The sequence below is a fragment of the Azolla caroliniana genome, unplaced genomic scaffold (genome assembly GCF_043228905.1).
Source record: "Azolla caroliniana isolate FFs.n. ecotype wild unplaced genomic scaffold, voAzoCaro1.0.p SCAF_2, whole genome shotgun sequence".
Classification (NCBI taxonomy): Eukaryota; Viridiplantae; Streptophyta; class Polypodiopsida; order Salviniales; family Salviniaceae; genus Azolla; species Azolla caroliniana.
This window is the reverse complement of record NW_028230437.1, coordinates 20,694,308-20,766,396: the sequence shown is the minus strand read 5'-3', so window position 1 is coordinate 20,766,396 and position 72,089 is coordinate 20,694,308. Positions and strand designations below refer to the sequence as shown.

The following is a 72,089-nucleotide window of genomic DNA, read 5'->3' as shown; positions in this document are numbered from 1 at the left end:
AAGAGCACGATTCTCATGTACTATTAGTAGTAAAGCTACTCCGCGAGAATGGTCTTTATGCCAAGCTAGAAAAATGTAGCTTTGACTGCAAGCAAGTGGAATTTCTAGGCTACGTCATCTCCTCAAAGGGCATCGCCATGGATCCAGCTAAAATCCAAACTGTACTAGAGTGGCAAATTCCACGGTCGGTACGAGATGTACAATGTTTTCTAGGTTTTGCTAACTTCTACCGTAAGTTTATACAGGATTACTCAAAGATTATTTTACCTCTCACACAACTTACGAAGAAGGGCCAAGCATTTCTTTGGTCCATAGAAGCAGATATGGCTTTTCGGCATCTTAAGAAAGCCTTTACATCAGCACCGATTCTAGCTCATGTGGATACAAGAAAACCATTCATCATGGAGGCCGACGCATCAGATTTTGCCCTCGGTAGCATCCTTTCTCAACAAGGAGATAAAGAAGAGTTGCATCCGGTGGCTTTCCATTCGCGCAAATTCGATGTCGCAGAAATCAACTACGAAATACATGACAAGGAGTTATTAGCCATCGTGGATTCATTTGTACAATGGCGGCATTTCTTAGAGGGCTCTCCACATCAGGTCATTGTCTTTAGCGATCATAAAAATCTTGCTTATTTTCAGAACGCTCGCGTACTAAATCGACGGCAAGCTCAGTGGGCGCAATTCCTCACGCGTTTCGACTTCAAAATCACATATCGACCGGGGAAGCAGCAAGGAAAAGCAGATGCACTATCACGACGTTCATATCTTGCACCTCGTCTTGGTGATGCAACATTTGATAATCAAAAGCAAGTAATCTTGGGACCAACACGATTGCACACAACGCGGATTTTTCACACCTCGATGGATTCACGGATTACCGATGACATACGTGCAACCTTGAAGACGGATAGTTTTGCTCAAGACATCTTGGCGCACATTGATACTTCTCGAGCATCCTGTTCTTGGTCTCAACAACCAGGTATTGACTACCGACAATTCGAATATCATGATGGTTTGTTATTCTTTAAAAAGCGCGTATATGTCCCCGATTGCTCCTGTCGCCTTCAAATTGTCCAACATTGTCACGACACCCATACGGAGGGACATTTCGGTAGTACTAAGACGTTGGAGCTAGTGCAACGATCTTTTTGGTGGCCCCACATGCGCCGTTTTGTCGACGACTACGTTCGGACTTGTGATGCTTGCTACCGAGCAAAGATGCCACGACACCATCCATATGGCTTGTTGGAACCCTTACCGATTCCAAGTAAGCCGTGGCAGTCTATTTGTCTTGATTTTATCACAGATCTGCCGGTCTCGAAGGGGTTCGATGCTATCCTAACCGTTGTCGATCGATATACGAAGATGGCACATTTTGTGCCTTGTACTAAAGCCATCACTAGCGAGGAAACCGCCACCCTTGTTATGCGTGAGGTATTTCGGCATCATGGCCTCCCAGACAGTATCATCAGTGACTGAGGACCGCAATTTTTCTCCAAATTTTGGCAGCATCTCTTCAAGATGCTCAAGGTCTCCTGCAATCTCTCCTCCGGCTACCATCCTCAGACCGACGGGCAGGCGGAACGAACAAACCAAACGCTGGAGCAATATCTCCGGTGTTTCCTGAGTTATCAATAGGACGATTGGGCCGAGCTTCTCCACTTTGCGGAGTTTGTATATAATAATGTTATTCACTCCTCGACTCGGGTCTCCCCATTTTTCGCTTATACCGGTTTTTCCATCCTCGTTGGTCGGTGATCGACACCCCGGAGCTACCTACCAATCCTCGTGCCAAGGATCATTTGGAGAGGCTACGCAAGATCCAGATGGATCTCTCTACTCACCTTCGTCATGCTCAACACACACAGAAGACTTATGCGGATCGTCATCAGATTCCTTCCTCTTTTGCCATCGGAGATCGAGTATGGCTCTTACGTCGTCAAATCAAGACTACTCGACCGTGCGACAAGTTGGATTATCGACGACTCGGTCCCTTCCGTATTATGGGTAAGATTAATGATGGCACATTCCGCCTTGATCTCCCTCCACAGCTTCAGATACATCCGGTTTTCCATTGTTCTCTTCTTGAACCTTATAAAGCAAACACCATTCCCGATCGTGTGACACCACCGCCGCCCCCGCTGGAGTTGGACGTCGGCCCGGAGTATGAAGTTGCTGCCATCCTCGATTCCAAACTTGTTCGCAACAAACTTTATTACTTGGTCGATTGGCTCGGTTATAGTCCGAGCGAACGTACTTGGGAACCCGTCGAGCATGTTGCCAATGCACAGGATCTTCTTGCTGATTTCCACCGAAAGTATCCGGACAAACCCGGTCCGCAATTAGCGCCGACTCGTTCCACTTGTCGTCTTTAAGGGGGAGATAGTGTCATGATATGGCAAGACTTGAACTCATGACCTTATGCTACATGGGTCGAGCTCTTACCATTAGACTATGAATTGTAATTTGTAGGATATTATTTTCATTTATGTTTTATCATAGAAAATTGATGTATATTCCAGATCTCTCTGGAACATTCTAGAAGCTTCAGGATTATTCCTAAAAACACTATAAAAGGAGGCACAAGGCATTGTTTTGAACCAAATTGGTTCAACGCCAGTCTTAAGCCTATTAGCCATTTTGTACTAAGTATCCTTCACATAATATATTGGCTGTTATCATCCTCTCTCTCTCTCGGGAGTCTTACGCAGTCCCGTCCTCTTAGTACTAATAGTACTGCTCTTCTTTAGTACTAATTCCATCTCTGCTTAGTACTATTCCTGACACGTACAATCTCGCGTTAGAGTTGATGATCTTCATGTAAGAGCCCTCCTTAGTCGAGATCTCATCCTCGGTAACACCCTTCAAATCTGCTTGGCTCATTTGGCCCTTATTGTCCATGGTAGTGTGCTTGCTTGGCCTCTTCCTTGTCTTCATCAACCTTGACTTCTTTCCAGATCAGTCTCGTCCGATCGACTTTCGGTTGAATCAGTTGCCATTCGGATTTGTATTCGACTGAATTGGACTTGGCTGATTGGTTTCAACCGAGTTGGCCCCCTTTCGGGTCGGGTCGGGTTCGATCGATTGATTTCGGTCCAGGTTCGCTTCCATTTCCTCGTGTTTACTGGCCTCGACCGGTTCGACCTCCGGTTGAGTCGAATTAGCTTCTTTTCGGATTGGTCTCGTCTGATCGGCTTCCGGCTGGAACGATTTCCATCCGGGTCGGGCTTAACCGATCAGATTTCGGCCAAATCCACTTCCACTTGGTTTGGTTTTTGTTTAGGCCGGAATTCCGGCCGGATCATCTTCTGTTCGAACTCACTTCCGGCTCTACGTTCCTTGCTGCCACCTCCCGTCTCTCTAGTCTCACATTGGTTCTTGGACACAACCGTTGAAGTCTCTAGAATTAGTGGGCAAGAATCATTGGTATTACCATCCTCCGTCGTTTCGCCCATAGCCACCTTCTCGGCTATCTCTTCGTCATATGCATCGACTTTGACCTTTGTTTTCTCTCTGCCACCTTCCGTCTCTTCGGTCTCATGTTACCTTTCGAACGCAACTGCCAAAGTCTCTAGAGTTAGTGGCGGGAAAGTCTCAACATGGTCATTCTCCATTGACTCGTCCATAGCCACCTCCGACTCGATGGCTTCTTTCGTGGCTACCTCTATAGACTCATGGAACTCGTACCCATTAACCCTCTTGATCGAGCAAGCCTCGATTATGCTTCCCTCTTCGTCTCATGTATTAGTTTTGACCTTCGGCTCCTCGCCGACACCTTCCGTCTCTTGGGTCTCACGTTGGTTCTTGGATGCAATTGCCCAAGTCTTTGGAACAAGTGCGGAGAAAATTTGGCCGTGGTCATTGCCGACACTTGTTGTTCCTTTCATAGCCACCTCCTTGATGTCGATTTTAGTGGCTAGATCCTCCATCATGTCGACCTCACACTCTTTATCTCCCTTGATGCAAGCTTCGATTAAGCTTGCTCCTTCATCATCCGATGTTTCGAACACGACGCATGTTCCGAAACATTCATCCTCCCTCGAAGTGGCCTTCTCTGTCCTCGAGTCATCATCAATCTTCTTTTCATGTAGGTTGCTTTGTTTAGGCAACTCGACTTCTTTAGATGGTCTTGTTTTTTCTATGTTTGACCTTACCAAGTCAATATCTTCAAGCCATTCATGACGCCTATCGATCTTGTTGCATGCTCTCTTCACCGCAACCCAGTCTTCCACAAGCCCATTCACTTGGGTATCATCTTCGAGGAGAGTCCCCAATTCTCGTCTATCCTTCATATCCAAAACTTTTAGGAAGTACAAAGTCTTGTCCTCCTCAAGCAGCACTTGGTCCGTGGCAGGGAGACGACTAAACATCTGGTTGAACTCGTCGTATACCATTGAGGCGCTCATCTTCTTATTTTTCTTTTCTATCCACTTCATCAAGACATGTCGAGTCATCCACGACAAATCTTCCATCGCAAACTCCGATAATATTGCTCTTTCAAACTTTGACCACGTTGTCTTCCTTTCTTGAATCTCGATGTGTTGGGATTTTCGGTCCCTCCGGATGGGATGTCCGGAGATGAATGACGGCAAGCCCGGTTGCGGTTACGGAACCGGAGGATGAAGAGTACCCAGCATGAAGCCGGATGAAGAGTACTCGGCTACGGAGTCGGATGATGTAGACCCCGGTTACGGAGCCGGATGATGAAGACCCCGGCTACGGAGCCGGATGATGAAGACCCGGCTACGGAGCCGGATGATGAATGTACCCGGAGAGAGATCCGGATGCGGGGACATATTTGTGAATATGTTTTGCCAAGGGCCCTGGAGGCTATATTTGTAAATAGCCCTAAAGTCATATGTGTATAAATATGACTTAGGGCAAACAGTTTTATGTTGCTACTCATTTTTCTGTTTTTCCACTCTAGAGGAGTGAAGAGAGAGCAGCCGTGAGAGAGATAGAGCGTGAGAGAGGAAGAGGTCGACGCCTCTGTGTAATACCGCTGCCTATGGCGAGGACAGCGAGCTCAAGGTCGTCGCCTTGCAGCTCGCCATTGTATATTTCTCTGTGCATAGTTTTGGTTTGGAGTCTTGCACTCCCGTGGTTTTTCCCGTATAGGGTTTTCCACGTTAATCCCTGTGTTATCGTGTCTTTCTCTGTGTTTCCTATTTTCTGCTGCATTGATTCGTGATTTCTCGGTTGTGGCCGAATGGTGAAGGTGAATCGGAGCGTGGATTCGTAACAAGTGGTATCAGAGCGACGGCAGTGCGGAAAATGGAAGGCGGCAGCAGCGGGCAGCCGGGGATGATGGTGCTGAATGCGCAGAACTACGCCGATTGGAAGATCAAGATGGAGGATCTTCTGATTGTTCGGGACCTGTACGAACCGATTGACAGGTCGGAAATACCGAAGGGGCTACTTGAGACGGAATGGAGGCTTCTGAACCGGAAAGCCGTTGCAACCATTCGGCAATACGTCGACGTGAGCGTTCTACAACATGTGGCGAACGACACCAACGCATATGAGATGTGGCGGAAGCTGTCGGGCCTCTACGAGAGGAAGAATGCGTTGAACCGGACCTCCCTGATGAGGAAGATAGTGAACCTCAAGTACCGGGACGGCGAGAGTATGGTGGAACACGTGAGCACGTTCATGGGATTCGTGAACCAGCTTGCGGCGATCAAGTTCCCGTTGGAGGATGCAATGCAAGCCATCATTCTGATGTGTACATTGCCGGAAAGCTGGGAGAACTTGGTGGTGACTCTCAGCACCTCCTGCACCGAAGATAACTTGTCTCTACAAACGGTAAAGACAAGTATTTTGAACGAAGAAGCGCGTCGGAGAGATAAAGAACCGGCCTCCGACCCGAAGGCGCTGCTTACCGAATCGGATCGGGGAAGACAATGGAACCGGAGTCCGCAAAGACGAGAGAAGTCGGGGACCCGGTCGCAGTCAAGAGGAAGACCCACATGCTTCCACTGTGGGAAGCCGGGGCACTTCCGGAAGAATTGTCGGCATTACCGAAAAGACAACGGAGCCGACGACACCGATTCGAAGAAGTCACCGGAGCGAAACGGTGCATACCGGGGATCCACGGACCGGAGAGGTCCGGATCGGCGAGGGCAGGACCGGAAAGGAACGACGGCACTCGCGGCAAGTGAAGAAGAGATAATGCTCATTACCGAAGAAAGGGAGCTAAATCTTGCCGATGTAGAGATGACCTGGGTGGTCGATTCCGGAGCGTCGTTCCACCTGACCCCCGAGAAGAAATACTTCTCATCATACACAGCCGGTGAGCACGGCTGTGTCCGGATGGGAAAGGAAGGTACGTGCCGGATTGCCGGCATAGGAGACGTGTGGTTGACAACCTCGACCGGATGCAAAATGCTGCTTAAGGATGTTCGACACGTTCCGGAGGTTCGATTGAACCTGATTTCGGCCGGGAGGCTAGACGATGAAGGCTACACGGGTAGCATCCGGAACAGTGTCATGAAGTTCAGCAAAGGGAGCCTGATAGTGGCTCGGGCCCGGAAAGTCAACACACTGTACCTTATGAATGCCCGGTTGTGTCCGGAAGAGTTGAACGTGGCAGCCGACACTGCCGGTGAGCTGTGGCACAAGAGACTGTGCCACATGAGTGAGAAGGGGATGAAGAGGCTTGCAGAAGACAACCTTATCCCAGTGAAGCATGTGCATCTGGAGAAGTGCACTGATTGCCTGGCCGGTAAGCAGAACCGAGCCTCCTTCCACTCAAGGCCACCGACGAGACGTAGCGCACCATTGGAGTTGGTGCACACTGATGTGTGTCAGGTAGAAACGAAGTCACATGGCGGAGCCCAGTACTTCGTAACATTCATAGATGATCACAGCCGGAAGCTGTGGACGGCACCGTTGAAGACAAAGGACCAAGTATTGTCCGTCTTCAAAGAACTCCACGCGAGAGTGGAAAGGGAATCCGGCAAGGAGCTGAAAGCGATACGAGCGGATAACGGAGGGGAATACCGGGTGCAGTTCGAGGAGTACTGTCGCTCGAAGGGAATCCGGCTCGAGTTTACTGTGCCGAAGACGCCGGAACTGAACGGGCTGGCCGAGAGGATGAACCGGACCATAATGGAGAGGGTCCGGAGTATGCTGGCGCATGCGAAATTACCCAAGGGGTTTTGGGCTGAGGCAATGTCGACGGCGACATACGTGATAAACAGATCACCCTCAGTACCTTTGGACGGAGACACGCCGCAGAGAGTGTGGACCGGTAGGGAAGTATCCTACCGGCATCTGAAGGTGTTCGGGTGTCTCGCATATGTGCATGTGGCAAAGGACCGGAGAGGAAAGCTAGATCCAAAGACCCGGCCATGCATATTCCTCGGTTACGGCAACGACGAGTTCGGCTACCGAGTATGGGACCCGGTCGACAAGAAGATATTCAGGAGTCGTGATATCATCTTCATGGAGGACAAGACACTCGCCGACTGGGAGTCGGAGAAGAAGATGAAGAGCTCAAAGTCGACCGGTGAGAATCAACTCTACGAAGAGCAGTCCCGACCGGCAAGGGACCGGTTAGCACTCGAGGATCCGGCCGAAGACGGTGAAGAAACAGAACCGGCCGAGGAAGATGAAACTGATACCGAAACCGGCCCCGATCCCGAAATGGATTCGGATGAAGAGGAAATGGAGGAGCCGGTTACCGAAGCCCCGGAACGGAGATATCCTCTAAGAGAGAGAAGGGCCCCCCGGAGATTTCCGGAACCAGAGCACGTGCTGCTAACCGACGAGGGGGAGCCGGAGAGTTTTGAAGAAGCAGAGCTTGACACACATAGCCGCAGGTGGTTAAGTGCCATGCAGGAGGAGATGGATTCCCTGCATGAGAACCACACATATGAACTTGTGGAGTTGCCGAAAGGAAAGCGGGCACTTCTAAACAAGTGGGTGTTCAAGCTGAAACCGGGAGATGCCGGAAACCCCCCGAGATACAAAGCCAAGATCGTGGTGAAGGGGTTCCAGCAGAAGAAGGGCGTCGACTTCGACGAGATATTTGCCCCGGTAGTGAAGATGACCTCCATCCGGACGGTGCTGAGCATAGCGGCAAGCATGGACCTCGAGGTAGAACAGATGGACGTGAAGATGGCATTCCTTCACGGTGACCTCGAAGAAGAGATCTACATGCAGCAACCGGAAGGATTCGAGAAGAAAGGAAAGGAGCACCTGGTATGCCGGTTGAAGAAGAGCCTCTACGGTCTGAAGCAGGCTCCCCGGCAATGGTACCGGAAGTTCGACTCCTTCATGACAGACGAAGGGTACCACAAAACGCAGACCGATCACTGCGTGTTTGTGAAGAAGTTCGAAGGAGGAGACTTTCTAATACTCCTCCTGTACGTGGACGACATGTTGATCGTCGGACGAGACCAGGTCAAGATACGGATGTTGAAGAAGGCTCTTCACCGAACCTTCTCAATGAAGGACCTGGGTCCGGCGAGGCAAATACTAGGGATGCACATCATCCGGGACCGGAAGAAGAAGCAGTTGTGGTTGTCACAGGAGAAGTACGTGACAAAGGTGCTTCACCGGTTCAACATGTCGGAAGCAAGACCGGTCGGGTCAACACTCCCGGCAAACTGCAAGCTGTCCAGGAAGCAAAGCCCCAAGACAAAGGCTGAGAAGGAGGTCATGATGAAAGTACCATATGCCTCTGCCGTCGGGAGCTTGATGTACGCAATGGTGTGTACCCGACCGGACATAGGATATGCAGTCGGAGTGGTGAACCGGTACATGAGCAATCCCGGCAAAGAGCACTGGAACGCGGTCAAATGGATACTCCGATACCTAAAGGGCACTTCGAACATGTGCCTCCGATTCGGCTCCGGTAAGCCCGAACTCGATGGATTTACCGATTCGGACATGTCGGCTGATGCGGATACCAGCCGGTCCACATCCGGGTATGTGATGACGTATGCAGGGGGAGCTGTTTCGTGGCAGTCGAGGCTGCAGAAGACGGTTGCGTTGTCAACCACGGAGGCGGAGTACATGGCGGCTGTTGAAGCCGGCAAGGAAATAATATGGATGAAGGAATTCATTAGAGAGCTCGGTATCCGGCAGGAGGAGTACCGGCTCTACTGCGATAGTCAGAGTGCCATCCACCTTGCGAAGAACGCGGCCTACCATTCCCGGACGAAACACATCCAGCGTAGATACCACTGGATCCGAGAAAGGATAGAAGACAAGGAGTTCGTGCTGACGAAGATCCACACGGACGAGAACGGGTCGGATATGCTGACCAAGGTGCTCACACCCGACAAGCTGGAAGCATGCCGGAAGAGGATCGGATTGGAGAGACATCCCATGCCGAAGTGAAGGGGGAGTTTGTTGGGATTTTCGGTCCCTCCGGATGGGATGTCCGGAGATGAATGACGGCAAGCCCGGTTGCGGTTACGGAACCGGAGGATGAAGAGTACCCGGCATGAAGCCGGATGAAGAGTACCCGGCTACGGAGTCGGATGATGTAGACCCCGGCTACGGAGCCGGATGATGAAGACCCCGGCTACGGAGCCGGATGATGAAGACCCGGCTACGGAGCCGGATGATGAATGTACCCGGAGAGAGATCCGGATGCGGGGACATATTTGTGAATATGTTTTGCCAAGGGCCCTGGAGGCTATATTTGTAAATAGCCCTAAAGTCATATGTGTATAAATATGACTTAGGGCAAACAGTTTTATGTTGCTACTCATTTTTCTGTTTTTCCACTCTAGAGGAGTGAAGAGAGAGCAGCCGTGAGAGAGATAGAGCGTGAGAGAGGAAGAGGTCGACGCCTCTGTGTAATACCGCCGCCTGTGGCGAGGACAGCGAGCTCAAGGTCGTCGCCTTGCAGCTCGCCATTGTATATTTCTCTGTGCATAGTTTTGGTTTGGAGTCTTGCACTCCCGTGGTTTTTCCCGTATAGGGTTTTCCACGTTAATCCCTGTGTTATCGTGTCTTTCTCTGTGTTTCCTATTTTCTGCTGCATTGATTCGTGATTTCTCGGTTGTGGCCGAACGGTGAAGGTGAATCGGAGCGTGGATTCGTAACACGATGACCCGCCTTTGGACGTTGTTGGCGGCAACTCTCTTGAAACTTGAGATTTGACGTGCTTCAAACACATCCCTCTGATTCATCTCCCTTTTATATGCGTCAAGGAACTTTGTAATGTTCCTTCCATCAAATTGACCCTCGATCTTCACGACACGATCGATAGCCTTCTCCACGGTCGCATCGTTGTCCCGAGATCTCATCATTTGCTCAACAATTAGCATCATCCTTTCGAACTCTCTTGCTTGATTGCTTGAGGACGCCATCTCCAATTATCGGTTGATCCTCGACTTGATCCTTCCTACCGCTTCTTTCACGTCGGGTTCACCAAGTAAGATGTTAAGGAAATCCTCGTGTGTTCGTGAAATGAAGTAGGACCACCGGGGTCTTGGACCGGAAGGATTCGATGTTTTTTGCAGTGTAAGCGAGAAAGTATTGAAGATAGATAGATGGAGAGAGAGAGAGAGAGAGAGATTGAACCCTTGACTTTAGTTTTACGAGACAACACACATCACCATTAGGATAACTCCGATCTTTGATTAAAAGTTTCTTTTTTTACTTACATCACTTGCCTCCCTTACACAAGCCCAACTATAAGCTTTTATAGGTCTCTCCATGCAAAAACCATGGGCTAAAGCCACAGGCTAAAACCATGGTTTTGTGCCCACGGTTTCTATATGTTTGCTTCCTACAAAATACCGAATATGAAAAAGAAAATATACAAATTCTAAAGCACTCAATAGTGGCTTTAATGGTAAGTAAATTTGTCTCCTATCTTGGAGGTGCAAGGTTCAAGCCTTGCTTCCATCCCTATGTATGCACTTAGATGTTACTAGGTCTTAGTCTTATTTTTATATTTACAATTGAGCGCACATCACACGTGCACATGTTTAACTTTACATCTAGCTTTTCTTTTACGATTCTCATTTCAATCCTATTTACAACATGCTAGCATATGCGTGTGGCCTTCACCCCTTTCACACGTGCACATTGCACCTTCTCGATTTCATTCGTTGCACACAATTTTCATACCGTTGCTGAAAATCTTCATGACAACGGAACCCACACAATAGAACCCAAAAAGTTCTTTCAAGCATGGGATCCTCTCCATGATCAATGACGGAGGGAGAAGAAGTGTGGAGTTGTAGACCACGGTGTGTCCACAACAGACAATGTCGTCAACCTTTCCCTTCGATCCTGAAGAGCTTTGTGCTCTCCAAATACCCAACAAATTTGCATCAAAAAACTCATGCATACACACATCAAGGGGTTGTTGCAAAACACTTTATACATTATATGCATTTGTCTTTCGCACCCTTCTCATAGATTCTTTTGACAACATAAAGGTAAGAACTTTAACTTAGTGAGGTTGATTTGCAACATAACAACACAACTATACTACCAAAAAGCATCCATTATTGTTTGTATATCTTTGGGAACTTTGTGCAACATAAAGTATTACTTATCTACATATGTTTTAGCCACAAAATCCCTTGAATTTTATACTTGTAGGCATAGAATGAATCATACATACCATACGTACATTCGCATTCAAGAATGATGAATCAATCAAACGTGTATGGTAAATCATATCAAAGTTGGACAGGATTTAGAAGTTGGAAAAAAAAATAAAGATTGGAATTTCAAAAAATGACTATGGTCTATATTATATATTGATTGAATCAAATGTCAACACAATTGAAAGTTCAAAACTTAGGAATTACTAAAACTACTAAACATTAGAAAGCATGAACATAAAAATTGATTAGAAAGCACGAACATAATAATCAAATAGTTCAAATACATAATTGTATTGATGATGAGCTCATCTTGCAATTATCGATGTTCTCATCTCACAACTAGTAAAGGTGCCAATCTCTTCACTTTAGAACTTTACAAAAAATGAGTATGAACTATAGAGATCGAATCAAAATATGTCATTACAAATTATAATTGAATGTTCAAAAACTCATAAAACGTATATTCACGAATATGAAGAAAACATGACACTAACATAAAATGTTATTATGACATGACACTAAAGAGAGAGAGAGAGAGAGAGAGAGAGAGAGAGAGAATTATTACACATCACACCTAATTATGGGTTTATTTGGCAACAACTACAAAATATTGCATTGATACAAGGTCCCTTACCTCTACAAACAAGAGAACAACCGTGGATTGATTGGTGTTTACGGGGTCAAACATCATTGTTACAAGTAACTACTCATCTTTTGTATCATTGCTCTGTTCAGTCTCTTGGATGACTATTATCTAAGGCTGAAGAAGAATGGAAAATACACAAATCTGATAATGGGTGGTGATAGATCTTACAATGTAGTTGGCATTCTAAATTGTCACTTGTGGCAAAGGTCTTCATTTGGAGAGTTTTGATTGGAGGATTACCTTTGGGATTAGCTCTAAAGCATCATGGACTAGCAACGGGTAATTGCTTTCTTTGCACTACTCAAATGGAAGATAATACTCATCGATTTATACAATGTTCGATTGCTTGTCAGATTTGGAGTTACATTTCTCAAATTTGGCAAGTTTTATCACAATATTATTTGACACCTAGACAGTTGTGTTTGCACAATTTACACAGGTTGACCTAAAATCAGAGATGGAGATCGTTTTTCTATTTCTAAGATATTGGGGATTGCGTAATAATTGGAACATGCGCAACGCTTTTGTATTCGATGGTAGACATGGTCCATGGAGTGAAAGCATATCTACGAAAGTTGAAGGGAGTACTAATGTGGCAATTTTCTTTATTGGTGCAAGTGGAAATTATTTCCTCAGTGGAGTGTTTTTCTTGCCTATTGGCAATTCAACATATTCCACTACCCATGTACTATAGTTAGTGGGTGACCATACTCCATTGTCACACTAATTGTAAGTACTGTTTTTTACACACATTTATTAATATAATTGTGTGTTTTCACCAAAAAGAGAGAGAGAAAGAAAGAAAGATATATTAACGTCTTCTAAGACCAAAATTGGCCCATGAGACAAATGGTTTACAACAAAAAATGGGATATTTACCCATTCATCGAAAGTAAAAGATAAAAATAAAAATAGAGTTTTAAGCTAAATAGTTCTAGTAAAATAAAATAACAAACATGTTCTACAATGAAAATGATGTTATACTAGGCCTAATTTCATTTCCATCCAAGTCTCTCGAAGAGAAGTGGGAGATCAAAGGGTTTCGATGTGGATGTGGCTCGTTGCCCCAATGTAAAAGGTACCCCAACCAAAGCTTCTAGTCGACGTAGCTCACGTTCCCTTATCGTCTTAATCCTTTCTACTCTGTGTCGACTTATTTTGAAGCCCAACATCCGAGGGCGTTTGGTTGTTCTTTGCGTTTCGGCTTCCTCAAGAGAGAGGCCAAGCGGCATAAGTGTATCCACATTCATCGTCTCCCCTTGTTCCTGAAAAATTACACTAGTTACAAGTTGATGAATAGTAAAAGGGTTATGGTTAATACTTTATAATTTAGGGTTCTCCCTATGTTGTTTTAGCTCTAAGATATACCTACCTAGTCTCTTTACATCCAGGGTATCTAATAGTTTGAAGAGGGTGGGACAGGGTCCTAATATGTCTTGGTATGCCACTCGTATCTCAGCATAAGTTGGGCACTTGCATGTGAAGTGATACTCATCCTCTATCTCTATGTGGCAAAACCTACATAGCCTTTCCTCCCTAGGGACTCTATTAGCCCGACCATTCTCAATCTCAAGTTGGTGAGATGATATCCTAAGTTGTCCAATGGCCACCCTTAGTGCATTTGATAAGAATGTATCTAGATATCTTGGTTGTGTAATAAAACTAACTGAGAGAAGTGCAAGAAGTGTTCCTTATAGTACAACATTTTAGATGGGAGTGGCTCTCGTGGGGTGATCCATTTATATCGAGTGTAAATTTGCCATATTTCTTGGCGTATCACTTTATTACGGTCTTCATGAGATATTAGAGTTTGGTCAGTCCCATTGTTGTACTTAAGGGGGGGTAGGTTATTAATGTCTATGCCGTTAGCAAGTAACCAACTCACCACAGTGCTATACCAAGAGCTAGTGTCTCCAGATGCATCTAGGGATCGAGATGCCTCAAAGGCTCGACATGATATCCTATCTTGTGGTTGGCTATGTATCTGATGAATAAAAACTACCACTTAAAATAGTGCTTCTACTAACATCGGGGGCAGACTAAACTTTGCTCTAATAATGTCATGTGGTACTGTCGATGTTAGGAGTAGTACTAAGACAAAAAAGTACTGTCAGGAACAGTATTAAGACAGAGAAGGAATTAGTACTAAAAGATGAGGATTAGTACTAAGGGAGGTGTAGAACTCTCGAGAGAAGGAAAGAATGAGTGAGTCGATGTCAGGAGCAGTACTAAGACAAAGAAGTACTATCACGAACAATACTAAGACAGAGAAGGAATTAGTACTAAAAGATGAGGATTAGTACTAAGGGAGGTGTAGAACTCTCGAGAGAAGGAAAGAATGAGTGAGAGAGAGAGAGAGAGAGAGAGAATGATGATAACAAAAGATATATATTGTGTTAAGAGAATATACAATAGTAGCTATCAGGCTTAAGTCCGGCGTTGAACTGATTTGGTTTGAAATAATGCCTTGTGCCTCCTTTTATAGTGTTCTCAGGAGTACTCCTGAAGTTTCTAGAATGTTCCAGAGAAATCTAGAATATACATTAATTTTCTATAGTAAAACTTAAATGAAAATAATATTCTTTGTATTACAACATATAGTCTAATGGTCAAGAGCTCAACCTATGTAACATAAGGTCATGGGTTCGAGTCTTGCCATATCAAGATGACACTATCTCCCCTTTAAAACGACGAGTGTCATGAGTCATTTTGGATTGAGGACCCGGTTTTTCTAGATATTGACGATGGAAGTCTTCAAGAAGAGCACGAGCATTGGTCACATTCTCTATTGGTTCCCAAGTACGCTCATTGGGACAATATCCTGGCCAATCGACTAAATAGTAGAGTCTGTTGCGAACAATCTTGGGATCGAGGATGGTGGCAACCTTGTACTCAAGTCCATCTTCAAGTTCGATCGGGGGTGGAGGTTGTTTAATACAACTTGGGATGGTGTTGTCTTGATAGGGTTTGAGGAGAGAACTATGAAACACCGGATGTATCTGAATATGTGGAGGTAGATCGAGACGAAAAGCAACATCATTAATTTTTCCAATAATACGGAAAGGACCTAATCGCCAATAATCCAACTTCTGGCATAGGCGAGTAATCTTGATGTGTCGTCAAAGTAGTTATACCCGATCTCCAATGCTAAAACTAGATGGAAGCCGATGACGATCCGCGTAAACCTTGTCTGTTTGTTGAGCTTGCTATAGATGAGTAGATAAATCCGCTTGTATCTTGCGTAACCGCTCCAAACGATCCTCTGCACAAGGATTTATGAGTAACTTTGGGGTTTCAAATACACATCACCGGGAGGTGACAACCCATATAAGCATAAAATGGTGTAACCTTTGTCGATGAGTGGAAAAAGTTATTATACTCAAATTATGCGAAGTGGAGAATATCTGCCTAGTCATCTTGATGATAGCTTAGAAAGCACCGAAGATACCCCTCCAGCATTTGATTTGTTCGTTCTGCTTGGACGTCTATTTGTGGGTGGTAGCCGGAGGAGAGGTTACAAGTGACCTTGAGCATTTTAAAGAGGTGCTTCCAGAATTTCGAGACGAATTGGGGTCCACGATCGCTGATGATACTATCGGGGAGGCCATGATGCCGACATACTTCACGCATGACAGTTTCGGCGGTTTCCTCAATGGAGATTTCCTTAGTACATGGTAGAAAATGGGCCATCTTCGTATATCGATCTACTACTGTTACGATCGCATCAAATCCCTTAGAGATCAGAAGATCTATGATGAAATCTAGAGCAATGGAGTGCCACGGCTTGCCTGGAATTGGTAATGGTTCTAATAAACCACATGGATGATGCCTTGGCATTTTTGCTCTGCAACATATATCACAAGTCCAAACAAAACCTTCGACAAATTGTAGCATATGGGGCCACCAGAATGATCCTTGTACTAAATCTAATGTTTTAGTACTACCAAAATGCCCAACTGTATATGTGTCATGACAGATTTGGACTACTCGAAGGTGACAAGAACCATAATTTAGGAACATACAAGAGTTTCTTAAAGAATAGTAATCCATCATGACATTCTAATTGTCAATAGTTCATACCTGGTTGTTGCGACAGTGAACAAGATGCTCGAGAGGGATCAATTTGTGCTAGAATGGCTTGGGCGAAAGCATCTGTCTTCAAGTCCTCATGTATGGTATCGATAATGTGGGAATCCAAGGGCATTTCGAAGAACTGCATTGCTTGCAGTCGTGTTGGTCCCAAGATTACTTACTTTTGGTTATTGAAAGCTAGCTCGCCAGGACGCAATGCTAGATACGAGCACCGTGATAATGCATCTGCCTTCCCTTGTTGCTTCCCCAAACGAGATGTAATTTTGAAGTCGAAACGAGTGAGGAATTGGGCCCCCCGAGCTTGACGTCGATTTAACACACGAGCATTCTGAAAGTAGGCAAGGTTTTTGTGATCACTAAATACAGTGACTTGATGAGAAGATCCCTCTAGAAAATGCCTCCATTGCGTAAAAGAGTCCACTATTGCTAATATCTCCTTATCATGAATTTCATAGTTGATTTCGGCGGCGTCAAACTTGTGTGAGTGGAAAGCCAAAGGATGGAGCTTTTCATCATCGCCTTGTTGTGATAGAATGCTACCCAACACGAAATCTAACACGTCTACTTCGATGATGAATGGTTTTTCTAGATCAACATGAGCCAGAATAGGAGCTGATGTAAATGACTTCTTAAGACCCTCAAAAGACATGTCTGTTTCATTAGACCAAACAAGCGATTGTCCCTTCCTGGTGAGTTGTGTGAGAGGCAGAAGAAGCTTTGAGCAATCATGTATAAACTTGCGGTAGAAATTGGCAAAGCCTAAAAAGCATTGCATATCTTGCAACGAACTTGGAGTCTGCCACTCTACCACCGTTTTGACCTTAGCTGGATCCATGGAGATGCTTTCCGAGGAAATGACATAGCCCAGAAATTCTACCTAATTGCACTCGAAACTACATTTTTCCAGCTTTGCATAAAGACCATGTTCTTCGAAGTCATTTTAGTACTAATAGTACATGAGAATCATGCTCTTCTTGGGTCTTCGAATAAACCAGTAGATCATCCAAATAGATAATCAAACAAACATCCAAGAGATCTCGGAATATATCATTTGCCATGTGTTGGAAGATTGTTGGTGCATTAGTGAGGCGGAATAATAACGATACTTCTCTGGAAGTTGAACGATGGACTCTTTAGTGGTGTTGGAGGGTTTTACTGATACTGCGAAGAGAAACATTTCTTCCTTGCGTCCTTCCTCACGCAACTGATGTAGCGAAATGGTTGCAATCTTATGAGTAGATCCTCGGGTTTGTCGATACCGGATTTCTCTTGTTCTCCAATCTATGTCTGGGTTATGTAATTCGAACCATGGTAATCCCAAAACAATGGGATGTTCTGGGATACTAATTATATTAAAGGATACTACACATGCTAAATTATCTAGGACAATATTAACGGGCTCTGACTCTTCTATGATATTTCCGGAAGCAATGGGACGACCATCAATGACTACTACAGAGGCTGGACACGGGAGTTTTCTTAGGGATATCTGATGAGCTTGGGCAAAATTCCTATCCATGAAGCAAGAATTAGCTTCACAATCTAGGAGTGTTGAGACATGTACTGGAGAGGTACTTTTAGTACTAACGGTTACTTGGGCTAAGAACACATTGCTAACTTTCTTAGAGGGAATGGAACCACTAATGGGTTGCACAGATCTAGGGCTATCCAACCAAACAGCTCCTATTTTGGCTGGACTTAGTCGTTTAACTCTTCTTCTAACTGACTAAGGACATCAAATTTGTTCGATAGATTTGGGCTATTAGTACTGTCAGGACTATTGGAATTAGCAACTATTTGGTTCTCCTGTCTTCTTGGCCTATGGGGACAGTTCATTGCAATATGCCCTGGTCCACCGCAATAAAGACATAGTCGTACCTGCTCGGCGTTGCTGCTTTTCTTCTTCTGATAATGGTCTACGACGACAGTAGTGTCAATTTCCATCGGATTTGGAGTATTCACTGGAGACGCATTATATGACTCCCTTGGAAAAGGTTTTGCTACCATTGAGGCATAGGTGGGCTCTGATCTTGCCCTTGGCATTTGGAACTGACGTTCGAAAAGACGGTTGTCGCATCTCAGCGCACGACTTATTGCTTCTGTCAATGACTTTGGTTCTTCAGGGAAGGTCAAGATTAAATCCTTAACATCGTTACGTAGACCATAATGAAATTGCTCCATAAGTGCTTGGTCATCCCAGGGGATATTGGAGGTGAGTAGGCGGAAATCTGCAACGTATGCAGAGGCTGGACGATCACCTTGACGTAATCGTCGGATTTTGTTGATTTTTGTCCTTATGCTGTTAGTATCTCCAAAACAGGCTTTAAACTCACTTAAAAACTCTTCAAAATTGTTTAGTAAAGGAGATTCCTTTTCTAACAACGGAGCGAACCATGCCAAAGCTGAGCCACTTAACACCATGCCTACTAAACCCACTCGTGATGCATCATTGGGATATCATGAGTATTGCCAGAAGTATTAGGGGCAACAGCATTGCAAAACTTGATTGATGCATTTTAATGACTAATCGTACCTGATGAAGGAATCCTCTAAACTGTGATCGCGTTTCATCGAATTTCATTGGAAGGCCGATCTTGGGTTCTTTATGAACCCCTTGCGTACTGGGTCCTTGTTGTTGCATTGCTATTATGGTTGCTTCGAGCTATTGCATGCGTAACGCTAGTTCCCCATGTTGTTCTTGTGTCTGCTGCTTCTCTAAGGAGATTTGTTGAAGCTCCCCCAACAATTGTTGATTTTCTTGTTCCAATGGGAGAAACTTCTCTTTCAAGCATTGCAACTCCGAAAAAACGGATTGATATTCTTGAGCGCTAACAATGGCCATAGTATGAGAGAAAAGAGGAATAAGAGATTAGTATGAAGGGACGGAGAAGTAAGAAGATAAAGGAAGAGAAGAAAGGAGACGGGAAAAAATTGGTTCAAACTGTTAGGAGCAGTACTAAGACAAAGAAGTATTGTCACGAACAATACTAAGATAGAGAAGGAATTAGTACTAAAAGATGAGGATTAGTACTAAGGCAGGTGTAGAACTCTCGAGAGAAGGAAAGAATGAGTGAGTGAGAGAGAGAGAGAGAGAGAATGATGATAACAAAAGATATATATTGTGTTAAGAGAATATACAATAGTAGCTATCAGGCTTAAGTCCGGCGTTGAACTGATTTGGTTCGAAATAATGCCTTGTGCCTCCTTTTATAGTGTTCTCAGGAGTACTCTTGAAGTTTCTAGAATGTTCCAGAGAAATTTGGAATATACATCAATTTTCTATAGTAAAACTTAAATGAAAATAATATCTTTTGTATTACTACATATAGTTTAATGGTCAAGAGCTCGACCCATGTAACACAAGGTCATGGGTTCGAGTCTTGCCATATCAAGATGACACTATCTTCCCTTTAAAATGACGGGTGTCATGAGTCGTTTTGGATTGAGGACCCGGTTTTTCTGGATATTGACGATGGAAGTCTTCAAGAAGAGCACGAGCATTGGTCACATTCTCTATTGGTTCCCACGTACGCTCATTTGGACTATATCCTGGCCAATCTATTGGTTCCCACGTACGCTCATTTGGACTATATCCTGGCCAATCGACTAAATAGTAGAGCTTGTTGCGAACAATCTTGGAATCGAGGGTGGCGGCAACCTCGTAATCAGGTCCATCTTCAAGTTCGATTGGGGGTGGAGGTTGTTTAATACGACTTGGGATGGAGTTGTCTTGATAGGGTTTGAGGAGAGAACTATGAAACATCGGATGCATCCGAATATGTGGAGGTAGATCGAGACGAAAAGCGACATCATTAATCTTTCCAATAATACGGAAAGGACCTAATCGCCGATAATCCAACTTTTGGCATGGGCGAGTAGTCTTGATGTGTCGTCGAAGTAGCCATACCCGATCTCCAATGTTAAAACTGGATGGAAGCCGATGACGATCCACGTAAACCGTGTGTGTTTGATGTGATAACATCGTCACCAAAGGTCTCTCTAATTACGTCCACATAAAAGATTGTAGACCTAGGGCCCATACTACTGATGCATACATGAGGGAAGGGGTTACTAATGAGTCGAAGAGCCATCTTTTAGTACGTGGCTATTGAAAGTATGCCTGGTGGTATTGTCTAGACTCTAAGAGTGAGAGGGATGCAGACCCTCTCGTTAGCCTATCTTTGGTTGCCTAGGTCATCGAGCATTTACCTGAGCGAGCACTAAAAGTGACTCCGAAGTATACATATGATCCAACTACCTCAACTAGTTTATGAGAGAGGATTAGGTGACATTTACTCCTAACTCGGGACGATGTATGAAAGATAAGGACTTTAATTTTCGCTAGATTCACTACCAGTCCTCATTGCGTACAAAAGTCATCTAGGGCATTAAGATGCTTTTGTAGGTCGTGCTCTGACTATGAGAGCAAGACAATGTCGCCTGCGTAGAATAAGAGACTATCTTGCGTATCCCCAATAGTTACTCTCTTGCCTCCCTTACGAGCAATAAAATCAGTGATCTCATCAATGTAGATCCCAAAAAGAGTCAGTGATAGGGGGCAACACTGTATTACACCAATGGTGCTAGTGAAACAATTGTATATGGCATCTGGGCATCTTAGCACCCAGAGACTTGCTCATATAGGGCATAAATGGCCCAGATCATGTCATTTGGTATCTCCAATTTCTTAAGTCTATCAAACAACTTCTCCCTAGGAATTGTGTCAAAGGCTTTGCGGAAGTCCACAAAGCAACAATATAGTTTCTTCTTACGAGCCTTCGTCTGGTCAATTAAGCACCTAAGTGTGAAGATATGGTCAATAGTGGAGAAGGCTCGTCTAAAGCTAGCTTGCTCAGGTGCTCGAAGACTTAATGTTTCCATATAATCGCTGAGCTCTGCTTCCATTACCGCAACATATAGTTTAGCGAGCATATGACCTATCATAATGGTCCTATATGTATTTGGGTCCATTGGGTCCCCTCCTTTATGTATAGGGGCCACTGTGTTCATGGTCCATTGTGGTGGAAAACCCTCGGCGAGGGCACGGTTGAAGAGTAGAGTGAGAAAGGGGGCTAGGCACTCTCGAGTATATATGATGTGCTTGGCTCGCAATCTTGTGTGGTCCATGGATTTCCTATGTTGTAATTTTTTTATGACCTTCGTGACCCTAGAGGTCATGAAAAGTGTCCCCATGTTAGATCAGGGTGTGGAAGGCATTGGGATGGGTGGTTGGTTCGGGACATGGTAGAGTCTCTCGATATATGTGTACCAAATATTGGGATTCTCGATGGGTGTTTGTGGTCGCGGTTCCCATAGTCTCTTCCATGCAAGGGTGCAATCCCTACTCATGAGCATATGGTAGAGTTCCCAATATTGGGATGTTTACCAAGCTCGTCTTTTACGACATGTCACTTTGCGCATCTCTTTTCGAGCCAGTACTGAGGAAATAGTACCATTAAGTCGCGACACTTTAAGTTGTCTATACAACTCTCTACAATCCTCGTCATACCACTTGTTCTATGGCATAGACCCTACTATGATTGGAGTGTTTCATGTATGGGAAGCTACTAATTGCTACTGAGTGAAGGTTGTGTGCGAGTTCTATAGTGAGGTTCTCTAAAGGCAAGGAAGAATCAAAAGAGGAAAAATGGGCTTGAAAATGTCGAGAGTAGATGTCAACGAGCTCATGCGTGAAATGTATTATGGTGTGATGGTTTGGTTGACTAGAGTTGGTGGCGTGGGAGGTGTCGCATTTTAGGTCAAAGTATAGGAAGCTATGGTCTGCACCAATGGGGCATGGGGCCACCCGGAAGGAGTTAACCATGTGGGTAGCTTCAGGGTGTCCTATTAGGTAATCAACTGTGCTTTCCCCTCCTCCACGTGGGAAACATGTGAGCGCTTCCGAGCCCGGCCACTTGGTTAAGCCATTATATATGATCATCTGGTGTCGGCCTCCAAGTTCAAGCAGATGATGGCCAAAGCTTGTGTCGTCCGCACCTTGATCGTTTGATGTACGCGTTATGTCTAAGTCTAAAGGGTCGACATTCACCATTTCGAGGTTTCTATCCATTTGAAATATTGTGCATTGTTGGGATTGGGTCCTCGCATTGAAATCTCCTACAAGGAAGACTTCCCCTTAAGAAGAATATCGGATTATGTCATCCGATAAAGGTTCGTATGGAGAAGGCCCATGCGGTGTTCCTTCATCAACTATACTCATTTCTCCAGCCATATTATACCGGAATCCTTTCGGGAGGGAAGTAACACACGGTGATAAATATCGCCTGATCCTTGCTAGTGAGGACTTTAATCCACATAAAACAGGCTTCTAGGTCTTTCTTTAGTATTTCTATCTTATTATGTATCTCTCTCTGAAATAGTATCGCAACCCCTCTAGACCCTCTAGTAGTATGTCAACGTGAGGTTTGTCTAAAGACAGAATCCCAACGAAAACCATCAACTCGTGGCAGTCCTCGATTTGGGCTCTGATGTGTTTCTACTAAAAAAAGTATGTCAGATACCTTCAGAATCTCCTCTAGACGGACAGGGTGTGTCCAAAGTGCACCGTTACAGTTCCATAAAGTCATCCTAAGTTTATTGTCTGTCACATGGGCCACACTTCGTCAATTGGCGGCGCGATCATTTATTATCACACGTCCGTCTCAGTAAAAAGCACAATGCCCCTCTTTATGAGCTTGTATGACTCGTGGCATACACGTTTTACGATGCTCAATTTGCATCTTGGTCAGGTCTTGATCGAGGTAGATAGGGTTCCCGCCCAATCCTCGAAGAATTGGTCTCTTTTTAAAAAATGTGATTCTAGATTCTGAGTCCTTAAACTGAAGGACCAAAGCTCTTTTCCTTGTGGTGTCACATCCTACCCTCCAAGTTTTAGTGATTGGTACGGCTTCGTACCCCAACATTTTCCCTAATGTTTGTGCATCTTCGTCAGGAGATGCCCGTTGCTTAAGCCCAGTAACTCGTACATTTAGGCGTCAAGCTTGACGCATTTTTTCCTCCTCAAGGGTAGTGTTTACAATATTTTCATCCTTTAGTTCATTTTTAATATTACGTTTTACTACATCAACCCACCCAGTTTTTGCTAATTTCATATCGCTTTTAACCTCTTCCTTAACCTTTTTTATCTCGTCCTTAATATCCTCTAGGGAAGATATCCCCTAGATGTCTCTGTTGGGAAGTCGGTCCCTCCGGATGGGATCCGGTGATGAATAAAGAGGGCCCTGTGAGAACTTGAAGAAATCTGGAACCGGAGGAGACCCGGTGAGAACCGGAAGAGAAGACATATCTGTAAATATGTTTTTTGAGTAAGCCTATTGAGGCTATATTTGTAAATAACCCTAAGTTCATATAAGTATAAATATGACTTAGGGCAATCACTTTACATTAGGTGTTGTATTGTTGTTGTCATATTGTTGTAACTATTGTATAGTAAGCGACAAAGAGAGAGTGTGTGAGATACAGAGTGAAACTCTGTTGTAACCGTTGGTTGGCGAAGATACAAAGCTCGAGGTCATTGCCACCGAGACTCTGATTGTACCTTTCTTATATTGTGATAGTTTGGAGTCTGTGGGCTCCCGTGGTTTTTCCCTATTAGGGTTTTCCACATAAACATCCTGTGTGTTTCCTTGTGTACTCTCCATTTCCCATTTCTATGACTCATTCTCTTTTGAAGTGATTCAAGACTCGGTTGTGGGCGAGCTATATTCCACATTGTTCTCAACAAACTGGTATAAGAGCGAACAACACAAGAAATGGAAGAATCGTTCGGCGGCATGTTCAAGCTCACCGGCTCCAACTACTCAGTGTGGAAGTCGAAGATGAGGGATATGTTGGTGGTTAAAGATCTGTGGTTGCCAATTCAATTAGGGGACAAGAGACCGGATAAGATCGACGCCACAGTGTGGGAGGTGATGCACATGAAGACGACGGCATACATCTAGTGTTTCATCGACATGAGCCTGTACGACAACTTCAACGAAGAGAGTGAAGAGAAATGCACGGAATATCGCTCAGCCACAACCGAGTAGTAAATCACATCTATAAGAATCAAACACAAAAATGCGAAGTGGGGAGTACACAAGAAAATGACACAGGATGTTTACGTGGAAAACCCTAATAGGGAAAAACCACGAGAGCCCACAGACTCTGAACTATCACTACGAAGAGAAGGGGTACAATCAAAGACTCGGAGGCAACGACCTCGAGCTCTGTTTCTTCGCACAGTGGTGGTTACAACAGACTATCGCTCTGTATCTCTCTCTCTCTCTCTGTACAACAATTATAGCAATATGACAACAACACAATCACACAACAAAGTGATTGCCCTAAGTCATATTTATAGCTATATGAACCTAGGGCTATTTACAAATATAGCCTCAATGGGCTTATTCAAGACATATTTACAAATACGTCTTCTCTTCCGGTTCTCACCGGGTCTTCTCCGGTTTCCAGATCTCTTCCAATTCTCACCAATTCTCTTTATTCATCACCGGATCCCATTCGGAGAGACCGATTTCCCAACAATCTCCCCCTTCACTCCGGTATGGGATGTCTTGTAAGTCCAATCCACTACCAGCATGCGTCCGGCTTGTCGGGTGTTAGCACCTTGGTTAGCATATCCGACCCATTCTCCTCTGTGCGGATCTTCCTCAGCAAGAACTCTCGATCTTCAACTCGCTCCCGGATCCAGTGGTACCTGCGCTGGATGTGCTTCGTTTTGGAATGGTATGCCGCGTTCTTTGCAAGGTGAATGGCACTTTGACTGTCGTAGTAGAGCCAGTATTCCTCGTGCCGGATCCCTAGCTCTCCGATGAAGTCCTTCATCCATAATATTTCCTTGCCGGCTTCCACAGCTGCCATGTACTCTGCCTCTATGGTTGACAATGCAACCGTCTTCTGCAGCCTCGACAACCACGAGACGGCTCCCCTTGCATAGGTCATGACATATCCGGAAGTTGACCGGCTAGTGTCCACATCAGCCGACATATCCGAATCGGTAAAGCCTTCCATGAGGGGTTTACCAGAGCTGTATCAGAGGAACTTACTCGAAGTGCCCTTCAAGTACTAGAGTATCCATTTTACCACATTCCAATGCTCTTTTCCGGGGTTGGTAATGAACCGACTCACCACTCCGACTGCATATCCAATATCTGGTTGAGTACACACCATTGCGTACATCAAACTCCTGACCGTAAAGGCATATGGAATCTTCATCGTATCCACCTTCTCTGCCTTTGTCTTCGGGCTTTTCTTACCTGATCATCTGCAGTTTTCCGGGAGTGTCGATATGACCGGTTTTGCTTCTAACATGTTAAACCGCTGAAGCACCTTTGTCACATACTTTTCTTGTGACAGCCACAATTACTTCTTCGACCGGTCCCAGATGATGTGCATCCCCAGTATTTGTCTTGCCGAACCCAAGTCTTTCATTGAGAAGGTCTAGTTAAGGGCCTTCTTCAGCATCCGTATCTTGACTTGGTCTCGTCCGACAATCAACATGTTGTCCACGTACAGGAGCAATATGAGGAAATCACCTCCATCAAATTTCTTCACAAACACGTAGTGATCGGCCTGCGTCTTGTGATACCCTTGATCGGTCATGAAGGAGTCAAACTTCTGGTACCATTGCCGGGGAGCTTGCTTCAGTCCGTATAAGCTCTTCTTCAGCCAGCACACTAAGTGCTCATTCCCTTTCTTCTCAAATCCTTCCGGTTGATGCATGTAGATCTCTTCTTCGAGGTCTCCGTGTAGGAATGCTGTCTTGACGTCCATTTGCACTACCTTGAGGTCCATGGTTGCCGCTACACCCAATACCGTCCAGATGGATGTCATCTTTACTATCGGGGCAAAGATCTCATCCAGTCCACTCCTTTCTTCTACTGGAAGCCCTTCACCACGATTCGGGTCTTATACCTTGATGGATTTCCGGCGTCTCCCGGTTTCAGCTTGTACACCCACTTGTTCCGGAGTGCCCTCTTTCATTTCGGCAACTCCACCAATTTGTATGTGTGGTTCTCATGCAGGGAATCCATCTCATCCTGCATGGCACTCAACCACTTGTGGTTGTGGGTCTCCCCTTGCTTCTTCAAAGCTTTCCGGCTCCCCCTCATCGGTTAGCAACACATGCTCTGCATCCGGAAATCTTCGAGGGGCTCTTCTCTCCCAGAGAGGATATCTTCGTCGTTGGTTTTTGACTACCGGTTCCTCCATTTGTTCCTCATCCGAATCCAATTCGGGATCTTGTCCGGTTCCGGTGTCTTCTTCTTCTTCTTCTTCTTCTTTGGTCGGTTCGGTTTCCTGTCCATATCCGGTCAGTTCGTCGAGTGTCATCCGATTACCGGCTAACATCCAGTTTTCAATGGATGATCCAGAGTTTGTTACCTTCTTCTCCGACTCCCAGTCGGCAATGGTCTTGTCTTCCATGAAGACTATGTCCCGACTCCAAAACACCGTTCTGTCAACCAGATCCCACACTCGGTAACCAAATTCATCATCGCCGTATCCAGGGAATATGCATGGTCGGGACTTCAGATCCAACTTTGCTCTCTTGTCCTTCACCACATGCACGTATGCGAGACACTTGAACACCTTCAGGTGTTGGTAAGGCACATCCTTACCGGTCCATACATTCTGCGGTGAGTCTCCGTCCAAGGGTACTGAGGGTGATCTGTTTATCACATAGGTCGCCATCGTCAGCGCCTCAGCCCAAAACGTCTTGGGTAGCTTGGCATGTGCGAGCATGCTTCGAATTCTCTCCATTATGGTCCGGTTCATCCGTTCGGCACGATGAATTCGAGCCGGATTCCCTTTGACCGGCAGTACTCCTCAAACTACCCCCGGTATTCTCCTTTGTTATCTGCTCGAACCGCTTTCAGCTTCCGGCCAGTTTCTCTTTCCACTCTCGCGTGGAGCCCCTTGAAGACGGATAACACTTGATCATTCGTCTTCAACGGTGAGACCCACAAGCTTCCGACTATGGTCATCTATGAACGTCACGAAGTACTGCGATCCAGCATGTGACTTCGTGTCTACTTGACACACATCGGTATGCACCAACTCCAGCGGTGCATTCCGTCTCATCGGTGGTCTTGACCGGAAGGTGGTGCGGTTTTGCTTGCCGGCCATGCAGTCGGTGCACTTCTCATGTTGCACATCCTTCACCGGAATGAGGTTGTCTTTGGCAAGCCTCTTCATCCCCTTCTCACTCATGTGACACAGTCTTTTGTGCCACAGCTCACTGGCAGTATCGGATGCTACGTTCACTTCTTCCCGGCATATCCGGGCATTCATCAAGTATAGTGTGTTGACCTTCTGGGCTCGAGCCACTATTAAGCTCCCTTTGCAGAACTTCATGACACCGTTCCGGATGCTACCTATGTAGCCTTCATCATCTAGCCGACCGGCGGATATCAGGTTCAGTCGAACCTCTGGAACATGTCGGACATCCTTCAGCAGCGACTTGCATCCGATTGATGTCTTCAATAGCACATCTCCTATGACGATAATTCGGCATGTCCCTTCATTCCCCATCTGGACACAGCCGTGCTTACCGGCTATGTAGGATGAGAAGCATTTCTGGTCCGGGGTAAGATGGAATGAGACTCCGGAATTGACAACCCACGTTGTCTCATCGAAGGCAAGGTTCAACTCACTCTCCTCGGTGATGAGCATTAGTTCTTCTTCACTTGCCGTGATCGTCGTCGTTCCCTTCCGGTCCGTGCCTCGCCAATCCGAACCATTTTGGTCCGGTGACTTCTTCGAATCAGTACTGTCGGTTCCCTCGTCTTTCCGGAAATGCCGACAGTTCTTTTGGAAGTGCCTCAGCTTGCCGCAATAGAAGCAAGTGGGCCTCCCCCTTGACTTTGACCGTGTCCCCAACTTTTCCCAGTTCTGGGGACTCCGATTCCTTTGTCTTCCACGTTCCGATTCGGTATGGAGGGCTTTGGCGTCGAAGATCACCTCCTTGTCTTTCCGACGCGCCTCCTCATCTAGCAAGCTCGACTTGACTCTTGCTAGGGATAGTTGTTTTACTTCCGGCCCGACATTGCCCAACGTGACAACTAACGTCTCCCAACTATCTAGGAGGGAACCGACCAGGAGTAGAGCAAGTACCTCATCGGCAAGAGGTACTTCCAATGAGGTTGCTTGGTGTATCAGCCCCTAGAAGGCATTCATGTGCTCCGTCATACTGGAGCCGTCTTGGTACCATAGCCTCACTAGCTTCCGAAACCCAATTAACGGCATTCTTCTTCTTTGGAACATGATGTCGATCTTCTCCCAGAGTTCATGGGCCTTGCTCTCTTCATTGAAGTTGTTGTACAGGCTCATGTCGATGAAGCACCGGATGTATGCCGTCGTCTTCATGTGCATCACCTCCCACACCGTGGTGTCGATCTTCTCCGGTCTCTTGTCCCCGAACTAAACCGGCAACCAAAGATCTTTAACCACCAACATGTCCCTCATCTTCGACTTCCACATTGAGTAGTTGGAGCCGGTGAGCTTGAACATGCCACCGTAAGATTCTTTCATCTTCTGTGTTGTTCACTCTGATACCAGTTTGAAGAGAAATGCACGGAATATCGCACGGCCACAACCGAGTAGTAAATCACATCTATAAGAATCAAACACAAAAATGCGAAGTGGGGAGTACACAAGAAAATGACACAGGATGTTTACGTGTAATAGGGAAAAACCACGAGAGCCCACAGACTCCGAACTATCACTATGAAGAGAAGGGGTACAATCAGAGACTCAGAGGAAACGACCTTGAGCTCTGTTTCTTCGCACAGTGGCGGTTACAACAGAGTATCACTCTATATCTCTCTCTCTCTCTCTTTCTCCCTCTCCGTTTGTACAACAGTTACAGTAATATGACAACAACACAATCACACAACAAAGTGATTGCCCTAAGTCATATTTATAGCTATATGAATTGAGGGCTATTTACAAATATAGCCTCAATGGGCTTATTCAAGACATATTTACAAATCTGTCTTCTCTTCCAGTTCTCACCGGGTCCACCGATCCAGTTTCTGAATCTCTTCCGATTCTCATCGAGTCTTCTCCCGTTTCCGGATCTCTTCCAGTTCTCACCGGGTTCTCTTTATTCATCACCAGATCCCATCCGAAGAGACCGATTTCCTAACAAAGAGCAAGGCTCATGAACTCTGGGAGAAGATCGGCATCATGTTCCAGAACAAGAATGTTATCAATCGGGTTTTGGTATTTCGGAAGCTAGTGAGGCTCTAGTACCAGGACGGCTCCAATATGTCGGAGCACATGAATGCCTTCCAAGGATTGATCCACCAGGCAACCTCGTTGGAAGTACCTCTTGTTGATGAGGTACTCGCATTGCTTCTGCTCGGTTCCCTCCCGGATAGCTGGGAGACGTTAGTTGTCATGTTGGGCAACGCCAGGCCGGAAGGAAAACAGTTGTCCCTAGCAAGGGTAAAATCAAGCTGGCTAGATGAAGAAGCTTGCCAAAAGGACTGGGAGACCAGAACCGATCCAAAGGCCTTGGTCACGGAAGATGACCACAACCGAGGAAGAGGCCGGTATCAGAGTCCCCAAAACCGGGACAAGTCGGGGAGGCCTACTTGCTTCTATTGTGGGAAGCCGGGGCCATAGTACGTAAAATTCGTGTTCATCTACCATATCATTCATTTTCCTACGTTGGAAAATGAACACGAATGATATTCAAATATTCGTGTGTTTTTTTTTCTTTTTTTTCTTTTTTTTTCTTTTTTTTTCTTTTTTCCCTCTTTTTCCCCCTTTTCCCCCTTTTTCTCTGCACATCAACGTAACGTTACGCTCTCCTCTCCTCTCCCACCTAGTCTCGAATGATCTGCTTACCAACAAGATTCAAGTATATTTAGGGTTAATAATAGGGTTTAAAGTTCTGTAATGAAATTTCTTTGATGAAATTTCTGTAATGAAATTTCTAAGATTTCTGTATTGAAATTTCTAAGATTTCTGAAATGAAATTTCTATAATGAAATTTCTGAAATTTCTATAATGAAATTATTCTATAATTTCTGTAATTATTCTATAAAGCTTGTAATTGCTTTAATTTGTCTATAATTTCTATCATTTTGAAGTAATTCATGTAATGTTTATACACACATACTAAGCTATGTAGTACAAAATTTACAATAAATAGATTTACGAAAAAAAGCATATTGTTATTAAGAAGGTAATGTGTTTTTTTTTTTGAAATTTTAAAATTTTTTTTACCGTGAAAAATATTTACCTTATAGTAATTCATTTATCCAAAAGTATGGTATTTATCATTCTTCAACGGTGTTTATCATTCTCGAATGATTGAATCATTCTCGAACACAAATGCACAAATGGTACATATGGTTCATACTATGGCCGGGGCACTTCTAGAAGAATTGTCAGCATTTTCGGAAAGAGAAAGAAACCGGCACCACCAATTCGAAGAAGAGTTCGGACCGAAACGGTTCGGACCAGAGAGGCCCGGATCAGAAAGGAACGTCGGCAATTGCGACAAGTGAAGAGGAACTGATACTCATTACCGAGGAGAGTGAGTTAAACCTTGTCGGAGACGAGACAAGGTGGGTTATCGATTCCGGAGCGTTGTCCCACCTAACACTGGATCAAAAATGCTTCTAATCCTACACAGCCAGTGATCATGGTTGTGTCTGGATGGGGAATGAAGGTACATGCCGAATTATCGGCATAGGAGATGTGTTGTTGACGACATCAATCGGATGCAAGTTGTTGTTGAAGGATGTCTGAAACGTTCCGAAGGTTCGACTGAACCTCATATCAGCCGGTCGGCAAATGATGAAGGCTACACGAAGTCATGAAGTTCTGCCAAGGGAGCCTAATAGTGGCTTGATCCCGGAAGGTCAACACATTATACTTGATGAATGCCCGGATATGCCGGGAAGAAGTGAATGTAGCATCTGACACTACTAGTGAGTTGTGGCACAAGAGGTTGTGTCACATGAGTGAGAAGGGGATGTCGAGGCTTGCCGAAGACAACCTCATTCCAGTGAAGGATGTGCAACTTGAGAAGTGCACCGATTTCTTGGCCAACAAGCAAAACCGAACCTCCTTCCGGTCAAGACCACCGATGAGACGGAATGCACCACTGGAGTTGGTGCATACTGATGTGCGTCAAGTGGATACGAAGTCACATGCCGGAGCACAATACTTCGTGACATTCATAGACGACCACAGCCGGAAGCTATGGGTCTCAACGTTGAAGACGAAGGATAAGATGCTATCCGTCTTCAAGGAGCTCCACGCGAGAGTGGAAAGAAAAACCAGTCGGAAGCTGAAGTCGGTTCAAGCTGATGACGGAGGAGAATACTAGGGGCAGTTCGAGGAGTACTACCGGTCGAAGGGAATCCGGCTCGAATTTACCGTGCCGAAGGCGCCGGAACTAAACGGGTTGGCTGAAAGGATGAACTGGACCATAATGGAGATAATCTAGTGCATGCTCACACATGCCAAGTTACCTAAGACGTTTTGGGCTGAGACGCTAACGACGGCGACCTATGTGATAAACAGATCACCCTTAGTACCCTTGGGAGGAGACTCACCTCAGAAAGTATGGACTGGTAAAGATGTATCTTACCGGCATCTAAAGGTGTTCAGGTGTCTCGCATACATGCATGTGGCGAAGGACAAGAGAGCAAAGCTGGATCCAAAGTCCCAACCATGCATATTCCTTGGATACGGCGATGATGAGTTCGGTTATTGGGTGTGGGATCTGGTCAACAAGAAGGTGTTCCGGAGTCGGGACATAGTCTTCATGGAAGACAGGATCATTGCCGACTGGGAGTCGGAGAAGAAGATGATGAACTCCGGATCATCCAATGAAAACCGGCTTGAGGACACAAAGTTATACCCAGTTGAAAACCAGATGTTAGTCGGTAACCGGATGAAACTTGACGAACCGGCCGGATACAGACAAGAAACCGAACCGACTGAAGAAGAAGAAGAAGAAGAAGACACTGGAACCGGCAATCGGATGAGGATGAGGAACAAACGGAGGAACCGGCAATCAGAAACCGAGGATGAAGATATCCTCTCCGAGAGAGAAGAGCCCCCCGGAGATTTCCAGATGTAGAGCATGTGTTGCTAACCGATGAGGGGGAGTCGGAAAGCTTCGAAGAAGCAAAGAGAGACACCCACAGCCGCAAGTGGATACACCGGTATCTGAAAGGCACCTCGAGTATGTGCCTCCGGTTCGGCTCCGGTAATCCCCAACTTGACGGATTCACCGATTTGGATATGTCAGTTGATGCATATACTAGCCGGTCTACATCCGGATATGTCATGACTTATGCAGGGGGAGCTGTTTCGTCACAGTCGAGGCTGCAGAAGACGGTTGCGTTGTCAACCACAGAGGCGGAGTACATGGCAGTTGTAGAAGCCGACAAGGAGATAATCTGGATGAAGGACTTCATCAGAGAGCTAGGGATCCAACAGGAGGAATACCGGCTCTACTTCGATAGCCAAAGTGCCATCCACCTTGCAAAGAACGCGGCCTACCATTCCCGGACGAAACATATCCAGCGGAGGTACCACTGGATCTGGGAGGGAGTAGAAGATCAAGAGTTCGTGTTGACGAAGATCCACACGGAGGAGAACGGGCCAGACACGTTGACCAAGGTGGTGACAACCGACAAGCTCGACACGTGTCGAAAGCGGATCGAGCTGGCAAGACATTCCATGCCAGAGTGAAGGGGGAGATTGTTGGGAAATCGGTCCCTCCGGATGGGATCCGGTGATGAATAAAGAGGACCCGGTGAGAACCGGAAGAAATCCGGAAACCGGAGGAGACCCGATGAGAACCGAAAGAGAAAGCATATCTATAAATATGTTTTTTGAGTAAGCCTACTAAGGCTATATTTGTAAATAGCCCTAAGTTCATATAACTATAAATATGACTTAAGGCAATCACTTTACATTAGGTGTTGTATTGTTGTTGTCATATTGTTGTAATTGTTGTATAGTAAGCGATAGAGAGAGAGTGTGTGAGATACATAGTGAAACTCTATTGTAACCGCCGGTTGGCAAAGATACAGAGCTCGAGATTGTTGCCTTTGAGACTCTGATTGTACCTTTCTCATATTGTGATAATTTGGAGTCTATGGGCTCCCGTGGTTTTTCCCTATTAGGGTTTTCCACGTAAACATCCTGTGTATTTCCTTGTGTACTCTCCATTTCCCATTTCTGTGTTTCATTCTCTTTTGAAGTGATTCAAGACTCGGTTGTGGCCGAGCTATATTCTGCACTGTTCTCAACAGTCTCAAGGTCCTTAACTTGTTTCTGAAGGTTCATGTTGTCTACTTTAAGTTTCATTATTTTAGCAATGAGCACTTCTTTTTCTTCCTTATCTTTTTGTTTTTCAGCTTCAATCTCTTTCGCCCATTTTTCTATTTTAACTAAACAGTTAAGGACATCTAAAAATTCTTCCTTACTTATATTTTCTTTGTGTGTTTCCTTATGGTTTCGTCTAGAATTCATGTTGTAAATCAAAAGATAAAGGAAAGAAAAGACAAAGAGGACAGAAAAAACTTAGTCGAGCATCGATGCCTTGCGCACTAGGTTTGAGTGTAGAAGCACATGTATGCCCTCTCGTTTACTCAACCGGTGACATCGTCAGAAGCGTGAGTGATAGCAACAGCGGACAACAACGGCCAAGAACTAACGACAATGGTGACAGCAGTAGACGTCAGACGGCGACGACAACGGTAGAAAGAGCCGTTACAAGAGAGAGAGATAATTGGTATTCAAACCCAAGACACAAGCAATAGTAGCACAACAACTTACCACTAGGGTGAGCTAATTTCTAATAATAACTAAACAAAAAAATAGGAAATATATTTTTCCCTTTTCAAATGTGTTCGTTTGCAAACGTTTGTATGCTTGCACAAACACGTTTATTACGTTCTATGCTTGTAGGACATACAATTAACTAGATATCACAAGGCTATTAATATAATAACAATAATGCACTAATGGGACAACCTTTGTCTAACTGAATGAAAATATGCCCATGAATTTGTATTTCTCCATCCAATTTGTATTTCTTCATACAACCAATAAATACAACCAAAAATCCCTTCCATTTGGTACGGGTACCTCATGTAATTGATTAATATCACAAGACTATCCATATATAATAACAATAATGCACTAATGAGATAACCTATCCAACAAAATAACACAAGGCCATGAATTTGTGATTTCTCCATCCAATATGCATGTAGTAGACTATAGAAGTATTTTCATGCAATCATAAACCCCATCTTGTGCCTCCCCGCATCTAGAAAACTTCATTGTATGGTATCACATGCTTTCTCAATATCCACATGGATAATCACATGTTGATTTGTGTATTTGGCACACTCAATACCAGTATATGCTTTAACAATATTAAACCATATTGATTAGGATGCTAGGCATGGTACATACACATACTTTAATTGTGTTCACTATCTCTCTAGTAATCGACAACAATATGGGTCTTGAATTTGAAGTGTTTGCTATAGCTTCTTTATGCAGAAATATCTAATCAAACCTTATCTCCATGGACTAAGCAGTTGTTAATCTCTATTTGCTATAATGACACTTTCCTTGAGCAACCAAAAAATTTGATAAGAAATTCAATAGTAATTTGATCCCATATTGGTTCTTTTCTACCATTCTTACCTAGTTCATACCCCCAAAAGTTTCTCTTTGGTTAGGAAACTCTACGTGTAAGACTACTTGTTTTATAAGAATAGGTTGGCGCAAGATAAGAACACGCTTCATTTATGATCCAATATAGTTGCTTCAACAAGGGTGTTTGGAACATACAAGAAAAGGTATCAACTACTTGCATGCCACTTCTAAACAACCTTGTGACAAACATCATTCTTGAACCTGATGCATGTTATGGATTCTTTCTTGCATATAGAGTGTAATCTTTTCAAAACCTACTTATAATCACAAACCAATATCTCATAATTGAATTTGTCTTGCCCTAAGTCGCCACTTTTCTAATTTGTGCTTATTATCTGACAAGAAGGTGTGTTTTGCTCTACAAAGAACATCCTCTTCTATGTTGGATAATGGTGCAAGATGTGATAATTCTATCAATGATTTGCATGTTAATTTTGCTTCATCAACAATTTCACATTGGATTAAGATATACCATTGACCATAATCTTGAATGCTTGTTTGTAATAAGCTGATAAATCTTCTCCAATTAGAGATCACTCACTCAAAAGAATTGCAAAGGGATGTGGAAGTAGAGACGCGCCACAACTTACTTATTTTGGTTGGTTATCTAATTTTCTTTATCTTTCTTGCCTTTAAGGTGTTTTTACATAGTTTATACATATACAATTTGAAGTACAATTGAGTTGTTTAGCTTTACTTCTTAATCATTAGGGGCTTCCTAATTGACAATCTTTTTCTAATCTAAGGCCCTTCAATATCATATGTTAAGTAGCCTAGATAATGTTGCATTATTTACAATTCACTTACAAAATTACCCTTGGTTGTCCATAATTATAAGTCACCACCAGAATGCCATCAACAATTCTATTAATTGTTCATTGAAGAACCACACATCTACTCAAAATTTTGTTGTAAGCAACGAGTAGTATTATCATAATCAAGAAGGCAAACTTTGCATTCTCACAAACATAAAATATGTCATAGGCTATAGTCTCCAAAGTATCCTATGTGATTAGAAATGCAACTTGTTTCGATCAATATCATCAATATTTCTACCCTATAATTACTTCATTCTCGTGTGCAACTCCATCACCAACTTCAAATTTGTGTCTTCGTCCTCGTTATTTGTGAATATAATCTTGGCTAGTTGATATTTATTGGATATAACAGGGCCATATTGAAAAAACAAATGACAAATAGTTAATTGGTGGGTGTTATCTAGTGAAAGGAATTGCAACACATTGCATTAAGAGAATCATTGTGTAGCCAACTTAGGTGTTTAGCCAAACACTTATAAACGTGGAAAACAATGAGCCTAAGCTAACCCATATGAGATAGGACCTTAAAACCTGCTCCCTAAGACAAGTGATGGTATGTAAGAGACACAATGTAGCAAAACTCTCACATAATTCATCTTTCATGTGGAGATTGGGAAACCCGGGTAACATAATCTAGTTCCTCAAGGGTAGGTGGGTCATACCACTTAACATAAACGGCTTCAGAACCAAACCCCTCTCGCACACATCGCACACGCACACACACGACTACTTAACATAGAGAATCGTCGTTCATCAGTTAGAGTAATCGGGAGAAGTTTTTCTCTGGTTGGGGGCCATAGATGCAAGAAGCCCAGTGATCTCCTCCTCTTCAATGGGCATAGATAGGGGCGATATGCCACGCTCATGTTGCACTCGGGTTGGGGTGTGGGTGTGTGTGTGTGTGTGTGTGTGTGTGTACCTCCCCTTAGAAGAGATATGGTTGCTAGGCATAGAAGGTTGACTCGTGTCCCACAAAATACAAAAGGTAAAGAAAAAGGAAAGGGAATGTTGAAGTGTGAGTGCGGTTGACTCCACAAAAACACACACACAAACCATCTTCTTCAGACTTCTTTCTCCCCCCCCCCCCCCCCCTTCAAATTTCTTTTTCTTTTTCTTTTTCTTTAACTCTCTCTCTCCACCCACTTATCTGGGCATGCACTTGAGCAACTGATTATTAATAAGAATGTTGTGTTGGGTTTGGTTCACCTTCTCTCTCTCTCTCTCTCTCTGCCCCCTTGATCTACTCATCATTCTTTGTGAATTCCTTTCTTGATCTCTCCCTCTCCCTGTTTTCTGCACTTTGGGTTCTCAAGATTTCTCTGTTTCACCAATTGAACTCTCTCTCTCTCTCTCTCTGCACCTTGGGTCCTCCAAGATTTCTCTCTGTTCTAGCACTTGGGGTTCTCCAAGATTTCTCTGTTCCAACACTTGGGTTCTTATGATTCCCCTGTTTCTAGCACTTGGGTTCTCTTGATTTCCTCTGTTCCAACACTTGGGTTCTTATGATTCCCCTGTTTCTAGCACTTGGGTTCTCTTGATTTCCTCTGTTCCAACACTTGGGTTTCTCATGATTTCTCTCTGTTCTAGCACTTGGGCTCTCAAGATTTCTCTGTTCTAGCACTTGTGTCCTCAAGGTTCCTCTGTTTCAACACTTGGGTTCTCATGATTTCCCTGTTCTAGCACTTGGGTTCTCCAAGATTTCCCTGTTCTAGCACTTGGGTGCTCTCAAGATTTCTCTGTTCCAACACTTGGGTTTCTCATGATTTCTTTGTTCTAACACTTAGGGTTCTCAAGATTTCTCTGTTCCAACACTTGGGTTTCTCATGATTTCTTTGTTCTAACACTTAGGGTTCTCAAGATTTCTCTGTTCCAACACTTGGGTTTCTCATGATTTCTTTGTTCTAACACTTGGGTTCTCAAGATTTCTCTGTTCCAACAACTTTTGGTCCTCAAGATTTCTCTATTCCAACACTTGGAGTTCTCATGATTCCTCTGTTCCAACACTTGGGGTTCTCACGATTCCCCTGTTTCTAGCACTTGGGTTTCTCATGATTTCTTTGTTCTAACACTTGGGTTCTCAAGATTTCTCTGTTCCAACAACTTTTGGTCCTCAAGATTTCTCTATTCCAACTCTTGGGGTTCTCATGATTCCTCTGTTCCAACACTTGGGGTTCTCATGATTCCCCTGTTTCTAGCACTTGGGTTCTCTTGATTTCCTCTGTTTTAACTCTTGAGTCCTCCTAACGTTTTCTTCTCCCCCTTTTTTAGCATTTGGGTCCTCACAAACTCCTTCTATTACCTCCTTTGTTCTGACGATTTCTTTGTTTTTGGTTCTGTTTTCGCACTTGGGTTCTCGAGATTTATCTGCTTTGGCACTTGGGCTCCCTCCATCTCGCTGTTTCAGCACCTGAGATCTCAACATTTCTCTGTTTCTGCATCGCCAATTTAGGGGGTTCCCCCCCATCTACTAAAAAAAGGGAACACAATTAGGGACTATGGCAATAGATCTACAGAGCTTTAGCAAGTTACAAGACACCCTAGAGAGAGATAAGCATGCTCAAGAAGCTGCATCAGCAGGTCTCAAAAGCTTGGAAAAACTCATACATATTCTCTCCCAACAAGTTCATGATCAAGATCAAGATAAAGAGAAAACCCCAGAGAAAGGACAAGAAGAAAATAAAGAAGAAGCAGAAGAAGAAGAAGAAGAAGAAGAAGACGACGATGATGATGATGAAGAAGAAGAAGAAGAAGAAAGTGAAGGTAATATTATGTTGAGAACAGAGGATTGTGTAGAAGCTACCATATCTGAGTTCAAGAAGGTTGTTTCTCTTCTCACCCGATCAGGCCATGCCCGATTTAGACGAGGGATCTGCCAAAACAAGAAGGTATCCCTGGCTTCTCTTCAAGAAACACCTCTTATGGAAGCTTCTCAGATTATTCTCTATACACATGATCAGAACAGAGCATCATCTTCATCCTCATCTTTCTCATCGTCATCATCATCGACATCATCATCATCTCTGCCGTCTTCTCCACTTTTAGCTTTTCAACATCAACCTCCACCACCACCACCACCAATACCACCAAATGTAGCTATGGACTGCTCTACCTTTAGCTTGGATAGTAGCAAAGACAAAGAGTTGGCTATACCCTTGATAGCCATGGCTTATGCTGGAGATATGATGGAATCCATCCCTTCAGCTACAATTGACGCTGTTTCTGCATCTTTTTATGGTGCTATCTCACACCAGCATATGGTTTACAATCATAACATTGGCCACCATAATAATGGTCTCTTGCTTGCCACTAACACTGCTAAGATTACCCCTACTACCAATGACAAATTATATATTCAAGGTAGCCTCAACAACAACAACAACAACAACACTAGTAGCTCATTGATCTTGTCTTCGTTGAGCATCGATGGTAATGCTGCCAAAAATGAGGTTCTGAATCAGAGTAGTGGTCGCCCACCCTCAAAGAAGAAATCGTCGCCATCCAATCGAAGGTATGTACCCCATACCTGAAGTTTGAACAAATGTTCGGCTTTTTCTCTCCGGTCCCCCAAATGGTTTCCTAATGTTTAATCCTAATGTTTTTTCTTTTGGTATCCACCCGATGTTGAATTGAGTCTGTCTTTGCCACTCACCTATGCACTATTGCTAGTTGTGTATATGTTTCATGTCCTTCGTCACATGTGCACCATACGATATATAGTCGAGCGAAACAGAATGTGGGCATGGTCCCCAATCTGGTTGCCAATGAGTGCATCTTCCAGACACACACACATATATAAGCATCTAAGATTAGAACGTGGTAATTGTGGTTGTTAATGTGTGTACATTAACCATCCCCTCCACATGTATGCCATGTCCCCATATAAGCATCTCAGAATGTAACACTTATTCCATTACTCTTTCTTCAATGCTAAGTTTTAGCTTCTTGTTTTCAGGAAATCAAGAAGCAAGAGGGTGATTCGAGTTCCAGCCATAAGCTCGAAGATGTCCGACATACCTCGAGATGGGTATTCATGGAGGAAATATGGGCAGAAACCAATTAAAGGGTCACCTCACCCAAGGTACTTGTTGTCCTTATGCTGAAATACTTGTGTCTAGAAATTTTGAGATTTGAAACATTATTAAGTCCCATCTTCTTTGTTGTAGGAATTATTACCGATGTAGTAGCGTGAAAGGAGGTTGTCCGGCGAAAAAACATGTTGAACGTGCTCTGGACGACTCAAACATGTTGATTGTCACATACGATGCAGAACATAACCATTCTCAAACGACTAATGAAGATACTAATATACCAGTCCCATGTTAAAAGTATGATTGATGGGCGGACATAGATAAAGCTCTTTTATGTTCACATCCAAAGGGGATAATGGAAATATAAGGTCTTCTTTGGTGGGATACTTATCCCCACATATTTTAGATCTATGGTGAATGCTAGTTTTCCCATGTACTGAGGATCTGTTGTAAAGATGATCTTCATTGTTGTTGGCCTTCTTAGTGTCTCATTGTCTATGTTGAACTTGAAGATACCTCCAACTTTCAAACATTTCCCGACTTAAAAAATGTGGGTGTTTTAACTAGGAGCAAAGAAGAAAGTGAAGTTGATCATAGGTTAATGTGGTTTTCTTGTTTCCCCTAAAGTTTGTTTTAATATGATTCAATTTGCAAGATGCTTCAAATTCTTACTTGATCGAAGAAATTGTAGATGTGCTTGAACATGTGGAAGCAGAAAAATATATAGGTATATTCAACTCCTAAACATGGGAAATTTGTTGCTTTGAATGCCTTGGAGTCATGGAAACACCTAATTTTTGTAGGTGTCCAATGTGTTTGAGGTCTTGTATATCGATAAACCCTTAGCGGGGATGGAATTTACATCTGGTTGAAAATAAAAAGCTTCGAAAATTATCTCCATATATCCTCTCCGGTCATAATTGTAGTAAAACTTAGAGAGAAGGATGAAAGCTCTTATATCTTGTTATTAAGGAATATGATGAGGTAGCTTCTTACACCAAGGGGCCTATTGGACACTTATGTGGTATATCCCAACTTTATTTCTACAAAATTCCTATGACCGAATAACACTCTGGTTTAAAATGGCTCTTCTTGTGCTGCAACAATTAAGAACCAAGGTTTCGTCCATAACTTGGGTCAAACTTAATTGCATGAATTTACAAACAACTTGTGTTAACTTAATTTGCATGATTTTACAAACATTTTGTGTTGCTTTATTGCTTCCTCGTTTAATAATGCCTATACTTTTTCAAAAACTTGCATCACCACAAAGTTCTAACTTATGTATAGTCGTTTGTCAGCACTAGAGAGTCTCTGAGTCACGAAGTAACCACAAGGGATAAGCCAAAACCGAATCACATCTTTCCAATTAACATGGATGTGGCAATGTCTACCTAGCAACTCGAATATTTCCTTTTATCTCATAAAGCAAACATCAAGTTTGTTATATTAAATAATTTATGTGATTCACACTAGACTTCATACCTTCAAATTTCAATGTAAAATGTTAATGGAAAACATTTATTATGTAACCTCGAAAAGCAAAAGGGGTTTCCATTTGAAAAATTGTTGAAGAGACTTTATCAGGTCTAGTAGAGTGGGAATCTTCGCATTGTACTGGTATAGTTGTGAGCTCTTGTCTGAACCCCTAAGAAGCAAAATGTGATTCACACTAGACTTCATATCTTCAATGTAAAATGTTAATGGAAAACATTTATTTTGTAACCTTGAAAAGCAAAAGGGGTTTCCATCTGAAAAATTGCTGAAGAGACTTTATCAAGTCTAATAGAGTGGGAATATTTGCATTGTATTGGTATAGTTGGGACTTCAACTTCAACTTCAACTTGTGAGCTCTTGTTTGAACCCCTAAGAAGAAACTCAATATTGCACATGCTCCTTGGTGGGTTTAGAAATAAATACTATGGCCCCTACAAACAATCGTTGTATACTCCATTTGCTTTTGAAGGTTGCACGGGATGGGCTCTTCTCAAATGATTTTAGTTTGGTCTATTCAAGAATTTTGTACCATAATGTTTAAGATAAACACACATGCATATGAGAAGTCATTCATACCTTTAGTTGGAATTCAAACCATGATTTTTGGGCCCATATCACAACCACTCCATGATATTAGATTAGACGGGTATGTTGTATCAAATGCCTATTGGTTATGTGAAGCTCACAATGGACATGCGGAATCCTTACAATGATATAACATCATCCTATTCATCATAAAAGGAGGGGTCGAGCAAAAGAGGGGCGTGAACACTAAGTTTTTTTTTTCTAACTTTGTACTTAAAGTTGTTCGTCTTATCAATCAAGGTGCAGAAAATAGATATTTTGGCTTGGTTGACAAATTTATATATGCCTTATTTAATGGTGTATGGTGATAGTAAGAGAGTGCACCATGTCTAATAAACAAGACACACAATATGTTTGACTTTTCAAATCCATCATTATAATTTGATTGCAATTAATATTCTTCAGGCTGAAATTGTTGTCAATTGATGCTCAACTCTACATTCCAAAGCAATTTTCTCATTCTACACTATTGAAGCGAGAATTGACATAATATAGAAACAATTGAATAATAATTGTTGACTTTGATGCACATGAGTTTTGGCATGAGGAAAAACAAACCCTCAACAATCCTTACTCAAAACTGCACGCCCATAGTAATGCTTCTTAACAATTTTCACCAAATTAAACTTCTCAAACCTCTCATTACCTATTTCTCTATAGAAAGCAAAAAGTGTTGAGCTCCGAGCAAACCAATCATATTTTACAATAATATAACATGCTTTAGTGATGATTCTCGAAAGTGAGGTTGAGATGACTAAATTGGACATTAGGTTTCCACTTCAAAACTCTTAAACTTTTCTATGTGCTCAATTATTCCACATCTTCATTCTCCCTCTTTGTTTTAAAAACTTGATATTCAAGTATTGATAAACTTGGAACTTATTTTGGTGAAAACATTGATAAAATTGTTGTTGGTCAACTTTGGCAATTAGAGAGCTTAATAGTTTTGAAGAAGTTCTTTAAGATGGTTTTAATGTCCTTATTATCTTGCTCATGGAGTCGGAGTCAACTACTTGTAAACACCAAATGTGCTGTGCCATGGGTTGCTTAGAGAGATATATATTTATGAGATTGCATACATATATCATGTCTACACAATTAATAAATGTTTATAAGTATAGCTAATGATCTTGAGGTGTAAACATTGTGAACCGTGTGCATCAAGAGGTACATAGAACCAAACTCTAAAAACTAGGGGGCATAATGAAAAACTATGTTTTACCAACTGAAATTATTCAAAAAATGTATGATGAAGTCCATCACATTCTTTAAAACAGTCAAACTTTATGATGGGCCTCCTTTGTTTGGTTGGTGCCATGGTCCATGAATTCCATCCATTGGGATATATATTGTATGTCAATACATAGATATTTATGTATATACAAATCATTGCACATTATAGTATGTTGCTTCAAGAAAATAGCTTAACAACCCAATGCAAAAGTGACAAAATTTTCGTTGAGAAAACCAGAGGAAATTGTTTTTTCATGTTTGAAATGCAAGTACGATGAGGTGAGGACCAAATAATATTGTTTAAAAACTAGAAGGAATCGGGACAAGCAACTATCAGTTAACCAAAAGGTTTTTCCATAATTTAATGTTATTGACATCTAGAAAGGAAGTCAAATTTTGCGTAAGGATAAAGTGAGGCGTGCGCCGTGAAGCATAATAAGGATTTGATTGGTTATGAGTCATGACATACTTGGGTGAGGTAATGTGGAGGCGGAGCAAAAGAAAGTTTTTCTCCCTTCATGTCATCTATATTAAGATAGTAGTGAAACTAAATGAAAATAGGTATACATCACATAGGACAAAATACCTTGACTTTTGATGAGAAACATAGAATATGGCTACTAGATTTGGAGGAGAAACTAAGCCACACATATGAATGAAGTGAGCCCCTAGATAGTCCAATGAGCATAAATGAAATACATGCTACTTTGGTTACATTACCGAAAGCTTTGTTTGCTTTTTTCAAAGAAAACAACCCATCATTGTCACCAAGTAGGATCAAAAGTATCATGCACATTTTATCGTGATTCTCATATGCCACAATTACTCATCCATAAATTGATAATGTCAAGATAGGTTCCTAAAGGTTTGTTTTCTTTTATCATTGTATGTGTGGTCTTCTGGTTTTATTCTTCATTCTAAAATTTGTGTGCTTGGGCAGAACTAATGGGGGTTCTATACCAAGAGGTGTATAATCTAGGAAAGAGGATTGTATAAGCAAAAAATCTGAACAATATTTAGAGATTAAGAAAGTTAATAAACAATGGAAATATGTACTAAAGGGATTAGATGTAGTGTCAGAATGGTTTTGAGTACAAAATACAATTGTAAGATATCTTATAACCCAATAAGGATGTTGTTTCAAATAGATGAATTATGTGGAAACCCAAGTAGAAACAAATTGATCATAGGATCAATTAATAGAACCCTAATAATCCTTAGATTATGAAAAAACCCCTTGTAACACTTAGAATAGCTCTTATTTATACTTTATGAAATCGTGAGTTAGTGTTCCTTTTTCTTTCTCCGTAGCTTTTTCCTTATTTGGCTCAAGAGTCTATTACAAATATTACACTTGCTACATGGCATTCACAATGCATGCATATGTTTTTATTTGTTTATCCCATCTTTTGTTTAGTGTGCACATGTGCCCGTCTAAGTCAATCTTCTTCGAATGAAAATCATTTGTTCATGATTGTCGTTTATGTGTTAATGGCTACACAACAACTGCAAATACCCTTGTGATATCACACCATTTTTTGTCATAGTTATATCCACACCACTGCATCCATATGACTTAGCTCACATTCTCTTCGACGTGAGATGAAGCATTGGGCATATGTAAGGAGAGTCATTGACTATACATATTTTGCCCTAAACAAGTTCACAAGTTCCATCATTACAATGCTCCATGTTTAATAACATTCAAGTTTGCTTTACATGCATTATCATTATGGTCCTATTCATACACATACTCTCTCACAATCACAATATGCAATCTGAATGGCAATGCTCATTAATAAAATTCTTCAACAAGGAGAGTTGTGCCTCAATTCCACACATATTACACGAAAATATTTCACATGTGGTTCTATAGACTTTGTTTGACAAATGAGGACGATAATAATATTGATCAATCAATTCATCTATTTCTATATATATTTATGTCTTTTTCATATTGGGCTTGTACCATAATGGTGAGTGTAAAGATTTATGTGCGGAAGCTAAACATAACACAACCAACTCAACTAGACAACAAGAGAGAAAAATACAGATAAAACAATGGAGAAACACACAGAACGCGGGGGAGACAGGGAGAGCAGAAGACTAGAAACTCAAATTCAAAATAATATGCTCTATACATAGAAGTGTGCTCAGAGAGCACTTTCATACAAACCCTGACAGTGGGCTGACACGAGTGCAATTAGTACTTTAATGCTCATGAATGAGCTTGACACTAACTCGGCCCATAATATTCCTATTCACTAGTATAGGAATATAGGCTCCTAACGCTATAACTACCTACTAAACTAGAAGCATAGGCCTCTAACGGCATGTTGGCTCCCTGCGGATCCTGCTCTCCGATCCGGCTCTCGGCTTATTCAGCTGATTTGGCCCATGTTGAGCTTCCTTCTTAACAGTGAGCCATAGTTTTATCAACGCTTGTTTCCATTCAAAATCTTACTTCTTGCTCTACTTTAGGTAATGACATTAATGTCTCACTACTTGCTTGCATATAGTAAGGGCGTCACTCTCTTTCATTACATTATTGTATTACTGCTAGCACTTTTGCTTTGCTTTCTATCTTGAGGTGCTTTGTAATGTCTAAATTTAATTTTGTTAGCAAAAATGCTTTCAACCATTGGGACATTCATTCTAATAAGTGTTGAATACTTGGCTACTTTGTTATTTGTTTTCTTCCTGTTGATACTTTTTTGCTTGTTTGTTGAAAACTCCCATCTATTCCCAAGATACTGGTGGGCAACCACATGTTGTAAACATTCCTTCGAGGTTTTCATCTCAATTTGAAGTTTCCCACTTTCAATACATTCATGTTAAAATAAAGTGTGGTTGTAGACACAAGTTTGCGGCACATTAAGTCCATGCGCTGAATCACACTTTGTTATTAAATGCTAGTGGAAATTAAAGTGTTAACCTTACCATGTGTAATGGGAAAGGATATCCTTCTGTCAAGTCAACGTCTTCTTTTCAAGCACATTGATAGTTATGCACTCCCACATGGTTTTTTGTTATGACTTTTATATGGATTGCAATCAGAGCACGTTTCACTTTGTAATGCAAATATTTGAGTTGCTTAATTGTATTCACGGTTTTTACTTGTGGATCAAGATGATTCTTTTAAGGGTTTACGACCAATTTCCCACCAGGGTTGACTTCATCTATTTTCTCTTTTTTAAAATTCAAGTGCAATGGAAATGTGTTTGGCATGATGAGGATGCATACTTTTGTTAGCATCCTTCCAAGAATATTTCCTTCAAACAATACCTATGTTACATGTATACAAGTTTTATGAAATTAAACATAATTGTCATTTCTTTAGCGGGATACTATGTTAGCGGGATACTTTTGTTGTAAATAGTAGGGTGGGGAATCAGGATTATGTTGTTTTGATTATGGCTGATCTTTGCTGTACTTCTTTTGCTAACTAATGGGAAATAGTGTTTTTTTGGATTTTTATTTTTTTTTGTCATTTTTTTAATGTATCTGTGACATTACAGTGGAGATCATGTATTCAATCTCTTAAGGTTTCTCTTGGGCACATATTCCAACATGTACACACTATTCTATGCAAGTATGCATGACACATAATGCAAGTAGAATTTTTTTTTGGGTGTAAGAGCACCCACCTCTATCAATATATAAAATATTTTTCTTATAGGTTGTTAAATTACATAAAAAGCATAAGCTTGGTTTTCCATAGTCTATATTGTCACAAAACTATTTTCAATCCATATAAGGTACATATTAGATAACTATGTATAGTTGAAAGGTAAAATCAAAATAATTTTTTGTTCGTTATATAGCTTTAGGAGCTCATTTAAAAAACATAAGCATCTAGTATTGGTTTTTCTCGAATCTTCAAAGTTCTCAAGAACAACTTCAAACTCAATGATTTGAGACGTCGATATAGCTAGATAAAACAAAAGGTTGGGAAGGCTCTAGTTGATATGACATTCATTAAGATCATATGCATCATTCCTTGAAAATTGTAACAATATGTTATCACTTTGCTTGCTATCCAACATTACCCATGCCAATAAGAATATGAAAGTATATGTTAAGATCTTAAGAATTGGTAATATTTATATTATGGATGAAGAAATTTGGGGTGAAAGTTTTCTTAGGTACTCACTAGTTGATATGACATTCATTAAGATCATATGTATGATACTTTGAAAATTGTAACAATATGTTATCATTTTGCTATCCAACATTACCCATGCCAATAAGAATATGAAAGTATATGTTAAGATCTTATGAATTGGTAATATTTATATTATGGATGAAGAAATTTGGAGTGAAAGTTTCTTAGGTACTCACTTTTAATTGTGTTGCATTGTCAACCATGGAGTTCTACCAAGCAACCATACAACTTTTCACTTTATGAAACAACATAAAAACATTGTTATCCTCACCTTTTGTGTTTTGCAATTGTGACCGTGTCGACTCAAGGTGAGTAACACCAAGTGCATGTCCTAATCTTAGCCAAAGTTATACCTCCTCATAGAGGTCATGTGTGGATCTAGAATTTTTCTACCCTATTATCAACAACATGGGTAGGAACAAACAATAATTGTTCCTAAGATAATAACGAACATATTAATCATTAGGACAAACCCTTGTAGCATCTTTGAGAATGATGAATAACTAACACTAGAAACCACTTATTGGTAAAAAAACAGAGCAAGCAAAACTCTGTTAATTAAGTTAAACAAGATTAATACAAGTGATTGATGAAAATGTTAGTAAAGCACTTACTTTTAATCGTGTGTGTGTTAGAGAGAGAGAGAGATTATTATATTCTCAAGTGGTCAATTATGACTCATGAGACCACAAATATAACGTTATCATGTGAAAGTGAGTATTGCAAATGACAGTGCAACCTATAATATAAGCGAAATTCGTGCAAGGATGAGGTTGGATTAATGGTGTGGGGAAAGCATAGTTGAGTGTGAGCAAAGGCAAAGCATTATATTAAAGTGTGATACTCAAACTTTCAAACTTTTTTAGGGCAAAACCTAAATGTCTTGTCTCACATGGAAATGAGTGTGAATTAAGCATAGTTGTTATAATGCACATTTTATGTTTAGAATACTTTGACATATTTAACACGTATTCTACATTTTAAAACCACCATTTCAAAACGTTCCTAAGTATGTAATGTATTCTACATATTTAGTGTATTTAATAGGTATATTAGTTTCCTAAAAATAAAAATAAAAATGGTCGAAGAACAATGGTTAAGTGCAACACAAATATAAGTACTTAAAGTACATATGCTACACGTATTCTACATATTTTCTCTTTAGAATACATATTCAATGGATTTAAAAAAAGGTTGAAAACTTTTAAAATACTTCGCATACATTACCTAAATATTTATAACTATGGAAAAAAATAATATAGAAGCAATCATTTGGATGGTAGATAATGGGATTGGCTCTCGCATGTATCGTTATATGTTGTTTCCTTGTTTCACACATTCATTCCATCTATGATTTGAGGAAACTTCAAGACCAAGGTATTTAAAGCTTTTCATAGTTTCTATTAGGTCTTTATTGTACATAATGCACAATTTACCTTTATTAATTTTGGCTCATCACAAGCATAAACTATAGAGTGGAAAGTGAGGGCAGAGAGAGAGAGAGAGAGAGAGAGAGAGAGAGAGAGAGATTTTATTATGGACTTTGGATGTCACATATGAGCTATGAGATAAAAATATAATGTTGTCATGTAATCCAAGGGAAAGTGAGTAGTGATTCTCAATGTTGAAGAACTTTACAAATGAATGATACAATTGAGAGTGCACATTGTTACTCAAAAGGAAAATTCGTGCAAGGATTGGGTTGGGTTGAAGATACATGGAAAACTTACTCAAATGTAATTAACGACAAAGCATTGTATCAAAGTGTGATCAATGCCAAACTCCTAAACTTGTTTACGAAACATAGTTGAGAGAGAGAGAGCGAAAGAGAGAGAAAGATATTACTTGTGCCGTCACAGTTATTATGTTAGCCTAGAAAGCAGAGATTGTTTCTTTGTTTCGTTTGGGGGTCAAAGAGGTGGGAGATATAGTTGAGGCTCCATCTCAAAGAATTTTGGAGTTTGTTGTAGTGCAACACTTATTACGCATCTCGCCTAATTTTATGGGTTTATCTAACAACAACTACAAAATATTGCATTGGTGCAAGGTCCTTTACCTTTACAAATAGAAGAGTAATTGTGGATTGATTGGTGTTTATAGCATCAAACATCATCTTACAAGTGACTACTAATCTTTTGTATCATTGCTCTGTTGAATCTCCTCAATGGAAATCGTTTTCCTATGTTTGAGGTATTGGGCATAATTGGGATACATATGTGCAGTGCTTTTGCATTTGATGGTAGGTATAGAGTCAAAGCATATCTACGAAAGTTGAAGGGAGTACTAATGTGACAATTTTCTTTATTGGAGCAAGTGGAAATTCTTTCTTCAGTGGAGTGTTCATCTTGCCTATTGGCAATTTGACATGTTCCATTACCCATATAGCTAGTGGGTGACCATACTCCATTGTGACACCCATTGTAAGTAGCGTTTTTCACACACAATTATTTAAATAAATACAATTGTGTGTTTCCATCGATCGAGAGAGAGAGAGAGATAGGTTTGGTTGAAGCTGTGTGGAAAGAAAAGTCAAATGTGATCAAACAGGATAAAAAGGCGCCTCATAGAAAACCTAAACTTGTAGTTAAAAGTGGGTTCTAGAATATATTGATTTGCATTTCCAAACTTGTTTAAGGCATAGTGTGCATAGTCGATTATTCTCATCACTTGTGCCCTAATAGCTCATTTGTTACATGCATAACCAAAACCTATCTCATGATCAATTATGGTGAAATATTTGATAATGGGATAGGTTTTGCACGTAACACTATCTCACACCGTAGTGTGCGTAGTTGACTACTCTCATCACTTGTGCCCTAATTACTTGTCTGCCACGTGCATAATCCAAACTTATCTCATGATCAATTATGGTTAAATAATTAATCATTAGGTAAGTTTTGCATGTAACACTATCTCACATTGTAGTGAGTGTGAGCTAAATTGCATAGAAGAAAAGGTTACGATGATAGACAACGGGATGGGCTTTAACATATATTGACGTGTGTGGTTTCCCCTTTCAGTGAAGAATATGATTTTGTAGTTAGGTGCAACATAAGTAGTATAATGTGTGAAGCATGAGCCTCCACATTTTTACCATGTCATGATACATTTTCATTGCAAAAAGGCCTCACTCTTAGAGGAGTCTATTGATACATCATGAAGCAAGTATGTTGTTGCATCCCATCTTAAAAACCAAAATCCCATGTATCTTGCATGCAACCGGAGCACAAAATTATGTTATTACGTGTCTTTTGGATCTTTTTGCTTGCTTCTCATGCCTAAAATGTTAAGGGGTGAAGATATTACTTACATTACCATGGTGGCCTTACAAAACTCATTATTGCCACTTGAGAACCACAAATGCACATTATTGGTGGTGAGTTTCATAGATCAAGTGTGTCCAACGGTAATGAAAGGATAGAACAACCTTGGATTAACTATTATCTCAAAACTCTTATTTAACAAGCAATGGGTAAGATTGTCACATCTAAGATGTGACTCGAACCTTTAACCTATAACACACCCAATATGTAATATTAGATAAACCATTTGGAAACCCTTAAATTATATATAAATTGTATATGGTTAATATTATATAGTCTAGCATATAGAATATTCTAGTCTTTATTATATTCTAGAAATGTTCTATGGTATATTCTAGAGATATTTCTTAGGTATATTCTAGAGATATTCAATCTCAGAACTTGTATAAATATGTGTGTTCACCTAGATTATAATCAAGGTGAACAACACCAGCTATAGAGTCTTTCAATTAATCAACTCATCCCTTTCATTATCTTCTACTCTCTTGTGTATATTTTCTACTCGTGACAAAGTTGGTGTTAGAACCAAGACAAGATGGGAATAGAAAGACTAAGAGAAATAGTGATGATAAAAGGGATAGATGAGATACTAGTGAATAGAGCTTGTGGGAGAAAAATGATAGTTAAAGGAAATAAGTGAGATAGTGGTAGACAGATGGATAAAGAGAGACAGAGTAATGATTGAAGGAAATATGTACTAAGATAAAGAGATACAAGAGACTCGAGAGAGCTTACTTGGAGAACTTGAAATTGATGTTGAACTAGAATGGTGCGAAAAGAGTGAGGGGGCTTCATATATAGTGTGGAGCATTGAAGGTTTTTCTAGAATGTTCTAGGAAGTTCTAGAATGTTTCAAGAAGTTCTAGTAACGTTTTAGGAAGTTCTAGAATGTTCTAGGATTTTACTGATTATTATATTATATTACAATATAATAAATATATAGCATATGTACGCATATGTCACAAGTTCGAACCTTGCTATCACATGGTGGCCACATTTAGAGAATAAGAACTTATTGGTCAGGGTTTTATTTGATGTTGAACAAGAAGTCCAACAAGGCTAGTTGTGTTTATTGAAGCATTTATGTTGAAGAAAGGTGGCCTCCTATGTTATCCTTGAAGTGGTGCTACCTCAAGTGCACTTCTTACCTTGTGAAGTTCTCCCACATCGAGGTTGTGTTTGGAGATTTAGATTGGCATTAACAGTCTGCAACGATTCAGTTTGAATTGAACCGGACCACGAAATCACGGCTTAATAACTTAACGGTTTAAGTGGATAGAAACCACGGTTTAAATAGTTTAGCGGTTTTTTATTTCTTTAAAAAAAAAAAAAAAACAAACTTATCATTTGAAGCCTTGTTCTCACATTTTAGGAAAATCTTTAAATTTTAAAATAATGAAATATTTAACGGTTTAGATTTTTTTAAACGTTTCGGTTTAACGGTTTCGTGGTTCAGTTCGGTTCGATTCAAGTTTCAAAAATTTTAAATGGTTCGGTTTTGACAATCTCAAACTGAACCGAACCGTTGCCGATTGTTAGTTGGCATCTAGCTTATTGGGGATGAGTTTGGTAAGAACAATGTCAACCATCCTTAAGCATGTTGCAAACGTGTCGATTACTTCAACGTACTAAATCCTAAGGACGTTAATCAAGAGACTTAATAAAGTAAGTTAAAAAATAAAATGGAAAAATACATCATGTTTATGTTAGCTAAGCTAATTCACACTTATATATGTGAAAATAAGCTTTATAAGCTCCGGGTCAACACACGTTATCTCTAGAAAAAGGAACTCACCCCCACACACTCAAAGCTTCCCTCATGTATTTTTAGTGAAGGTGTGACTAGTTCCTCTTAAATGTTTAAAACATGGATCAACCACTACTTTCATTCTTTGACAACTATCTTTCAACAAGGAAGTAGCCACATGCATCACCGTCCTACCTATTGTTTTGTATTTCATATTTACTTTGACCTCATTTCTCACAACACTTTGCTTGTATATCGATGACGGTGTGCATTGTGACATAGTTGACCAAAATCACCCTAATTCTTGAAAGATTCGGTGCAACGATATTCTTTTGTTCCCAAAGATGATGTTTTTCCTTTCCCCATCAAAATATCTACAGAAAGATGTTGTGAAGTGCATGTTGCATGTGGGAGAACAAACATTAGGCCTCTATTTGTGGTGATGATCAAGGAACAAAAAGATTTCCCCATCAAAATATTTACAAAAAGATGTTGTGAAGTGCACGTTGCATGTGTGAGAACAAACATTAGGTCTCTATTTGTAGGTGATGATCAAGGAACAAAAAGATTATTTTCATTTAATTACATCTTACACCCGCAAATTTTGGGATAGATTACAAAAACTTCACCAATAGACCACAACATATAATTAAATCATTAATGAATGACCTTTACATTGGATTAGATTAATTTAAACCAATGTAAGGTATAAGTTATAACAAATATACAAATGAAAATTCTCACAATTTTTTAGACAATTCGAAGGACGATAGACGAACAACAGGAGGAGCTCATCGGGAAGCTGCACGAACAACAGGAGGAGCTCGTCGGGAGACTGCACGAACAACAGCTCGAAGGGATGGCGGTCATGACAACAGTGATGACAACAAAGGGGGCATCAACCAATGTCTCAGAACCATCGGAGGCTGCACGAACTGCAGCTCGAAACCCTCTTGCCAACAAGGGGACGCAGGTATGTGAGGATCAAACCTCTAATGCTTATGATGATGATCTGGAACAGGGGATAGAGGGGATGAATAGGCTAGGTGATAACTCAATGCAAGTTATGGGAGCCTTCGTTCTCTCCTCGGAAGAAGAATGCATCATGGAGAGTGAAATCATAAGACTTAGACAGGAATCATTTGTGGTGAAAGTGGTGGGTAGTCGACCGAATCGCCTGTTGTTGCATGATTGGTTGCAAAGTTGCCTGCAAGAAAACCTTGGAAGAATGAAGGACTTCACATTTATGGGAAAGGGGTTTTACCATGTTACTGTGATGCCTGAAATGAATATATGCAAAATTATCGAGAGCAGTCCGTTGACATGGCACAATGCAAGAGCATATGTATTCAAATGGGATGTCGACTTCGACATGTGTAAAGCAAATGCTTGTGTAGGAAATCCAATAGTAATAACGACCTTTTTCCCTTGTTTACCTAAGTAATGGGAGTCCTTTCTCCCAACCATTGGGAAGAGTATGGGAGGGCAATGTTTGGAAAAAACATTTGCAGAGAGAGTAAGTGAAACGCCGAGGATGAAACTAATTGTCTCTGATGTAAAGGCCTTACCACAAACAATGGTGCTAAGCAGCAAACTAATGCCTGACCATGTACAACCAGTGGAATATGCCGGACTTCCAGGGCAATGCTTTGTATGTAGACAAATGGGGCATATGGCCCGAGAATTCCCTAAAGGTAAGGAGATCATGCATCGTAGAAATGGGAAGCATGGATGGAAAAGCCCAACAAGTTTGACACAACAGAAAAATATGAGAACAAACCATGCAATGCGGATGAATGAAGATGGATGGAAGTATATGAACAATAAAGGAAAACAAAAAATTATGCTCGGACAAGAATGGCTTCCACTTAGCAACAAATATGAATTCTTAACCTTAGAGGACAATGAAAACATAGCTAATGACAAGGAAGCAAGATCAAAGTCACATACAGAGAGCAACTTTGTGAATGTTATTAATGATATGCAGACATTGCAGCAGGAAGACAATGTGTTAGTGTTTGAAACTAATCAGATGCATCAAGAATGTATGAAATAAGAAATCAAAACGATATAAGCCCCTTGAAAGAACAAGATAAGTCGCTAGTGACAACCCAACATATTAAGGGGATAGCAAAAATGAAAAGGCACATGCGTGCTAGAAAAGAGGAAGAGAATGGGATGGAGAAAAATAAAGGTATGCATAAATGGTCAAGAGTGAAATGGAATCCTCAATACAAAGTGACCCCCCTATCAAATACTGGGCAACAAATCAAATTGAAACTGACAGGCAGAAAGTAGTTCAAGGAAATGTGTGGGGTTGAGATGAAGAAGGAAAACATGCGTAGAATCAATATCTATAGTAATTGTGAGGACGAAGATCAAATCGTTGGATTGTCCTATATGCTGGTTGCGGGAAATAAGGAGCTCCACAACAGAGAAGAAGCACTCGGATGGTTGGAACAACAAATGGGTGCTCATGTAGATTCAACATATGGTACCGCAATAAGTGTGAAAATGAAAAGATGCCATGATATGGAGCTCGGGCAAGGTGAATGAGCAAGGCATATGCTATATAAATGTGAAATTTAGGAAGTTGCCTCGAATGATCACAGAATTCATGGTATACCACCTTGAAATGGTGACACTAGAAGAGGATAATCTCCAAGATATGATCTTAGGGAACCTAGTGGAAGCTGAAAATGCATTGGCTGGGCCACTAAAGAGGTATATGCTGAAATGAATCTTAGCTTGCTAACATGGAATATACAAGGAATTGGTGGTAGCCAATTCCACATGAAGAAGAATGTATTAGCTACTGAAATTCAGCGATGCACTGAGGCAATAGTGCCTGATGTTATCATGGTGCAAGAGCATCATCTAGATGGGGATAAGATTGAAAAAATTGGAAACATTTGCCCTAGGAGTTGGACCAATACATGGTCGGCAGCTATGGGGGACAGACAAATTCATGGGGGAGTACTCATAGCAATGAAAGCTAAGTATAATGCAACATTCACAGGCAGAGGATGTTTAGTAGAGGGTCGGGCTGTCTATATAAGGATAAAACATAGATGTTGAGAGACAAGCTCAACATCGGCCGGATCGGCTGAGCAAGCCGAGGACCGGATCAGTTGGGATCGGATCGGTTGGGACCGGATCGGTTAGGCTGGACCGGTGCGTAAAACGGATGCGTAAACTGGTACGCAGACCGGTGTGTAGGAAGGCCGTTTCGGTGCGTAAACCGAAAGGCCGTTAGAGAGATATTCCTCGTAAGGAATAGTTTTGGGAGTAAGAGTCGAGGCTCATTTATGAGCAATCAAGTACTGTCAGTACTTGTGTCAGCCCATTGTCAGGGCGTGTATAAAAGGTGCTCACTGAGCACGATGTATGTATAGAGTGTTAGTTTTTTGAATTTTCTGTCTCTCTCTGTCTCTCATGTGCATACTGTGCAAACCTAAGCTTTCCATTAAACATGCGTTTTCTGTTGTTCGGTTTCCTATATTGCTTCCGCACATAATCTTTCACATGGTATCAGAGCGCGAGGGTTGAGAACCTCTGCAGCCAACTTTGCTTAAAGAAAAACCAACGAAGAAGAAAAAGAAAACCGATGGACAGAGGAATGGCTAGCTCGCTTCCGACAGAGAAGCTCGACAGAACCAACTACACATCTTGGTCCTACAAGATGCACCAGTACCTGCTTGGGCACGATTACTGGAGCTATGTCGAAGGAGCGAATGACACGGCACCCGAATCGACACACAAAGACTTCCCGACGTGGGAACAATCGGCGAGCAGAGTGTTGTACTGTTTCGCGTCTTGTGTGGGTGAACATCTATTAAGGTACGTTTGGAATGCAAAAACGCCAAAGGCTGCGTGGGAAAATCTGAAGAAGATCTTTGCCGCGAGCACCACAGCCAGGAAGCTTCAGCTCCAACAGGAGTTGAGCAACCTATGACAACGCGATTTGTTGGTGGCTGACTATACCTCAATGATCAAGGACATCTGCGACTCCTTAGCTTCCATTGATGTGAACATCGAGGAAAACGAGATGGTCCAAGTCTGTCTCGGGGGTTTGGCGTCAAAGTTCGAAGCGTTCTGAACTGCTGTGTGTACATGGGAGAATACACCGTCGTTTTTCGACTTACAATCGATGCTCCTTATAGAGGAGAACCACGCGGGTGCGTGGACAAGCACGCATGCCGACAACAAGATGCTGTACACGGAGGGAGATAGGCCCTGTGGTCGCGGTGGACGAGGCGAGTCAGTACACAATGGAGGCGGCCGACGGGATCAAGGAAGAAGGCACCGAAGTGACGCCGACAACAATTCCGGACCCTTCGGAAACAGGGGGAGTCAAGGCAACGAGAACCGGCAAGGGAAATCCGCCGCGGAATGCTGGTACTATGGTAAGAAAGGACACATGGAGAGCGAGTGCTGGAAAAAGCGCGTCGAGTCAGAGAGGACTGGCTCCGGATCAAGTTCCGGACAGACCAACAAAGGAAATCGGCAACGATCGCATTACGCCGAAGGATGTGGAGAAGCCGGAAAAGGGTCAGTCTTCGTGACGAGACACGAAGCAAACTCAATGAAGCAGAGCACCCCAAAATCGGATGAGGTGTGGTACGTCGACTCCGGCGCGTCAAATCACATGACAAGCCATAAGGAGTGGTTCTTGTACCTAGAAAAACCAATGCAACCGGGAGTTGTCGCAACCGGAGACGACACTCCGCATCCGATCGTGAATGTCGGTGAAGTTCCCCTGAGCCATGTCGGGCAGAAATGGAAACTCATGAACGTGCTACACGTCCCAACAATCACGAAGAACTTGGTGTTGGTCGGATAGGTCGTCGACCAAGGGATGGAGGTCCGGTTTACACACCTCGGGTGCTTCATTGAGGAAGAAGGCCGTGTTATTGCGCAAGGGCATAGAGATGGGAGGATGTTCATCCTCAACTCTATTGACGGTGGCACCGCAATGTTTGCAAAGGGACAAAAAGTCGAGTCGAACATCGACTTATGGCACAAGCGGATAGGCCACGTCAACTACCAGCAGCTTCAAGACCTGCAATCGAAACAAGTGGTGTTCGGATTGCCCAAATTTAGTGGCCGGAAGGCAAAAATTTGTGAAGCCTGCCAGCTTGGGAAGCAACACCGACTTCCTTTCCCCAATGAGCGTAACCGGAGTCGGAACAAGCTCAACTTGATACACTTCGATGTGTGGGGGCCGACAAAAAATATTAGTCTTGGCGGGAGCCGATATTTCGTCTCCTTCATCGACGACTACACATAGCACACGTGGCACACGTGGATCTACCTCATTGAGAGGAAGAGCGAAGTCTTCGACTGTTTCCGGGACCTCAAAGGGTTCGTGGAAACGGAAACAGGAAGAAAGATCAGGTGTCTGCGGTTGGATGGCGGAAAGGAATACTTTTCCGGTCAATTCAACGGTTATCTACAACAGATGGGAATTCGGCACGAATTCAGTTGTAGATACACGCCGGAGCAAAATGGCGTGGCCGAGAGGAAAAATCGGTCGGTTGTGGAAGCGGCACGGGCAATGCTGGAGGAGAAGAGCTTGCCCAAGTTCTACTAGGCCGAGGCGGTAAGGACCGCGATATACATCCAGAATCGGATCGGAGAAAAAGTGTCGGCGCACGAGCTATACTTCAGAACGAAGCCGAACCTGGGACACTTACGAGTTTTTGGTAGCATTGCGTATGTGCATGTGCCGAAGGAGAAATGGAGGAAGGTGGACGCGAAGGCCGAGAAATGTATCTTGGTCGGTTACTCGGACGAGCAAAAGGATTATAAGTGTTATAACCCGCGCACCAAACAAGCACGTGTGAGCCGCAACGTTGTGTTTGATGAGTCCGCGTCCTGGTACTTGCCTCCGACTCCGGATCTCAACTCCAATCCGAGCTCTGACGATGAGGTCAGCGAGACTGAGATGCGTTCGAATGAGCCTGAAATCGGGACGCGCGAAGAGATTCCGATTTCGTTTCGGTTAAGTGGACCGAATGGATGTCTAAGTCGGTTTGACCAGTCTGATGAAGAGCCTGCGAGTAGTGGAGACTCGGCCGTGCATTCCCCGCGTAGGAAGCTGAGGAGACGGCTTACGTGCAAAGAGAAAGGGAAGAAGAAGGTGTCGGATTCCGGCACGGATAGAATTGAGTTAGACTGATGCGAGTCCGACTCCGAGGGAGTGGTGACGGGTCTTCAAGAGCAAAGTCCGCGTCGGCCGAGAAGACCTCGACATCGGCTAATGACAGATTACGCTGATCTACCCGCCAGAACAACCCAGTTGTGCGGTTCGGATACAACGAGTACATGGCGCTTCATTATGCGTACATGACCCGTGTAGCAGAAGTGCGTGAGCCGGAGAGCTACGCAAAAGCGACTAAGGACGGAAATTGGCGCACTACGATGGAGGAAGAGATGCACGCATTGGCGGAAAACGAGACCTGGGACCTAGTTGACGCACCGAAGGGTGTGAAGCCAATCGGATGTAGGTGGGTGTACAAGATGAAGTACAACACCGACGGCTCGGTCAACCAATACAAGGCCCGGTTAGTGGCAAAAGGCTACGCGCAGAAACACGACATCGACTACGATGAGACGTTTGCGCCGGTCACAAAGATGACGACCGTCCGTGTTTTGCTCGCGGTAGCTGCGGCAAAGGGGTGGCACTTACATCAGATGGATGTGAAGAATGCGTTCCTGCAAGGTGAGCTTGAGGAACAGGTGTACATGGTACAACCCCCCGGATTTCACTCCGGAACGAACATGTCGACAGTGTGCCGATTGAAGAAGTCCCTTTACGGACTGAGGCAAGCCCCGTGTGCTTGGAACACGAAGATCACGCAACAACTGCATCGGATGGGCTTTGCAACGTCAAAATCGGACTCTTCTCTGTTTATACGGAAAGGTCGACTCAGTCCGGTCAGTATTTTACTATATGTTGATGAGTTGGTCATCATCGGCGCCGACCTAGGTGAAATCGATCGCGTGAAGCTCCAGCTCGTGGCATCATTCGACATGAAGGATCTGGGGGACCTTCATTACTTCCTCGGGATCGAAGTGATCTGCACCCCCGAAGGCATACTGATCAGCCAACGTCATTACGCGCTGAATATGCTCTTCAAATTCGGGATGGCAAACTGTAAGTCCGTCTTGACTCCTTTAAATAGAACCATCAAGCTTCGCCCTGAGCCCGGACAAGTATGCGACCCGACGAGGTTCCGACAGATAGTCGGCAACCTTATATACTTGACCATCACCCGACCAGATCTCAGCTACCCAGTCGGGGTGGTTAGTCAGTTCATGGCGCGACTGACTGAGGAACACCTTCAGTGCGCACAACGCGTACTCCGGTACGTTAATGGCACTAAGGACCGGGGACTGCTATATCGGACCGGTACAACCTCGTAGTTGGTCGGCTACACCGATGCTGATTGGGCTGGCAACGCTGCCGATCGCCAATCCACGTCCGGATACGCATTCTCTCTTGGGAGTGCCACGATAGCGTGGAGCAGTAAGAAGTAGCCGACAGTTGCACTATCGAGCACCGAAGCTGAGTACCGAGGAGCAGCTGTCGCGACATGCGAAGCCATATGGTTGAAGCGGCTACTTAAGGACCTGCAAGAGGAGGTGTCTGATCCGTTGACGATCTACTGCGACAACCTCAGCAACATCCAGTTCGCGAAGAACCCCGTTTTCCACGCACGGACCAAGCACATTGAGGTGCACTACCATTTTGTCCGTGAGCGTGTCCTTTCTGGTGAAGTCGAACTTCAGTATGTTTCGACGGATCGGCAAGCCGCCGACATCTTCACCAAGCCCCTTGGTTTGGACAAGTTGTGGCAGTTCTCGGGTGTGCTTGGGTTGCGTCACCTCGATGTGCCAAACTTGAGGGGGAGAACAGTCTCGAAAGACCAAGCAAGGGAGCAGGAAGGAGCGGAAAAGACCGTGATGACGGGTCGGATGACGAATTCGACTTCGGATCGGCTGAAGAAGCCAAGGGCGGATCAGAGTCCAAAAGCGGACATAAGGGGAGCAGCCGAACGGATGAGCCGAAGCCAACCAAGCATGGGGGAGATGACGTCGTCAAGGGCAAGAAGACTGAAGACAAGTTGGAGACAACCAACTCGGACGAGAGCGAAAACCGATCGGAGGTAGCCGAGTCGGTTCGGATGTTTGATTCGGATACACTGAATCAACCAAGAGCCAAGCGAAGAAGAAGGCAACAGGAGAAGCGCTAACACCGCGATAGCAAGGGAGCTGTGAAGGGCCGTGGGAGTAAACAAGCCGACCGGAAGGGTCGAAGCGCGCGGACTCGAACAGGTTGAGGAGTGCGAGCGAGGTGTGGAGCCAGGAGGAACCGGAGCGGTGATAAGGAAGATCCCGAAGAGCCTCAAATTGAGCTTGAGGGGGAGTGTTGAGAGACAAGCTCAACATCAGCTGGATCGGCTGAGCAAGCCGAGGACCCGATCGGTTAGACCGGACCGGTGCGTAAAATGGATGCGTAAACTGGTACGCAGACAGGTGCATAGGAAGGCCGTATCGGTGTGTAAACCGAAAGGCCGTTAGAGAGATATTCCTCGTAAGGAATAGTTTTGGGAGTAAGAGTCAAGGCTCATTTATGAGCAGTCAAGTACTGTCAGTACTTGTGTCAGCTCATTGTTAGGGCATGTATAAAAGGTGCTCATTGAGCACGATGTATGTATAGAGTGTTAGTTTTTTGAATTGTCTTTCTCTCTCTCTGTGTCTCCCATGCATACTGTGCAAACCTAAGCTTTCCATTAAACCTGCATTTTCTGTTGTTTGGTTTCCTATATTACTTCCGCACATAATCTTTCACAATAGATATGGGCACTTGGGCATACTAAACATATATGCCCCAAATTCTACTACTGAAAGAAAGGAATTTTGGTTGCAACTAGTGGACAAGAAATCGGACGCAGATCTGTGGATCATTGGAGGAGATTTTAAAATGGTGGAGCAACAAGAAGATAGAAGCGGAAATGCGAATGGCACGGTGCAAGGGGCGGAAAAAGATGTGCCATGGGATAAGTTTTGTTTAGCATATAATGTGATAGACTGTTGGAATGCATCTAACTTTCAGATGCAAAAAGAAAAATCTCTTCTATACTCTAGAGTAGGAGGAAGCGTTCATGGGAGGACAATGTCCAGGTTGGACAGATGGTATTTGGACCCTCGGCTCATAGATATGAAAGGCAAATGCATAATTTGTCCTGGAACGATGTTCTCAGACCATGCACCAATCCTGTTACATATAAAAGAAAACATGTGATGCAATCCACATAATGTGAAGGTGAACAAGGAGTTGGTCATGGACAATAAATGGACTAATGATATAAGAAGACTATGGTCTAATGTCAAATGGATGTATCATGATCCCGCTCATAGGCTGGCTAGGAAAATTGAGGAATGTGCATGTTTCTTTCGGAAGAAAGGAACTAAAATTAGAAAAGAGATGAAGGAGAAACTACAGAGAATGCAATGGACACTTGCTTCAATGCAGGGACTAAGAGAACAATACCCGAATAATGTATGGATTGAGCCCGACTAGAGGAGGCAAAATGCAAACTGGATATGTATCAAAAACTAAGGACTACTAATGCCTATCGTAGTAAAGCAGTAAATTGGATGAGGGTAGGAGATCGTGTTATGGAAGGTTTTTTTGACGCTGTAAAATGCAAAGGCTCTGGGACCCAACCTTCATGTTTGAAAAAGACAGATGGCACAATGACCACATGCGTAGAGGAAATGCTTGAAATGGCCACGAGCTATTATATGCAACTACTGAATGTATGCAACGAGGAACATATTGAGCAGGATGCCTTTAGAAATATAATAAACAGGATATCGAAGAGAGTTTTGGCTTAGATGATGGACCATCTAAATACCCCTATTTGTATACAAGAATTGTGGGATGCAATTTCAAATATGAACAAACAAAGCTGTGCAAGCATTGATGGACTCCCTATATATTTTTACATCAAATATTGGGATCTAATTAAGGATGACATGTTGGAAGGGATGCAATACATTATGGCTGAAGGTTTAATGCCTCTGACAATGTGTCAAGGAATGATTTATTTAATTCCCAAGGATGGGAAAGATCTAACTATGCTTGATAATTGGCGACCTTTGACGATTCTCACTAATGCCTATAAGATCCTGGGTAAAGTTGTAAGTAGTCGATTGAAAATGGTCCTAGGGGACATAATACATACATTGCAAACTAGCTTCCTCGAAAACCAGAGCATTGTTGACAATGTGATAACTTTTTGGGAGTATTCAGCATGGGCAGAGGAGCAAGGAGTGGACCTAGCAATAATGTTACTCTATTTCGAAAAAGCATATCACAGGATCTCATGGGAATTCCTAGAAGCAGTGATGGATGCCCTAGGCTTTGAGCAGTAATGGATCCTTGGATTAGCTGCCTTTTATAGGGATGCTTCCAGCCAGGTTTTAATGGCTGGAAGCTTGGGGAAGAGCTTTAGGATGACACGATCGGTACGCCAAGGATGCCCATTGGCCCCATACCTATTCATTATTGCAGTGGAGGCTTTGCATTATCAGACTGGTGATAGATATTGGCAAATACAAGGCCCTTCCCTACTCGAGGATGCAGGAATGATGCTTGATACAGAATACGTTGATGATACAACAACCTATGTTAAGGGGGATGCAAACAACTTGGACAAACTACAAAGTGCAATAAATGAGTTTTGTAGGGAAAATAAACTGGAATAAATCAGTGGGCATTTAGATTAGCAATAAGCCTATGGTAAATTGGGCTCTAGACCCTAATTTCAGATGGTTGAGGAGAGGAGAAGCTACTAGATACTTGGGTTTCAAAATCGGGATGGACATTGATCGCTTAGAACACTACACTCTACTTGTGGACAAAATAAAAGCGAAGTTAATATGGTGGAATGCAAGAAAAATATCCTTTGCAGCCAAGATTGTGATTGCAAATCAGGTTCTAATGGCCACAATATGGCATATTGCGGCAAGATAATGATGTGCTTATGGCTTATTGTGCATAGAGCCTTGCCAGTAGGGGCGTGGGCTAAAGGCCTATTGGGAGACAGGTCCCTCCGGATGGGAAGGGAGAAGAACAGTGCCGATGAACAAACTCGACCTCAGCCGATAGGCCGAGCCGAAACCGTATGAGTAGGACCCGGCTACGGAGAGCCGGATGATACAGACCCGGTATGAACCGGATGAGGAGTACCCGGCTACGGAGAGCCGGATGATACAAACCCAGTATGAACCGGATGAGGAGTACCCGGCTACGGAGAGCCGGATGATATAGACCCGGTGAAGACCGGATGAGGAATACCCGGCTACGGAGAGCCGGATGGTACAGACCCGGTGAGAACCGGATGAAGAGACATATTCGTAAATATGTTTCTGAGAGCCTATCGAGGCTACATTTGTAAATAGCCGAAAAGTCATATTAGTATAAATATGACTTAGGGCAAACTTTTAGAAAAAGGTTGTTGTTACTTTTTCTTTGTTGGTGCAAGAAGAAGAGAGAGCACGTAATAGTGTACAGAGAGAGAGAGAGAGAAAGAGGTCGTTGCCTCTGTTGTAACCGCCGCGTGTGGCGAAGATCTGTGAGCACAAGGTCGGTGCCTCAGTGAACTCACTGTTGTATATTCCTAGATAGTGACAGTTTGCAGCCTGTGGGCTGCCGTGGTTTTTCCCCTAGTTTGGGGGTTTTCCACGTAAACCTCCTGTGTACCTTCCTCTCCTTTGAGTCGTGTTTTCGTTTCCTGTTTTCTGTGTATGAAAAGAATCTCGGTTGTGGCCGAGCTTTGTGCATAAGGAGCGTTGAGTTCCCGTCAAGGCCCCAATGTAGACCCTAGATGTAGTGCATGTGGACAACTAGAAAGCATTTCCCATTGTCTTTGGGAATGTCATGAGGCTACGGTTGTATGGAGAAGGGCATTACGATTGCTTTGCCATGCCTCTAGCTCATTTACCCTCAATTGGGGACATGCTTGTTGGAATTGTCTTGATGATGACGTAGAGAAATTTGATAGCACATGTACAACTATGTACAAAGGGGAGAATGGAACTATTCGATTGATCGCTGGTAACAATGCACCTAGAAGTAATGCCCAGAAGCAGAAAACTGAAGATCTATGGATGTTGCTAGCACCCATTATCATATGGAACATTTGGACTGCAAGATGTACCAGGGTATTTTCAGCAAATAAACGGCCTCCAGCAGAATCTATTAAGCTAATATGGCAAACATTAATAACTACATTGAGGGCCCAATATGAGCGGATTGATGGAACAGATAATGCTTCAGATTTAATGAGGTTGAATTTCAGAAAAAGATGGTGTACTACACTGATGGCTGCAGAAATTGGAGTGGATATATGATGGTAGTACGTAGTACCGAGATGGCTGTTCCCCCCTCCCATTAGATGATAGAGGGGCGTGAATGACACAACAAACATGGAGAACAAACATGTGGGCTATTTAGTGTAAGATAAATAAGTGATGTAGCCCATATGGAAGTAGGTAATGTCTAAAGTTGTGTATTGTATGTCATTTTAACTAATGGAGTATATTCTTCTTTGGAAAAAAAATATACAAATGAAAAATAAAATTGATTTTATTAATAAAATATTAACATACATATTATTACACCTTGTGTTTCAACCCTCTTGAGATTTTAACAGCCACATTGCTCTTTTATTGTCCCCCACACATAAGATGAGATGCCCTTTATATTGGGTTTCACATGAATTAAGAATGGTTTATATGTGGAAGTGATGATGTCAATTTGATGTTATTGTCACGTACAAGTAGAACTAAGACGAGACTAAATATTGAGAGAGAGAGAGAGAGAGAGAGAGAGAGAGAGAATAGACAAGAGAACAAGAATTGAATTTATGCTTCTGCAACTGGTTTTGTTCACCTTGATTAGAATCAAGGTGCACCCGAGTATTTATACAAGAAGGTGGAGGTATGCATGTAAGCTAGGAATATTCTAGAAAATGCATGAGGATGGGGGTAACATGTTTGACTAAAGGAAGAAAGAGAGGTTGGAGTATGGGAGGTAATGGAGAAAGAAGGGTGCAAAAGCAAAAAGTAAGAATGACACAAAAGATAAGTAAAGAAATAAATTGGTTAGAAAAATAGGATTATCAGTTTGAACTCACAATCGTCGTTGCCTTACTCTACAGGAATACAACTAAATCGTACAAATAGAAAACTTGGTTGTGAATTTAATCATGCCTTGTGTCAGTGTGGGCTACAAGTTCAATTGGACCTTGATGGTCGTTGTTGACATTTGGGGTTTAATGGGCAATATAACGTCTCATTCATGTTGAACATGTGGCCTTATATATGGTCAATTGGTAGGTGTTTTTACATTGGACCATTTGGCCTATTTGATTTTCCTTTCACTTGGTTGACAATTTTGGGTTGACATATGGTGCTTTAATTTTGCATCTTGTCACATGATTGCCAATGATAGGGATCAAATGGACTTTCGTTGCACTATTCAAGCACTTTTTAGGAGCCAAGATAGCATATTACCCTCAAATTACCTTTGACTTTTTGTTAGGTGCTTCCGGACTTGCCATACAACATACGCCACGTCTCTACATTCGTTTATTGTATTTGTCTATTTAATGAACAATTTCTCTTAGTTTTTGGAGTGGGGGGTGTTAGCTTGCTTGGGCCCTCATTTTTGTTAAGTCAATTTTGGTTTTGACCCTCATCCTTAGGGATATGGTAGATCTGACTATGGCTTGGTCGCCAATTGTTGGTTTCTCTTGCGCCATCCATGGGCCACGTTTAAGCTTTTCATAACCCATCAAATGACCACTAGGTCTTTATCAATGTTTACAAATTACAACCATTACCCCATCATCATTCACCCATTTAACCTTCTTTTGCAATTTAGGCTTTCCTACCATTATGGTGGTAATAATCAACATTCTAAATACAAAAGGTAATTTTAGAGAGTCCAAGGTTCAAATTTTGCAACTCAAGCTTATAAAGAAATGTAAATACCAAAAACATAGAAATTGTGTTAAAAACATATCTCATAGGAAATTGTATAAATAATAAACTAAAAAGGAACACTCATAGTGTAAACTAAAGTATATGTGCAAGTAGCGATACATGCTTAGCCTTAGTGCATGGGAAGGTTAAACCACGTTCACTAAGCAACACATGCTTAACCTTGATTCTTGGGAAACACAGTATAACCTGGCAACTCATTATGGGGTGAAAGGGGGAGAGGAGTGTTATGTGCACATAACGCAGGTGAGGGTAGGTCACGAATATCTACGTAAGTGAAGGGTATGTTCACTAATGTTAGAAAGGGACTAACGTGATTGGATAAAAAGAATGATAGGTGAATGCATTATATTTTCACAAATTGACGATCTATAATTGAGAGTCTTCATGATATTGACAACTAATGAATGCAAAGTGTTTTAGAAAGGCACATCTATTCAAGGGGCTTAGGACGAGGTATAAATATAAGGCTTAGCCACCCTCATAAGACACATTATGTTGGAAGGTTGTCGTCTTAAGACACTGGTGGTGCGGGCTAGGCTTTTGTCACGATGATCGTGTTATCTCTTTCAAGGTATTAGTCATCCTAATATTTGGCGGTATGGGACATCGATGGTAGGTTGGCTAGGTCTTGATCATAGCTTGGGGGTGGTCAGGTGGAATGGGTTCTTCCTGTCGAATACATGTGTATAATGGACGTATTCACACTATCCCGTTTTGGCCATTTATGTAATTAGCATAAAGGGCAGTTGCCCTAAGTCGGTCCCTATATATAGTGACCTTGTAACCTCTTTGTGGGGTTGGCTTGTTGTATTCTTCTTTATGAAATAAAGACTCTTTTGTGCCTCTCTCTCTCTCTCTCTCTCTCTCTGTGCAACGACCTACAAACAGTCATACGCAGGTACAGAGAAGAAAACGAATGCTTCTTGATCTTCCCCAAAGACGACCTTCATCTTCAACATCTGGTATCAGAGCATTCAACATCGGCCGTCATCACCGACTGCACAGCATTCGGTTCTTCACTTCATCACGGCCTGCACAGTATTCGCGTCATTCGAAGAAAGAGAGAAGAAGAAGAAAAACCAGGTTTGCATCTCATCGCGTTAGATCATTCTTGCTTGGAGTAAGCCAACAGATTGTACTCTGTCCTCCGAGATCGTAACCGCTTGAGGTGAAATTCCCCTTGTGAAACTTTGACACGATCGTGCTCCACTCGGTTAAACGGCATCCGAAGAGGTCATCAATCGCCGCTCGTTGTAACCACTCGGTGCAGATCGGTCTTAAGACAACAACCCCAAATTCGTGCTTCTTCTGGCTGATCGACATTCGAAAGGATCAGTTGGATCCATCCCTCTCGTCGCTGCAGCCACCCGAAGCAGAATCGGTCCAGATAATCGGTTTTAATAATCGGTATTCGGCATATATATCCGAAGCGAACCGGACTCACTCCGACTCGGTAACATTCGGGAAGACCAGTCGGTTCTGTCCCTCCAGCTACCGGAGTCAATTCGAGCAAGTTCAACAAGAAGCCGAACCGACTCGGGTTCAAATCCGACTAGAACGATATCGGGTGAGCCAACCGGCTGCACTCCAACAAGGTTCGTAGTCAACTTCGAACCGAGCTTAGTCAACCGAAACCGAATTTGATGGCATCAACATCCGGCTCGTCAGAAATGAGTCTACGCAAGTTCGATGGATCGAACTTCAACTTCTGGAAGGAACAAATGCAAGACTATCTCATAGTCAAGGGGCAAATCGATCCCATCGAAAATGAAGAACCTCCAGAAGGATACAAACCAATTGAGTGGCAGAAGCTGGACAGAATCGTCCGCGCCACGATTCGGATGCACCTATCGGAATCGGTATACTTTACGGTGCAATCGTGTACGACAGCATTCGAACTGTGGAAAACACTGTCAGACACTTACGAAAAGAAGGTCGCCGCAACGAAGATGTTTCTGATCCGGCGCCTCTACAACTTGCGGATGAAAGAATCCGACTCGGTTCAAGCACACCTCAATGAGTACGAAAGCATAAGCTCCCAAATCTCGTCACAGGGGACGGCAATCGAGGATGAACTCAGAGCAATGATACTCATGAGCAGCCTTCCCTCATCATGGGAAACTTTCGTCACAACCGTGTGCAACGCGTCAACCACGGCTGTTAAATACTCCGAAGTCACGAGCGCAATCCTGACCGAAGCAGCTCGGAGAAAGTCTTTCGCCAAAGACTCAACAGACGACGCTTACGTAGTACAAGGTTCGACAGACCGATCGAACATACGAGGAAGAGATTCCTCACGACCGCCGAACAATCAGCGAAGACGGAGCCAGTCACGGGACAACCGAATCTGCAACTATTGCAAGAAACCCGGACACATCAAAGCCGACTGCCGCGCACTCAAGAACAAGAACAACAAAAAGAGTGGCCGGCATGAGGAGATCAATTACGTCAGCTTCTCAGCTGATGTGCTACCGGACGACCCGAACATACTATCAATCGAAAATCCAATCGGCTCAGAAGTTCTGCTCACGACTGAAGAATCGAGCACATGGCTCTTGGATTCGGGCGCGTCATTTCATGTGACTCCTCATCAGCCCCAATTTCGGCAATATACGATCCGTCACTCCGACTCAGTTCGGGTCGGCAACTCACAACACTGTGACATCATCGGAATCGGCACAGTAGAGCTCAACCTTGCAGGTGGCTCTACACTTGTACTCCACAATGTCCGACATGTACCCGAGCTCTCAAGGCCATTGATCTCAGTCGGACAACTAGATGAAGACGGCATTCGTGCCGGTTTTTCTTCGGGAGGGTGGACACTCCACAGGGGGAACCTCCTGCTTGCTAGAGGACCCAAGATACACTCACTGTATCCGTTACATGTTACGCTCAGAGAGGGTAACCTGTTTTTGGTGGACATTCCTGTGTCATCACTATGGCACCGAAGATTAGGACACCTCAGCAAGGCCGGCATCACGCACCTATCTAGAGCCGGATACATCCCCAAACTCTCCTTCTCGGACCATCAATTCTGCGAGCATTGTCAGTATGGCAAACAAGCAGCCACATCACACCCGACATCAGCACCAAGAGAAACGAGACCTCTCGATTTAGTCCATTCGGACGTCTGTGGCCCAATGCCGCATCAGTCTCTAGGCGGTGCATCTTACTTCGTCACTTTTATTGACGATTCGACTCGAAAGGTGTGGGCTTATCCAATTCGCACCAAAGATCGTGTCTTCTCGATCTTCTCCGATTGGCTCGCTATGGTAGAAAATCAAACCGACCGAAAGCTGAAATGCCTTCGGACCGACAATGGGGGAGAGTTTAAATCAGAAGAGTTCGTCAAATTCTGCCGACAACGCGGCATCCGACGCGAACTTACGGCACCACACAGTCCGGAGCAAAACGGGATCGCAGAGCGAATGAATCGGACAATCCAAGAACGGATCGTTTCCATGCTCCAACACTCCGGACTGTCGGATGGCTTCTGGGCAGAGGCTCTACTCACGGCAGTACACATAATCAACATGTCGCCAAGTAGACCTCTAGGACTTCAAATTCCTCAGGAACTATGGATCGGCAGCAAGCCGAATTACGACAAGCTGAGGATCTTCGGATGCGAGGCGTACGCCCTCATTCCGAAAGATGATCGCCGAAAACTTGCACCTCGGTCCAGGAAATGCATTCTCCTTGGATATGGATCAGACGGCGAAATGGGATACCGACTCTGGGACCCCGAACGCAGACAAATCGTTCGAAGTTCGGATGTTGTGTTCAACGAGTCGGCTATGAACCCATCAGTCGAAAAATCGATCGAAGTCCGAAGGGTAACATTTTCCGATGTGCCGACCCTTCAAGAAGGCCCTGCTCTCAACACACGGTCAGCTTCACGGGTAGCTGAACCTTACACCACCGACTCGGACAACTCCGACTCGGCACAGCAGAACAATCCGCTTTCGGACTATCCGACCTCGATACCCGATGCGACCGGTACAATCATACCTCGACGATCCGAGAGACTGTCGCAACCTCCGGAGAGGTACTCTCCTGGAATTTTCTTCACCGACGCCGGCGAACCGACGTCTTACGAAGAAGCATCGACATCTGTCGATTCCGCCACCTGGCATCTGGCGATGGAGTCGGAAATGCACTCCATCCGGGCAAACAAGACTTGGGATCTGGTCGACTTACCCAGGAACCGACGTGCTCTTCCTTGCAAGTGGGTTTATCGACTAAAAGAGACGTCTGATTCGACCACCCCAAAGTACAAGGCCAGATTAGTTGCGAAGGGCTTCCGACAAGAATATGGCGTCGACTTCGACGAGATTTTTTCACCAGTGGTGAAAATGACAACCCTTCGTTTTCTGCTCGGCGTAGTGGCAGCCGACAACTTGGAGCTGATTCAGCTAGATGTCAAAACAGCATTCCTCCATGGTGATCTCGAGGAAGAAATTTACATGGAGCAGCCAAAAGGCTTCGTGGCACCTGGCCAAGAACATCTAGTCTGTCGACTCAGGAAGAGTCTATACGGCCTCAAACAGGCACCGCGACAATGGTACAAGAAGTTCGACGACTTCATCCAATCGATCGGCTTCTTAAAAAGCGATGAGGACCATTGTCTCTTCACCAACACAGCTCAAGATGGTTCACCCATCTTCCTCATCATCTACGTGGACGACATGCTACTTTCTGGACGCCACGCGGGCGAACTTGCCGATCTCGTTCGGCAACTGCGGTTGAAGTTTGCAATGAAGGACCTCGGTCCGGCACGACACATACTCGGCATGAAGATTAGTCGGCATCGCGATAAACGACATCTCTTTTTGTCTCAGACCGACTATATCGGACGTGTCTTAGAACGCTTCAACATGCAATCAGCCAAATCTGCTTCAACCCCGCTCCCCATGAATCTTCGGCTCTCTCAGCGAGACTGCCCGACATCCGGCCCGGAGGGGGAAGATATGAAGTCGGTACCGTATGCACCGGCAGTCGGCTCCCTTATGTACCTGATGGTCGCGACACGGCCTGATATTTCTCATGCCGTAGGAGTCGTTAGCAGATTTATGCACAACCCTGGCCGATCGCATTGGAACGCAGTCAAGCATGTGTTCAGATATCTGGCTGGCACAAAAGACCACGGCATTCTTTTCGGTCCGAACCGAACCTCAGGCGTAGTCGGTTACACCGACTCGGACTTCGCCGGCTGTATAGACAGTCGGAAATCAACAACCGGATACTGCTTCAAGTTCGGCAATGGAGCAATCTCGTGGAAGTCGAAACTTCAGGAGTGCACAGCGACCTCAACGACCGAAGCAGAATATGTAGCTGCGTCCGACGCAGCAAAAGAAGCTTTGTGGCTCGGTCGGCTGGCGCACACGTTTCGACAAGTCAACCATGACTCGGCTCCAATTGTCTACAGCGACAGACAAGGTGTTGTTGCCCTGTCGAAAAATCCGGTTCACCACAACGCCTCCAAGCATATCGACGTTCGATATCACTTCGTTCGGGACTGCGTCATTTCAGGGAAAATCGGTCTAGAGAAAATATCCACAAC

At 43.1% G+C, this 72,089-nt stretch overlaps 1 protein-coding gene, 1 long non-coding RNA gene and 1 pseudogene across 2 annotated transcripts; 1 reads left to right on the top strand and 2 right to left on the bottom strand.

Annotated features, from left to right (window-relative positions):
* Positions 1–20,942: 20,942 nt before the first annotated feature.
* On the bottom strand, positions 20,943–21,746 carry LOC147867556 (uncharacterized; annotated as a pseudogene).
* A 15,784-nt stretch (positions 21,747–37,530) lies between these two features.
* On the bottom strand, positions 37,531–38,147 carry LOC147867555 (uncharacterized). The gene is made up of 3 exons (XR_015529363.1): positions 38,001–38,147; positions 37,746–37,872; positions 37,531–37,583 (listed from the first exon to the last, which is right to left on the bottom strand). It is a non-coding gene; the product is annotated as an uncharacterized LOC147867555 (long non-coding RNA).
* Positions 38,148–38,262: 115 nt separating this feature from the next.
* On the top strand, positions 38,263–40,408 carry LOC147867554 (putative WRKY transcription factor 11). Its single transcript, XM_087315342.1, has 3 exons — positions 38,263–39,377; positions 39,822–39,947; positions 40,033–40,408. Exons 1-3 carry the CDS (start codon positions 38,365–38,367, stop codon positions 40,190–40,192), a joined length of 1,299 nt encoding a protein of 432 aa, XP_087171468.1. The 5' UTR covers positions 38,263–38,364; the 3' UTR covers positions 40,193–40,408.
* The last annotated feature ends 31,681 nt before the right edge of the window (positions 40,409–72,089 follow it).

Coding starts and splice junctions, on each gene's coding strand:
- LOC147867554 (XM_087315342.1), top strand. CDS start 38,365: ATGGCAATAGATCTACAGAGCTTTAGCAAGTTACAAGACACCCTAGAG. Junction 39,378..39,821: donor TCGTCGCCATCCAATCGAAG/GTATGTACCCCA, acceptor TCTTGTTTTCAG/GAAATCAAGAAGCAAGAGGG. Junction 39,948..40,032: donor AAAGGGTCACCTCACCCAAG/GTACTTGTTGTC, acceptor TCTTTGTTGTAG/GAATTATTACCGATGTAGTA.